Genomic DNA, 60948 nt, shown 5'->3' with positions numbered 1-60948 from the left:
CAGACCTCAATGATTAATTTATTTCATAAAAACAATCGAGGTGGCCTGGCAAGAATCACCTGATACATATGCACTGCTTTATAGATAGATAGATAGATAGATAGATAGATAGATAGATAATCAAGACAATGTATATTGATTGTTTCGATACGGCCAGTCAGCCAACTAATCGTGCGTTTCTGCAAATTTATAAATTCGCTTGGAAGGGAAAGGAGGAGATGTCAAAATGTTGCGTTAACCGTGCAGCTGCAAGGGTTGGATTTGCTGTCTGAGTGATCTATGACTGATTGCTTTCCCCTGCAGTGTGAGATCACGTGATAAAAAACGGCCGAGACTGCAGACAGGAAGCCATACAGGTGAGGAATTAGTCTAAGTAGAAACATTGGTATTAGTGGTTTAAATCTGAATCGTTACAAAATATGTGTTAAACTCTGCTTAAAAAAATTAAATCTAGGTTACGTAAATGGACACCACAAACGAACAGTTAGATAAAAATATTTAATGAACTTTTCCCTGTTGAGCAAAGTCTTAGTAATTGCACTGCAGATAATTAGGTGCAAAAGATTTATTCTTGGCTAGAGGAGGTGATTTAGAAGTTCTGTATGACAGTGTCGGGACTGGCTAGATAGGATTAAAGGAGCAGAGACAAAGTTAATCGTCCAGGACATGTTGATCGATTTGTTGGGGGTCACCGCAGTGCAACGGAATACCTTCTGTAGATGGAAGGAGTACAATTCTGAGGGACTGGGTTACATTGCTTTGCAGTTAAAAAAAAAAAAAATTGCACTTTATTTTTGACATGCAGTGAGGAACACCACTGGATAACTGAATCAGTTATACTACATTATTTTAAATCTGCTGCCGGTTTAGGGAGAGAAAGTGTTGCATCGAAATGTAGTACGCGTACCCGTTTAACTCAAACACAGGTCCGCTGTCAATGCTGTGATTGACTACTGTACAAATCTCTACGAACTAGACAAACTGTAATTCACCCACAACATCGTATATGCTTTCAATTTCAAATAACCAAAGTTGCAGTTAGTCACATACATTTACTGAATTGTGAATATATATATATATATATATATATATATATATATATATATATATATATATATATATATATATATATATATAAACTTTAAGAGCCAAACTCAGTACATCGTATCCAGTTCAGATGGTGGTTTCGTTGTTTTATGAGCTAAACTCATTTGCCTATGTACGGGCAAGCGCCGCAAACGGTGTGACCTTGTTTTAACGCGTACCACAATATAACACCACACCGGTCTATAAACAGTCATATGTGTCGAAGCAGATTTTGATACACTATAGACCCACGCTGTTGTTACACCCCCTTCGGTCACGTTTTTATTTACATTTTGAGCAATGTTGTTTGTGTGGAGTTTGAGAAGTTGCCGTTCCAAAATTTAAACATACTGGTATATGCATTATATAAAATAGATACAGAGATAGGAACTGTAATAATACTATTTAGCTACACTGCAACTATCCGGCCTCCATTTCATGTTTACAGTATGTCTGTCACTGACCACTGACCAGGAGGCACTGGCTGGTCGTCTATTGAAGGATCGACAATAATTTACCACCCAGGTGGTAAAACAAAACCCCGCTGCACAGCATTTGTATTCTATTTATGTTAATAGGTGTGCCAATAGTGTCGGCGGGAACACTTCAGCAGGATTAATTTAAAGAGCGGTGGAATTTAGATCCGTCACTACACAGAGCATAAAAATAACCCACAACATGCACACAGTTTGTATAAACTTATGTGTTTCTCTCCTGTACAAAGAGTCCAAGACCTTTTCTGTCACTGTGGTAAAAGATTATTTGCATGTCAGACACTACTAACTTTAACGAGGTTGCTTTGATGGTGGGTAAAGAGAGAGTTGATACTACACTTCCCAACAATAAACCACTCTGACAGATAAAAGCAAACATGTACAAGATAACACAGAACATTTTAAAGAAACACACTAATTGTGGAGACAGAGCTAGTTTGAACTTTCAGTGGCTGCTCTGTTTTATATGCACCTTACAGGCTGCTAAAGTGGAGTCATTCTCTCTCTCTCTCTCTCTCTCTCTCTCTCTCTCTCTCTCTCTCTCTCTCTCTCTCTCTACTATATATATATATATATATATATATATATATATATATATATATATATATATAATGTATATGAGACACGAACACACAGGGCTCTGACTGGGAATGGAACACATGCCCATTACTTTTTGCAGCTGTATTTATTTTATATGCAGAGATCCCAATAACTTACCCTAGAGGCTATAACAGAACAAAGAGAAATTAACTTTGATTTAATGGCTTTTAAAGCCCCCACTTGAAGTAGTTCAGCTTGAATGCTAACAGTACTATAAACAGATTTCTAGTGCTGAATTTCTGTTTAAAATATGGCTTGTGCACATTTAGTGTTGAAACAAAAAAAACTAGTTACGTGCTTGATAGTGTTTTTTCAGTTCAGTAAAAAAAATATGGGTGTATTTTGTACAATATATGCTGTATCTGTTATGTGCAATGATACCCATACAGGGTATTTTGCCTCTGGTTCTTTTGTATTAGGTTGGTGTAAAATCAGAGTTATTTTACTTGTATACCCCTCTGCATTGTCCAAAACAATAAGTTATTGTTAATTTATTGTTTTCCAAAAGAAACTTCATGATAAGTGTCAATAATTCAAATACTTTCTCTGTTCTGTAATAATATATGCAATTAGAAGCATCCTTTTATGATTTTAACCACATATTTCATATCTTTATTATATTTTTCAGTAGATTTAGAAATAAAAAGATTATAAAATGACTGCATATGTCTTTTGTTTGTCATATAAGTGAACACAACAATTCTTTTTATTTGTTAAGGAAGGACATAGCATGATAGAAAAGTCTGCTTTTAAGCAGATGTGTTTTGACCATGGCCTGCTCTGCCCTCTAGTGTTTGCAGCGGCGCAATTACAAAAAGAGCTCAATATCTCACCAAATTAAACCCTCCCCAGACCAGGTTTGGTATGTGCTACCAGATAAGTCCATTTAAACCTCATGTTTATAAACATCATAGTTTATTTATTGTCTGATGGTAGATTCTAATACAGTGTTCAAATGTTTACTTTCATCATGATGATTTAAAGATTGAGGGGCATGCTGTCTGAAATTATTTTTTTTTTTTTATAAACCACAACTTTGACCAGCACTAGAACTTAAATGTTACCTTTCCAGTAATGCTCCGGAGCTTTGTAACTTGACATTTACCGCGTATTGATTACCTTTAGCATCTCACAGAATAACTAACGCTCTGAGCAGCATGTTCAATAGTAATTTATGAACCTTCAGCACCAAATCTCCAGTCGGGCAAATAAGCAATTTTTGTGCTCAGAAATAAGATATCTTTCAAGATATCTAGGATTTCATTCAACACCATGTTGCTGTGTATATTTAAGGTAGAAACAGCACTAAGATTGTGTTTGCTTCTGGAAGATTGTGCAGGTATGAAAAGCTCTCAAAAAGCAAGCTGCGTTCCTTACTTTACATTCATTTTGTTAGATGCCCTTTAAAATGCTCTGTTTGACTCCCAATGCAAAGCAGAGCCATTACAGGTGCTCTTATAGGGGCTTAATTAGACATACGATTTGGTGACGTCTATGGTGTGTCTAATTATGATCCGGTGTGACTAATTAATTACACAGTAAACCTCAGAATAGCTCAAGTTGCTTTGCTGCAGATTCTTTCTGTTTTCGTACTGAGTTATTGTTGCTGATATTTTTGCCACACATCATCGGAGGTAAAATAGGATAGCTTCTTTTTATTACAATCAGTTGTGAAGTGTATTTCCCCCCTGGAAACAGTGTGGCTTGTAATCAGCCTGTATGCTTGAAGGAATACAGTATCGAGTGTTAAAACAATGGAGTTGACGTTCTGGCAGGGTCACACTGCAGAGCGCTTGGCCTCTCCAGACCTTGTGGTCCCCAGTGGCTGCCCCTCAGGAATGTGATTGGAACCAGCAGTCAAGGAGGCTCGTTCACACAGGTTTCAGATTGATGATGTAAACCAACAGACCTTAGCACTTCCCTGTTCAATCAGCGTGGCGCCCAGCAACACCTCGGCTTGCCACTTCAGTGTCAGGTATGGGTGGGAAGGGAAAAAAAAAAAAAGTAAAATTAAGATATTATTTAAGTACTATATATTATGTTTGAAGTAGAGGGTGGGAACATGGTTGGTGCCAGTCAACGTTTATTGTCTTTAATCTAGGACTAGCCGTTGCCTGATCCTTATCAGAAGATCGTTTCTTAGTAAGAAAAATCTGTAAGGATTTTATAATTATTTTTTTTAAAAATCTGAGTCTCATGTCCGACACTCATTGTTCCTCTGGGTTATCCTTCATGGAGTATTTTGATGACAAACGTACGGTAGGTAGTGTTGGAGGTTGGAAGCTACCAGTTACTCTCGTTGTGGATTGAATTTAATTGTGAAATTGACTAAATGCGTAAACGTTGAATTAAACTTTTGGATATTAACAAAAACTACAGTGCATTAAAAAAAGGTCAATTTTATACAGTGTATATATATATATATATATTTGGGCCTAATATAGTTAGGATGATTAAACAATATGCCCACAAATAATATCATATATATCCATATATATATCATATATGAAACACACACCGTCGGCACATACACAATAAGAAACACTAATAAGAGTTACTTAAAAGACACAAGTTCTTGTTTCCAAATCGCTGACAGATCGCTTTTCCAAAAACACAACTTTTGCAGTGTCACAGCAGCTTGAGATATTCAGTACTGATTAAAATTCAAGCAAATTCCTTTTGGTGGACCTTTGGGAATAATTCAAGTTGCAGTTAGGATGCTTAAACAATCTGCTTGATGCACACAACTAATTAAGTCATTTCTGTCCTTGTTTGGTATCCATTTGCACAGACCAGTTTCATTTGTTGATGTACAACCGGAAAAGCTTTAAAAACAGTGTCCTGTTACATTGGGCATCAGCTACACATGACTAAACAGTGTGTGACTGTAAAAACATCAAGAGGCATTCAGCAGTGTTTTAGTAGGTGAAAGGGTAATGATTTGGGTGTTTTCCTCATTTATTAATTGCAAAAGTGAACATTAAGATAAAGGATTATCCCAATCAAGGAGGCAGATCAAACTTGTTGACAAGTTGCTGATAAGAAACAGCTATTAGAATGAAGTATTGTTCTACTGTTGTGTCAAAACCATGTATTTATTAGCTGCCTGCTGTGTTAAAATGGCAGTGGATGCCACTGAACCATAAACATATGCATCTATTATTATTTACAGTCAAGACAGATCAGGATGCTAAAATGTTAAAGGAACTTACCGTTGAGAAAACTGCTGTAAACCAGAACATAGGCAGTGTATTGTACACATATGACAAACTTAAACAGATTGCATTTACAATTGATGGCAGAATGTGGCTATGAATTAAATATTTATCCACACCTTTTAAGCATTCATGAGATCTTCACCAAGAAAAAAAAGGTTCAGCAAGGTGCCTTTAAAATGGTTAAAGGCAGTGTCATGCTAGAGGTGGACTGAAGCCTCTAAACCCGTTTGTGACATAATTAGATTTGTAACCTCTTTTTCCATGCCTCCGGGAAGCACAGGGGCTCAGCAGCAGTTTGCAGGCTAGGCTTCAATGGAATGATACTGCTGCCGGCACCCACATCTTGTCCAGAAGGAGCTATGGGGCAACGTGGGTAACCATATTCCCTGTGGCCCCTCCTTTTCCAACCAAGTGCGGTTTTTTTACCCTCTTGACAGGAGGCTGCCCTCAGGAATTTGCTGAAGACTTCTGTCTTGGCTTCGACAAACCTGGACAGGGATTTCAATCCTCCGTATTATGGGAGCCCCTACTGTATGCTTAGTAACTCTGTGCCATTTGGTTAAGTCCTGGGGGGGGTGTAGGCTTATCCACACTGCCCTTTGCCCGTGCTGTTAACTTTATCTGATCAGTGAAATTCCCCTGTAGTGTAATTCCAGTACAGCTCCACATGGGGGAGCTGTTTCACTTTCTTTCATTAATTCAGTTTTTCCTGAGCTTGATGATGATGACATGCAGCAAGGCATAAACAGTGGAGAATGGGGACGGGGGATGACACATTTATTAAATGTCGACGCAGTCTGTTGCGGATTGCATCTGCGGAATAAGTCGAAGCAGGAAAGTGGAATTTTAAAAATACATGAAGTGGGTAGAGTTATGGGTCAGTTTGTGTTCAGTTCAAAAAATACATGAATAATTCAGCTATACCCATGTAAATAAATGATGACAATCTTTGTCCTAAGTGATTGTGGCTCAGATAACCTAAATATAGAATACGTCTTAACTTAAAAAGCACTAAGTTCAATTACAGTATCAGTTCATAAGAAACACTGCCAAAGTGTGGGTTTGTGCTGGAGTTTACCTGTCTGAATGCAATTTAATTTAATTTATAACTTTATGGATGCAGAGTTTTAGAAAAAAAAAAGTACATTTTGGTTATACTGTAGCAGAAATCATTCATATAGGCCCATTCCCAGCTTTAAAAACTGCCAAAGACAGGAGAGCACCCTCCGAACACAACACTGCAATTGCAAAAGTTAAAAAGGGTCTCTGTTAGAAATTTAAGTTCCAACCTTACAACTTGCCCATTAATGTAGATCACTGTACATAGCAGAGACCAAGAACAGTATGTCTGGGATCTCATTAAACATGTCAGCCAATTCCATCAAGCTGAAAAAGACTAGATTCACAGCAGCTATTCGCACACAATGAAGGTGTAGCATTAGTGAGTGCTTGACACATGCACATAGAAAACGTTAGCGATTCTATTCTGCAGTGATTGATGTAAAAACTTTCAGAAATTTTGTTGTCATTCACTTTCACACACTCCAGCACGTTGGGAAAAGGTTTGCCCACAGCTTGCCATCGCCGTGCTAGCTTCACTAGTTTCATGTGAAAGAGTAGCACATGCACATGAGTTAGTACATGAAAACAATTGACAGCTTGACAGATGCTCAGGCATATGTTTGTGCTCCACTCTTTAAAAAGCTGTAGTATAATATTAACCTTCTTGTATTTTTATTTAGTAGTTCATGTCATTGGCTGACAAGTGAAATTGGATGAAGCTGCACTGTAGTCTGTGGGAGTGTATGTTCTCTGATGAGGAGAAATGTAGAATGTGCTGTTTAGTGGATTAGATGCATAGAAATGAATGACCCCATATTCCATCATGCAACACAATAAAAGAATACCACCTCCCCCACCAGCACCCATATTCACTGTCACGTAGCAATTAAAACAATTATAAGGCAAAATTAAATTCACATTGCAAGCTTTGGTGTAACCTGCAGCTTACAAAGTAATGCAATGCAATGACATTTCTTCAGACAGCACCTTGCCAGGAAAGGAAGAGCAGATATGGGAGAACCAAAACAGAATAAAAAAAACATGCGTGATTTTGTATGGGGAGATGTGGGTAATACCCAACTCTCTGAATTACTTCTTTGACACCTGGATCTGCTAACACTTTTAAAAAATAATTTCACTGAGCTTAAAGTTTCAAATTTACAGCAGATTTTTTTTTAGGGTAACCCCTTGCACTATATTTCTAGCATTTGCTTTAGAGGTTAGAACAAAGCTACAATAGTCTCTGCTTACATCATTGTAGTAGCATTTGGAATACATAGAAACAGTAGATTTCCTTGCTGTGTCGTAAAGTGTGTAAGCTGAGGTAGATGTTTGACGTGGAGGCGAGAGGGGTTTACAATGTGAGATATATGGTATATGGTGGGACATCGACTTGTAACAAAATGACAGTAGGGTCTTTGTATTGGTCTATAATTAAGGCATAGAGCCCGTCGATGCGGGCTGTACTGTGTGGTAGATGACCGCGACTGGAGTTATGTGTCCTGAGCCGTAGACGAGAGCGCTAATGAAAGTCAAGGTCATCCACCACACAGTAGAGCCTCTATCGCTATTAAAAAATGATTTATTTCTTCATTTTCTCCTTAAAAAAACTTTAAAACCTGTATTTACCTTGAACTTCTGATATTTCGCCAGGTAACCTTCCACTGAGGAAAATAGTCCCTAACATACTTAGAATGGAAAAACAACATACACGTAGAGAAAACGTTATTATTATTATTATTATTATTATTATTATTTGACTAACATTTATTTATTGGGCTTATACTCTTAGTATAATTTAACTGGACAATTGCGGGGCATCATTCAAGCAGGCAGGCAGTGGATTGGCTGGTGCGGAAAGAACTGAGACAGGGTTGGCAGTTTGACTGGCTGGTTTTGAGGGAGGGTGTTGTTTGGATCCAGCTGATGTCAGAATTGTGGACCAATCGTGTCTTTCCTGTTGATTTGGTCTCCAAATTCAATTCAAAACTGAGATTTCTGAGGAGTAATACAAGCCTTAAACTAGTAGTTCTTACACATTTTATAATGGGTTCCCATGGTCTGCTCCATTTTACTGAAGTGGCCATGGGTAGCAAATTATTCACATTGCACACAAGCCAGTGGGTACCAAATTAACTGGACTAACAGAATTAAGGATGACTGTCTGGCAAGTCTCTAGAATAGACGGAATGTGCATTTTGAAAGACATCTTTCTTTAAAAACCGATACAGAATTTAATATTTTCAAAAAAGCAGTTTGATGAGATGAGCAGTGTGCAAGTCATGTAAGTACGGGAGAACCATACTGTTAGATTAATGAATAAACACTGTCCAACTGACCTATCAGAAACGCCTCTCTGCATGTTACACTATTTGTGAAACTCAATGCACAAAGTGCAGGAGGATATTGATTACTGTGTGTTTTGTTTCATCATATCTATTTCTTTATAATTGTTACCCTTGAACCTGATTTTGAAACCCGGGAAGTTTTGAGATTATGTTGGTTACCTATCAATCACACAGGAATGTTATTTCTGTTCAAGGCAATAATGTTATTGGCACCATAAAAGCAATTCACACAGTTTTATGTTAGACCCCTTTGGAATTTTGAAATACACTTTGGATGTGTTTTTATTTAATGGATTACATATGATTATCAATACTGCTGTATGTAGTACAGAGGTTAGAAAAACAACTAGAGATGCATGCTCTAGCTTTGTTTATTTATACGATGGAGTGATTCAAGCTGAGCTAGCAGTGTCTCAACGGGAATTAAGCAGGAAGCTACATTTCTTGTCTGATCCCTCCACTTCCTATTTGGATAATGATTTGTTTTTAAAATTGTTTTTCAAAGATGTTCTTCGTTGAAAATATTCAATCTGACAGCAGAACCAGTGTGCAAGGGAAAGTTTGAATTTACAAAGCATTGTGATACTTGGAAACTGCACACTTATTGAAGTAGGAGGTAGCATTTCCTGTTCTTCTGCATACCCAGAATTTTCCAGTTTGTATCTGTTCTTTTCCAAATAAAATGAATTGTTACTACTGTATAACTCAGACTGAGAAAATATGTTGTTTTCCTTCTTCAGCCAGCACACTAATAGGACTTTCTTATTTGGAAATTTATTTGGAATATATGTGTGTGTGTGTGTGTGTGTGTGTGTGTGTTTTAGTATCGTGTATGACTTCCCGGAGCATTAACACAATCCTGGCAGCGTTGATGCGTAGACCTGATCAGCCTCTGGACAAGCTGCTCTGGGATGTTCTGCCACTTTTCCTGTGCAGCTGCAGCCAGCTGGCGAAGGTTGGCTGGTCACGGTTGTCTCCTGTGGATGGCACTGGTGATTTGGTCCCACAGATGGTCTATCGGACTCAGATCAGGAGAAAAAGCTGGCCAGGGCAAGACCTCGACATTGTTTTCTTGAAGTCATGCAATTGTAATCCTAACACTGTATGGTTTTGCATTGTCCTGCTGGAAAATTGACACTTCCAGATTGCAGGAACAGAAAAACGGTTAGACCGTTGCGTTTTCATTGTGCATCAGTGTGTGTGTGTGTGTGTGTGTGTGTGTGTATGGTATGTATCTATATATATATATATATATATATATATATATATATATATATATATATATATATATATATATATATATATATATAGACACAACAGTTCACATTAATTTAAGGGAAGGGAGTTTCATTTTCAAACTGTATTCAAAGATCATCTTTAATTCCTTCCTCCCTCAAATATGAGAAGATCTTGTTCTTCTCCTGCATAGGATTTTTATGGGTGGAACCCCGTTTTTATACTAATGTTTAATCACTAAAACAACCAAACCCCCCACACCCCCCACCCCCCCACCCCCCCCCCCCCCCCCCCCCGGAGAAACTGTTGCTTTTAATGTTCATTCCTGAAGAAGCAGATTTGTGCTTCAAGCTCCATGCTGTTTATGTGGTTTAATGTCCAGTTAATCTTAAAAAAAATAACGGGATCATTTATGCCGAAGTACAGTGCTGTCACAAAAGCTTTTTAAACGCCCGAATAATTTTAAGAGCTTTAGCTAGAATAAGGGATAGTATTATTGCCAGAAGCAGTGTTGTCAAAGCTGATTTTTAGCCCGTACAGGCCGTTTTATAGCCTTATAGAGCATTGTTATAATTGATCAATGGTTTCCTCTGGTGAGGTGAACAGAGATCTGAATTCCAGTAATTAAATGTTTTTCAATAGGTCAAAGGAATCGACCTTTCTATCGCCGATTTTATGATAATTTGACTTGTGTGTCATAACTCCCAGAAGCAGTAAGCTTTGGCCTCACTGGAGTTGCTTCCTCACTGGAGATCCAGGCACAATGAATATCTCAGCTGGTTTAGTGTGTCTAATTTTGTATTAATGTACATTAGGGGTGGGTTAGAGTACTCGAAATACTTATAATTACTCGAGCACTAGTTTATTACTCAAGTACTTGAAAAAATTGAAATAATGTCTCCATGAATGTAAGTGCAGTATATTGCAGCGACCTGGTCAGTTCAGGTTGGCAGACTTTTGTTTCATTTGGTCCTGTGCATTCATGTTATCTGTGTTGTTCCGGGGTGGGACCATACCACTAGTTTCAGTATTGTGTGTGTGTGTGTGTGTCTCTATATATATATATATATATATATATATATATATATATATATATATATATATATATATATATACTCGCATCATACACACAGTCCTGTTGTTATCTCTACTGGACCTGGCAGCCATCAATTCCTTTGTTTTGTACAAGGAGTGCACCTGGGAAAATATCAGTAGGAGAGATTTCGTCTTGAAGCTAGCCACAGCGCTTTGGCAGAAACATTTCGATCAGAGAACTACAAAGCTGCAGGCAGCAGCAGCTCAACCTGGATTCTGTGCTGCACCGAGTGGCACAATGAAGTTCTAAATTAGAAACTACTTTTCGTGTTTTTACAGTTTTGTGTGTACATATACCTGTTTATACAGGAGTTTCTTTTAAAATGTTTATTACATTTTATGTAGTGTAGTGCTTTATATGTGGTAAGTTAGAAAATAAACCTTTTTATGTTTAATTGTTCATTTAAATACGGCGTTTCGGCTGTATTTTGGATGTTTGATATGATGTGCTTGAGTAAAACTGTTGCGTTGTATTAGATTAGTTCTCTTTCATTTTAATATTGATGTTATTTAAACTAACTGTCATAATGACTGCCGGTGGTGGTTTTAGATATGAGTAAAACCGCAGCGGCTCTAGTGTTAACGTGGTCATTTTTGTGGCGCATATGTAGAATAATATTGTCTAACATTAAGTTAGAGTACTCGAGCACTAAATTACACGAAATTCCCACCTGTACATTTGCGTGTCTGAAATGTGAAATATGTATTTTGAATTTGAGTCACACATTGTCTGCTCATTTTCTCCTTAATCTGAATACGAATCTCACCGCTTTTTTGCAATGCATGTACCGACTCAGGACTGAATATCAGTGGGTGATCTGTGTTCTCGATATCTAGTCACCTGTTTTCAGCCAACATCAATAACCTGGTGAGGCCAGGACTCAAACCAGCAAGCTCCCGATTGCATGACTCCCCTTCCGCTCTGTGCTCTGAGAGCCCTTTGAGACTTTATTTTTCCTTCAGCACTGCTAGAAAATAAAATATTTTCCTTCTAAAATGGAATAATGAAAGACTTACTGTATTCTTACCTATCCGGAAGCATGCAGTCTGTTTTCTATGCTGGATACAGTGGTGTCACAAACCCAGTCACTCGGCTTGCATTCAAGACATAGAGGCCTGGATGTCTGCCAATTTTCTTTAGCTGAACACTAGTAAATCTGAAATCCTAGATGGACGAAAACTCAACTTAAGACTCTCATTCTAGTTGCCCTGTACCTTGGAAACTGTCTGCTGTTGCCTTCCCCCATAATACGAAGCCTTGGTGTACTTCTTGACAGCAACCTCTCCTTTGATGCCCAGATCTCCTCTGTGGTCAAATCTTCCTTCTACCATCTTAGAAACATCTCCAAAGTTCATCCCTACCTTTCCCTCACAGATGCGGAGATACTTTGTCATGCATTTGTCTCCTCTCGACTCGACTATTGCAACTCTCTTTATGGTCTCCTAGCATGCACCATAAACCGGCTGCAGCTAGTTCAAGATGAACACGTTTGATAGGGTTACAGCAGATACATTTTGAATTCATCTGACCAAAAATTTAAAATCTTTTTATTGTTGAATGCCTGGCATAGTTAAGTAAGTGTAGCTCCATTACAGCATGACAATATTCTATTAAAGTCAAAGGTAATTGTATATAAATATTTAACTTTATGTAATTACCTGTGGAGTTGTTTAACGTTTTTTTGGTGAAAATAAAATGTGACTCAGTCATAACCTTTCTATTTCCAATCACATCTCCAATTAGTTTGTTTCATTTTATTTAATGTGAAAAGATGTCACATTTCACAAAGGCATTTGTCTTGATGTCTTTATGATTGTTACACAGTCAGGTTTTAAAAGCTATAAAATTGGGACAATAATTACTTTTGAATTGGATAAATTTCAGCTCACAGCCTGCAGACAAATTAAACTGAAAAGGTTCACAGCCCAAATTGGCTTAGAAATTTATCCTGTTAATTTGTGAGAAACACTGAGCTATTGTTATCTGCCTGGGGTAATTCTTGTTATTTATTTATTTTAATCAAATCAAGTTGTAAAGATGACTCTGTGGCACTGTTATCTAGTTCTATATGTTAAATCAGTCGAGATGTAGCAAGTGATTGAAGGGGGAGGGGGGTGTAGAAACCTAGTCTCTATTCTGGGAGTGATCCAACGTAGTTTTGGATATTAATTAAATTTATTAAACAAATAAGGCAGTGGTGCAGGGAGACAAGGGTCCATCTGCTAGCGTTATGAAGTGATCTCTGCGGAGAGGCAGACTGAATGGTAGTTAAAGTTCAGTGGTGGAGCTAAGCAGATGGGCTCCGGTCTCTAGTGGGGAAGATTTGGTGGCGGTCCAACAGCTTCTCTTCCCCCTCCAGCCTTTTTTCTCTCTCCAAAGCTGCAAGGAGGCAGCGTGTTCGCCCCTTCTTTCGCTGATTTGTTTATCCAAGTGGTGTTTAAGTCTGATTGATTTCTCCCAAGCAGTGAGTCACGGCTGATCCCATTCCATGTCTGTGTTGTAAACCTCAATCAGAAGATAATTAGTAAAATGTAATCCCGTTGACTTTACACCCCACTTGTGCACACAGCTACATTTCAGCCTGCAGCTCAGCAGCAAAAGGGCTGAACGAAGGAAACCCTATACAGTACACTGTTTCCTTTTTCTTTACAATATATATAAAAAAAAAATCTGAAAGGGTATGCTTTAACTCAAAGGTTTTGGATTACATTGTGAGCATTCACATGTGATTGGGGATACTTAATCAATAAAATGCTTCTTTATTTAATAACACCGGTTACTTATATTGACTGACTGTTCTTAATTTCATAACCTTTTATAAATGAGTGAAATGAATTCCATAGCACAGAATAGCAACTGGAAAAAAAAAACCTAAGAGGATAGGGTTTAATGTTCAATATTTGGCATCCTGTTAGTTGCCACTATTTCTGGGTTCTATCTGGGTTAATGGTGCCCCAGTCCCAGGCAGACAAAACAAGAGCAAGTGGGCCTCCATCACTGAGGTGGTTGTACAGGGGCCCTAGTGACAGTGGGATAACTGCTAGAAACATGAAGAGTTTGAAAATGGTCCAGATCAAGCCAAGCCTGGGTAATAAGGCTCATATGACATTCTCTGAAGCTCAGTGATTAATGAAAAAAAGCAAGTAGTTTCTCACTCAGTTGGAGGCTCAACACTCACGTCCACTTGAGTAGTTGGACAAAGCACAAGATCAAGAGCAGGGGTTAATGGGATATCCATATTTTACACTAGGCAGGAGGAGTAGCTACTGCTTGAACACAACTTGAAGTCATTTGACCACTGGGAGGCATGATGGATTGAGTAGCTAAAGTAAGGACCTTGGATAGATAAAGAAGAGCGTGGTTTACCTTTATTTTTGGTGACTGGTATCACAAGTGAGCTAAGCTGGCTCTCATTTTGTGAAGGTCAAAGACGGCATAAAGCAACTATTGTATTTAAACTAGTTTAAAAGCATTTTTGAATAGACATGCCCCTAGTACTTTGGAAAGTTTAACATTGGAAACGGGTCACCACTTTGTGCCTGACAATGCCACAACACCAAAAAGTTGCCTGACAGTCACACCAGACCAGGCTGCTGCTTAAAAACCCTGTTACTACCTTACAATTCCAGGACTTTCAGACAATCTGTTCAAGCAAATTCAAGAGCAAATAAAAGTAAGCTGTCAAGTAAGTGACCATTAAACGCTCAGAGAACACTGATGTGTGTCTGTATGTCAAAGTACATTTTTTTTTGTAACTTTAAGACCACTGCTACCTATAGAAAATAGTAACGGAACTACGCTACTGGTTATTTCTGTAGATGGATTAATCAATTGATTAATTGATTTTTGATCGTCATGGATTTTATTTTGCATTAATTACTGTTAGAAAATTGGTTGCTGGTTGTACCTGTAATATTTTCCATATCAAATGAAATCTTTACCAAATGGGAAATTAAATAATAACATTAAATTAAATATTATCCCAGTCATTAATGTTACAGTCATTAATGTAACTATTATTATTATTAAATAATAATAATAATAATAATAATAATAATAATAATAATAATAATAATAATAATAATAATAATAATAATATATCATCATCATCATCATCATGGTTTATTTGGGGGAAATTGTTGAAACTGACATTGGATAGCTCCATCTAAAGTGAATAGAGTGCTTTACCACCTGACTAAAATTATTGTGTGTTACCAGATTAAAAATTGACACATGACAAACTAATTGAAGATTAAGTTTGACCCTCTTAGTCTGGGTCAGTTAATATTCATTTGATGTAGGGGTTTGCCTCAATTATTAATTTTTTTCAGAAAACTGTGCCTGTGATGCACTGCTGTTAAACATTCAGTGACCTTTTTAACAGTTTTAAACATTCATAATTATTACCTTTTTGTTTTGGTCTCTGCAGGATTCTTTTGGACTTAAAATGAAGTCATTTGTCAATCTAAGAACATCAAGACTTCCTTATATCAGTGTACGCCATGCGGTCAGCTCTACACAACCTACAAGAAATGCGGACTTCTACAGACAGCGCACAATTTACTCCTACTTCCTCCCAATCCAGAGTCGCTGGCAGGACAATGATCAGTATGGACATGTAAACAATGCAGTGTATCATGGATACTTTGACACCTTAATCAACCATTATCTGATCAGGTAAAAAATATGTTTCACTCATCCACAATTTCTTTAATAACTGCTTTGAGAAGTTTCAATTCAATTGTACAATTTATAATACTTTTTATTTGGCCTTAGCACATGCTGTCGGGCATATAATGTCAATATTGTTTTCATTTTCCTTCCACCCCCACATGTAGATATTCCTGTAGTGAAATACAGGTCAAACTTGTATCCCCCTATTGGTAGCTTTTTCTAAACTAACTAGTAATGATATAAGTTCTCAGAATCATTTTATGTTACACTAACATAAAAAAAAAAAAAAAAAAAATAAATAAACAACCACCTATGCAAAATGCCGGAATGACCGTTCAGAATGACGAAGCTTCTGGTTAGGAACAGAACATGGGATGAGAGCCTCAGCTCACATCACAGAGATTTAATTCATTGTATATAATTACAGTTGCATAGCCGTTTTACGAAAATGCACAAATGACTTTTTAATAATGTCTAAAACCGGTGGGCATTGAGTTAATTCACCCCAGGTGACACTACTGCGCGTGACGCGAAGCAGACCGTATCCTAGCAACCTGAGCAGCTACAGTCTGTAAAAGATAGATATGGGGAACTCTCGAATGAGAATAATAATAATAATAATATGTACATAATATGTACTCAGTTTTATGGTGGCACATCGGCAGCTACCTGACCGGAAGGTATTAGGATGCTAATTTCCAAAAATTGTCAACATACCACCAGGCTTCAGGATAGATCATTGTCACCCCGAAGAAGTTAGATTGCCAAAAAATGTACTTAAAGTTATGTAAAGTGATCCAGGAGAATAGGAAACAGCACAGCAAGGTGCAATACACCTTAGAGGTATTATTATTACTTATATAGTTGTGATACATGCTTTCACCTTTTTTTTGTAATCTACAATGAATCAACTACTGATAAGGTCATTTGTTTAGTTAATGTGAATATTTATTTATTTATTTATTTGTTTGTTTTTTTTTAAATCTAGTTTGAACCAGTATGTTATCTCTGTAGATTTTATCCTAACAACTACAAATAGAAAATATATATATAAAAAAAAAAAAACAACAAAAAAAAAAAAAAACCTGACTGGATTCAAGTATTCTTTCAAGCGATAGTTCCTATATTGCCTGCTTTATAGTCTTGTTTCCTTCCATGTCACTGGAATTGAAAGAACACAGTTGCTTTGGTCCACAGAGAGATGTCATTAGTAATGTTTTTTAAGTATATGAAGCAAAACACATTTAGATTTGTGATCACTTGATATTGTCACGTTGTATCTACAGATGTATCAGTTAGCTTAATATTGTCACCTACATACAAAGCTTGTTTGATTATTACAGTGTGATGTACAATACTCTGATGACAGCCTGTTAGTGCAGACAATAATAATGAAATAAAAATAACAATAATACAAATTTTGCACTTTCACAAATACTGATAAATAAAATAATCCACACTGTAGATACAGCCCTCTTGTCATTAGCATTTCCTACTTAATGAACCTTAAATAAAAGTCAAGTACATATGGCTTCATTTCTTTGAACAGTTTATCTCCTAAAATGTGCAATTAAATGTGTTTATTATAAATTATTTGCTGTAATTAATGAAGACATTTCTCTAGTTGTGCCGCTATTAGAACCAGATGCCAGTGGATATGCTGTATCTCAACGTAGCTACACTTGCGTGCCAGATGTCTGACTGTAATTACTTTAATCTCATCTTGTTATCTAATTATCACCTTTGTAAAGGGAAAAGTACTCTCTAATGCTTGCTGATTGTTTCAGATGATGAAGAGCACAGAACAGCTGTCAAATACAGGAGATCTGCTTGTCTAGTGTAGAAGAGGTTGTGCTAACGCCCAGTCCAGTCCTAATACACATCCCACATGAAAGCAGGAAAGATGGGCTTTTTGTGTGCTGCACCTAGTCTGGGAAGAAAAGGCCAAACATGGTTAAGCTTTATTTGATAAATGGGTCACGTGTGCATTTGTAGCCTAATGATCTAATAGGCCCATACTGCAGAATATCACGTGGTATTAATCATCATGAAAGTAACAAGTAGATTTAATAGTTTTGCTTAATTGAACCAAAATTTATATATCTATATATATATATTTATCATATTTTATATATATTAATATATATATTATATGTATATATATATCCATACATATATTGTATAGTAAAATATTATTACATATTCGGTACATAAAATATATATCATAAGGTAATTTTATTAAGTAGCATGCATTTTATACAATATAATCTATTCCATTTTAAATGGTTAAAATCAATTCAGGAAATGAGTGGCCCTGTACCCTGTATGCATTTAATACGCAGTGAATTGCACCATTTTATATTCCGGAATAGTTTTTCATGAGTACTGCAATATCAGACCGAAAAGTTTATTTATTATATTTCTATTAATATGATCATTCAGTCAATGTGCAAGTGTATAAAACGTCAAAAGAAATCATTAAAACATTTTGAGCAATCTGTTAAAAAAAAAAAAAAAAAAAAAAAACTTTGATTAAACTAAATGAAATGAACAAAAGTAACTTGATTTACTGTGACACTTAACCAATGTGTTTTATATATATATATATATATATATATATGATATATATATATATATATATATATATATATATATCCCAAACCTGTTACCTGTTCCTATCATGCATTCCTTGTGCTTTTATGCCATATTTACAATTGAGAGATCTCAGATGCACAATTAATTCAATGTCACCAATCTGCATTAAAATGAGTTTAAAGCCTTTGTTCAAGTTCCCCTATGGGACTTGTCCCTGAGGCATTTGCATTTGTATCAGGTAATTTCAAGGAACACATTTTAATGGCTCTGTGGGAGTCCTTGTATGCACTGAATAAATAACAACAATTAACTGGCGTGGGTGAAAAGCTATTGTGGGGGGGTGATATTTTTTCATAGTAGTTGGTTTATGAAAAAATATATATCTTGTATATTTTAGGAGTGGGATGCGTGCTGTCATTTGAAATAAATTGAGCCATAAGAAGATTCTAGTTGTCAATATTTTATGGATCCGCAATCAAACTACGTTTTCCACAATGTGTCTTTAATACATTTTTACATTAATTTTTAAGCAAGCAGGTGCATAGGATAGAATACAATTGTCATACCCTTTAAAAGCTTGGTATTTAATTTAATTCACAGAAAACACAATTGGCTATACCTCAGCTCATTAATGGCTATAGTGTTGTGTTTTCTGTTGAATAATTAAATCTGTACAAGGCGCCATTCAGTGCATTTTTCTCCAAAGTATGAATGGAATACCTTTAAGGGGGAAAGGTCTTTTCTTTGATGTGTCATGTATATCATTAGACAACCATTTTTAAGTGAAATAATAGCATAGCTTTAGGCAATAGGCCTGATTGTAATAATAATAATAATAATAACAGGCGAAGGTTTCCATGTGAACCAAATTGAGTTGTGTTAGGCCTAATTTACTGGGACAAAAATGCTTGACAACGGGGTTGTCATTTTATATAGAGTGTGAAAAGCAAGGTCAGGGGTCGTGGGTGTGTTGTTGCAGAGCGCTTCCCTCTGAGAGTGCAATTTTAATTGAGGCTATCAGTTGGGTAAGGGTATAGCCTTATTACACCACTGAAATTGAATTACTTGATGTAAAGGAAATATAATGAACAAGCATTCTGAGGACATGTAGTCCATTAAGCCATTATTCATGAGATGAAGCTGTGCTGTGAAAGGGCGATGTTGGAGTCAAACCTTTTGTGTCATCAGCATGATTCCAAAGCTATACAAATGGAAGGTATCCAAATTCAATTCAGTAGAAGTGAAATGGATTTTAAAAGGCACATCAAGACTGTTTTTTGCATGTTCTTGACAACTCTGGTTCTACCCTTCATGGTTTTGTTTTTTGGAAGCGAGTGTGAATTAAAACCAGTATCATTTTGAAACATGAATAGAAGTCAACATTTTTAATCCAAGGCTCTTCATTCATTTCAAATGATCTCTGAAACGCTTGTGGAAACCTTTCTGTTTATGGAGTAACAGGTACAGTAGGCTGTGTGCAGGTCACAGCAAACAAATGACAAAGGACCTGTTGTATACCATGTGGTCCTGTGCTTTAAATCACTAAACAAGCCTCCCCTTCACCTGCTGGTTAATATTCAAGTATACTCAGGCATAGCAATAGCGTTTAAGGAAATGAAACACAAAGCGTACAATCTGCAACAGTCTCATGCTGGCTTTATATACATTTCCCCAAGGTGTCCCTGAAGCATTGCATGCTTCATAATCTTTGTCTACAAACCACTTTCCGTGCTTAAAGGAAGCATGTCAAGTTAGGAGCTAAGTTACAGGGTGCTGAAGCATGTTAGCTCAGCATACACTGCTAGCCAGGTGCCTTGGCCAATACGCTTGAAGTGTTTGCCAAAGGGGAATGTTGCACAAAGTAACTTGTTTGAAAAAATAAATAAATAAATAAAAAACCTCTGAGATGAAGTAAACCCATAAGGAATATCCCAACTGTCATGTGATTTCGGTTATAATTTTGTTAGATTGGATTCTAACATAGTACACAATGCCAACCTGTGTCTAAATACTGTAATAACATAAAATATTCAAATTCTTTTCACAACCTTCACACAGTATGTTTGTATATAAGGGCTAGGTACGTACTGCAGAAATGGTTGCCTAGCTGCAGAAAAGCCATCTTCTCCATTGATTTCATTACTGTTGAGGCACTCTGGAGGGATGCATGACTTAGATACCTACCGAGCCCAGGAGAGTTTTTAGGGTTTGTTCTACTAGATTTTAATAGTCAGCTTTTGAGTCAACAGGATTGACAGTCCTGGTCAGTTGCCAGGAGCTCTCCAAGTCTGTGTGTGTGTGTGTGTGTGTGAGCCCATAGCGAATCTCTGAATATCTTGTCCAGCCTTCTGTTCCTTCCTCAAGACAGCAGAGGCGGTGCGGCCCTCCCCAGCCCACCTGGCACCAGATGTGCTGTCAGCCGCCACTGTGCACCCTGTCCTTCGAGTGGCAGCATGTGAAATCTCAGGTGACATTCACCTGGAAGCGCTTAGCCCACAACAGCTGGAGCCCCTTGATTACCTCGTCTTCCTTTGCAGTGCCGCGCCGCTACTGTATCAATCGCTTGTCAATTCCGCTTAGCGATGATTTTGACTGACTCGGCCGGGGAAGCAGAAAGGGAAGGGAAGGGAGGGGAGGGGAGGGGAGGGGAAGGGGGGCACACACGAATGGTTAAAATTAATTGCTACATAAGGAAAAAATGAGAGATAATTATTCCTGCTTTCCTGTCATCGCTGGAGGGTGGATGACCTCATTAACTTGCAGCTTGTACACAATTCAATTACTAAGATATGGAAAATACATTTTTAATTACTTTGGTGACCTGGGCTCTGTGTGTGTGTGTGTGTGTGTGTGTGTGTGTGTGTGTGTGTGTGTGTGTGTGTGTGTGTGTGTGTGTGTGTGTGTGTGTGTGTGTGTGTGTGTGTGTGTGTGTGTGTGTGTGTGTGTGTGTGTGTGTGTGTGTGTGTGTGTGTGTGTGTGTGTGTGTGTGTGTGTGTGTGTGTGTGTTCAGTCCTCTTTAGGAGAAAGTGCAACCCTCTCGTAATAGTTTATGTAAAAAAGCCTTTCTTCTTGCTGTGTTGCCCCTAAGGGCTGTGACAAACTGTTCGGGGATATAATTCAATCTAAGACTTCACCTACATTAATTTTCTCCCTTCCTTTGACCTCAGTTAAAAACAACTTATTTTCTCTATCATACTGTTTATTATTCTGAATCCCAGCCCAAGCTGCATGGTGGCTCAAATCAATATGTAAACACATCTAAACATCTGCTTACTTTTCACTGTGGAAAGCTGCAATTATTTTGTAATTGAAGGAGCCCCCTTTTCCCATTGTAGTGTTCACACATAGGTAGGGCAACCTGACCTTCCATTTAATACTGCATATACTCGTATATAGGGTTCCATATTTGTTATTGAGATGATTAATTCCAACGTTTCTATTTACTTGCAGATGTCTTCTGTATGCACTTAACATTAATAATACTTTTTATGAATATGGGCCATATTTATAACATTTAATAAAAATAGAAGTTACTGACATAGAATAATAAAAGAAGCATGAAATGATAATTTGACTGCAACATTCCTAATGCATTTTACTTCTAGTCAAGCTAGCATTTTTCATAATACATAAAAAAAAAAGTAACAATCACATATTTTGTGTATTTAGCAGTGAAAACAAACAAAGGGCCATTAAAAGAACACATGTTTTTCACCAGGTGCAGATGGCAAGTAATTCATTGACAGAACAACACCATTTGCCAGTTGATCACTTGGTTACCTTTCTGTTGTTTCCACAGTAAACTGTACATAAATGCCAGCTTATTTATCCTTAGTATATATACTAGAGTTGTACTAGCCACTGGTTCTCTTTTTTGTGCGGTGGTTGCTTTACTATTATTATTATTATTATTATTATTATTATTATTATTATTATTATTATTATCACTTGTATTTAACTGCTGACAATTTGACGTGACAGTGATTGGTAAATAGCAAAAGAAGGAGCTTCCTGATGGGGCACTAGTACCGATAATCGATAGTCGTTATGTCACATCTATGTCATGTCAGTGTAGATCACTCCGTTTGGCAATCACTGCAGAACACTTCACTGTGTAGATCTTATATTGCACAACAATCTGCCCACCTGTTACATTTCATGTGGACTGAGGAACACTGAAGCGAACAACTCCCCTCCTAATGCATCAACATGCGTAAGCCACAGTGTGTGTGTGTGTGTGTGTGTGTGTGTGTGTGTGTGTGTAGCTAATTACTGTCTAGTCCAGAGGCAAGAGCGTTCAGCTATCAGCACTTCATACACGGTCAAGCAGGCTTGTTATCCGCAGATATCTCTTGGCCTTTTGGCCAGCCCCTGTCTTTTTATTCAAGTATGGATGTTCTAGCAATGTGTCTGAAATACAGGTGGGGCAGGATTGTCCTTATTGTACCCTTTGGTATGGTCAGTTGCATCGAGCGTGCAACCTGAATTAGGTGATTGTATAGCATCTGTTACGCACATGGTATTTTTATCTGTTCTTATGAGGGTTGTAGGCAATGCTGCATATCTGGATACTTTCTTTCAACCAGGAGTTGCCATGCGTAAGCCAGCCTCTGATAAACAGGGGTTAGGGCTTCTTGAGCGGCTGCTACCTACATTAATGACAAGAATACCGGGGCCTTTAGAGATTTCACACAAACATTCTGTCACATTTTGACCTACATTTGAACCTGTTCTAGCAAAAGTATGGTTGGCAAATGAAAACATTTTTTAATGCTATACTCTAAGGGGTGCAACTCGGAAGGGCTTGCATAATATTAAGCTCTTTATTTTTTTTTTTTAGTGCTTTCCCGATTATTGAACGGTAAGTTCATCATTTAAAGGGAGGCATGCTCACAAACAAATCCACGGGGCGACTTGTACAGGACGGAATATTCACCGTTCCTTTTGAGATAAGGGTTGGAACTTTTTCAGGGTTTCACAAAACGGCTGCAGCAAGTTTCCAATTTATTTGGCTTCAGTTTTGTCTGACCCCAAATCCATTCTAGATGTTCTTATCTGTGTTGATGGAGATGCTCTGAGACTTCTTTAAGCTTCACTATAAAACTGTGACATTTGGCACGGAAAATCATATCGTTTCCATTGTTTTGTTTTTTTGCACTACTTCTGTGTTGGAATAATAAAGGCAAGGTTGCACTCAAAGGTGGAAGAAATTATAACTTTTGACACTTTTTGCCATATTGAAAGGGTGTTATACAGTATGAGATGCGTTATATAAACGATATATGATACGCTAATGGGGCACTATCGTCATAGGGTGTGTCTATACTAAGCTAAGCCCAACCCTAATTGGATTACATCAGTTAACATCACATGAGAGATAAGATCACAGTTAACAACCTGAGGACGAAGATGTAGCGCCATAGAGACAGGGAAACTCCTCAGTGCATTGTGGGTTTGAGTTAAGGTGCAATCACAGAATACCCTCCCTGGTGCAACATAAAAAGGCCTTCTGAAGCTGGTTATTCCAAGCAATGTTTTATACAAGCTATAATACAAAGTTTGTTGCTATTAATGTATCTTTAAACCTGTCCCTTACATGCACTTGCTTCAGTTTTGTGTTATTAAGCAGAGGTATTAATAAACAATATGCATTTACCACCTCATTTGAAATCTGCTTTATCATTAGCGACTGATCAAACAGAGTAGAACTCTCCTTGTGTTTCTTTTCTACACTTACACTGTAAGGTCAAATAAAAGTATTATTGTGCAGAATAGTGCATCTCATATTGTAAAGAAAACTATGATATTTACATAAGTAAATATGAAATACACAAACTAATTTTAAAATTGTAATCCTTTCTGCATTACAAAGCATTTAAGGAAATGAAATCAATTTAATACAGTGCTCAGTACCCTGTTTTGTAGTTATAGAACCCATTAAATGATATTGTTGAAATAAGACAATAGTTGTGCTAATCATGCTCTGTGCATGTGCATATTAATTTCTCCAGGGATCTGGATATGAATTTTACTAACATGTTAATTTTGTGTGTTAATCAGCAGCTGAAGGGATTGACTGTGTAAAACTGTTTAGTATTGAAACACGTCCTTCTGACCCTCTCCAAATTGGCCTAGTTCCCCTAAAGACGGTTAAAGTTAATTAAGCACTCAATAGGTTTATGGTGTTTAAATTAAAATATATTACCCCTCATTGTGTAGTCATCAAGTGAGAAAGGCATTCTCCTCCTGGCTGCATGGCTGGCTAATGGGCATATCAAAATTCATGATGTAAAAAGAGATTTGCAGCGGTCGACAAGCACCGTGGTGAACTCTCTCCGTCACTCAATCCAAGTGTTATCCCGCAGCCTGCCACAAGAGGGTGTAGAGATCCATATCAATGCCTTTATTTTGCTGGCTTCATTAAAGATGTGTTATAGTCCCCCCACTCTAACCCTCTGATAAATACACGCACCTTCCAGTCGTTTGTAAGTTATCCCTACGTGGCAGACGTAAGTGATCTGAGTGAAGTAGCCCCTGTAGAATTTTATAGTATCTTGCACTAATGCTACTAATCAATTCTATATTAATAACCTTTTTCGATGGCAGTATAAAGTTCAGCAAAGAGTTACATTGTTTTGGTCTAAAAATATATATTTATGCTGCAGTCATCTTTTGACATGGTGTCTGGGATACCCTGGTTTGAGCTTTGTGTTATTCTTCCTCAACTGGTTATTAACTGGCAGTTTTTGTTGACAATTTACAGGGTTTCTTAAAATAGTGCGAACAGGAAAAGCCTATTTTAAAGCACATAGGAAAATAAAGAATACAGTAATTGCACAGCCTGAAACATTTTGTGTTTCTGTAAGGAGAGGTTAAATCATTATTCTGAGTAGTTTGATATCATTCAGAATATTGTATTGTTTTTAATGTGCCTTTACTTTTACACTTTCAGATGAAGTTGATTTTATCCGTAGAGTATTTGGATGGGTTTGGATGTTTCCAAACATTAAGCATTAAGTAAGCCGAAACAGAGCACTGCACACGTTTTTTGTTTTGTTAGACAGGCTTTCTGAAGTCCTTTGAAGCTCTTGAATCTGACAAAATGTTTTTTTTTTTTTTAAATATTATATTCTTTGTTCTATGAAGTGCACAGAAAGCACCTCAGAAGTATACACTGTATTCCCACATGGTAAACGTGTGTCGTGGAAACCAAACATTAAGAAGCTGTGTTAATGTTTCTGTTTTTATGATAGCATTCACACTGGGTTATATATATAATGCATTAATGTAATTACACTGCATGCTTGTTAATATTTTACTGAGCACGGCTCAATATATTATTGCACTCATTGTAAACTGGTCATTTCTTAAAGGCTTGAGAAGATGCAGCCTGACATGATAGGTTATTGTATTATCGAAGTCATCACCATAAAAGATGCATGCCTTAATAACCGACCAGTTCTGTTAACATTATTAATGTGTTAATATGTCAGCTGTAATAGTCAGGTAGCTTGTTTTTAATTAACAATTTTTGTTTTGATTTAGTACCTACTTTAAGTTTTTTTTTTTTTAAACCTGAGTGAATTATGGTTTAATTTGTTTTTATTTTATTTTTATTTTTTTTATTATAAAGAATAGTTACAACGTCGGATGCACTAGATGGAACTTCTTATTGGATAGGCAAACCTGAAGCACCAACTAGATGGAACAACATTCATGGGGTTTCCATGCTCATTTTTTTTTTTTTTTTTTTTTTAACTCGAGACATTTACACGAGAAAAATGCCTGCTTTTCACCCAACGACAATTTGGGGAAGAGGAGTAAAACACATTATTAACCAACCAGGCACAAGGTATTTTGCTTTATTACAGCAGCTTGGATTCACTCGTGTACCAGTTCTCTGCACATGGAAATGACATTTTGCACTAGTAATCTTCAAAAACCGCAAAAGCACTACGCATAGCTAATTTACATATCAACCCCCACCTTTCCCATTAATTTGCATGACGTCGGGTGAAAAGCCTGGTTTACTCGAGTAAAATAAACTGAGCGAACAGAAACCCCAAAAAGCATTTTTCACTAGACATTTTTCTTGTGTAAAAAACTTGCATGGAAATACCATGAATGATTTAGATTTTGATTGGTTAAAGCAATGTCAATATGGAACTTTCATGAGTAACTCTTTAATTCATGTAACATCGCACAAGGAAATGAAACTGTTACAGGAGATTATTTATTGTGTAGAAGAACCCAGACTGTGCTGGAGATTGTTTTTCAAGCACGCTGCACAAATGTAGTGTTTTCCATTGGTACTGGCGTACTATTAATTCAATATTATTTTTCTGAGAAGTATGAAACTAAAATGATTGGCATATTTTTATTAAAAGTTTTAATACTAGAGTTCAAAAACAACTGTATATAACACCTCATTGAAATAATTGATGTTTACGTACAGTCTGTACACGTATAGATAGAGGAATATATAGATTGCTGCATACATACCAATCCAAGCACAGCAATAATTAAGTCTCTTGAATCATCAGTAAAGTGTATGTCCCATGTTTCCAAATACCAAGCTGATATTTAATTGTCAAGACCTGGTTATCACTGTCTGTAAACAGAGTTTCATTTTAGACATGTTAAAAGTGCCTTGTTAGTTTTTTTTCTAATTTAGTCAATTGAACTTGACTAGCAGAACAGGCCTCCGGGCCGTATCTCCCCCCCCCCCCACCTCTCCCCTCTCCCCTCTCCCAGGTTTAAAATCTCATCAGCAAAATGATCCTGATATCTTGATTAAAACAGAAGCTTCACTCTATAAAGACTGCAGCATTCAAACATTAATATTCGAATTAAAACATAATTTATTACATTATCTTGCTCCTCAGACTGACTCTTTAATTTTTATGTGAGCAATTACATATGATTTACATAGCCCTTCATATAAGACATGTCTATGGCCATTAAATTAGCCTAGTCTGAATAATTTGATACTCATCTTGAATTAAGAGCCACATTTAAAACACAACTGTCTGGAGATGTGTAAGCCCAACATGTTTTGTTCATTTTAATGCTACGTGCATAATTTAAAACTAGCTGCTGCTTGTGACACCTGACATAACATATACTGTTTTGAGAAATTGTGAAAGTTTAAAACACCATTTTAGCACTAGCTTCCTTACTATTTACATTTCCAGGACTGTAATCCCCATCTTGGAGCTGTTCTCGGGAGAATCATCCAATACATGACACAACTGAGGCAAAAGTCAGTTTAGCGTGTTTATTTACTTATTTCATTATTGAAGTGGATTATTTTAAGGGGTGTTCAGTAAGATACTGAATCTGGGTATTTATGTGTTCCATGGTGACTAAACTTCCAGTCACAGGAGGACACATCCAGAACACATCACTGCTTCAACAAAATGCTTAAAATGTTAATGTGAAGTAATACCTTCAAATATACTGTACACCATTTTGAATGGTGACGTTTCATTGAATTTTGCATTAGAACCGGAAATAACGCAGGTCTGAATCCACCCCTTAAAAGTTATTCACATTTTTGTTTCTTACATGGAGTTGCCATATCTGCAGTAGTTTGTTAATGAAATACATTATCTTAGCATTTTGTAAATGCCCTTTTTTATCTGAAGGAATACAGTTACATATACTCTGACTGGCCAAAAAATGTAAGTTACCGAGTTACGAAAAAGGTCGGTCTTGTCGAGTGTTGAAGGTTTCTTTGGCCCACTGCTGGCTGAATCCATCCTGATCAGGAGACTCTCATTGGGCACCTTTTTTATTGTATATTATCTATAACTCATCAGTGTCATACCAAACATTATAACTGATGCTCTGTTCCGCTTCTACAATATCAGCTTTTGTATTGCTGAAATCTACTGAGTTTTTAGTCATACCAGCATGAGTTACAATGCTAGTTGCCTAGAGATGCCAGGAGTTCCAAATTACAACTTGAAATGGTCAAATACATACAGCCGCCTGTGACCGTTCTGTCATCCAATTAGTGAACTCAGTGCACAACAGCAGGAATTCATCCTATTGTCTCATACACTAAATACAGTACTGTATATTCTAATTATATGTTGCCCTGTAGATCTATGTGTATTTGCTGGCGTGGAAGCCTGTAAAATATGGGTGGAAGACTGACCAATTACAGACAATTTAGGACCATTTCAGAGACGTATTGGGAAAAATTAGGGGCTGACATTTAACTTAGTGAACAGCCATGGAGATAGCTTTGCGCCTACTTGAAGATGTCATAGTGTTTAAATGCATATATAGTTGAAAAGCACTGAAGTTCCCGTGGTTCTCTTCTCGACCTTCAATGGGCATTTCTTCAACTCCTTCGTTTTCCAAATTTAGTAAAGCTCTGGCTGTGTTAAATTAGGCAGAAGTCCTTACCCTTTATCTACTTTGATCCGAAAAGGCTGTTTAGAGAGCAAATTTAGCTGCCAGTATAATTCGTGGAAAAACACTTTGAGTCCTGTATGGAAGCAAGCACAAAGACAGAGAGGAACAAAATCATGTTACGGTAAAAGACTGGCAAGAAACTACTCCGAAAACACATTACCTGCATCTGCCAGCAACAAAGTTATCTCTTGCTAGGTTTACAGAACATTGTTTAGAAAAGTTGTATTTGCTTTTTCCTTTGCCTTTTCTTGTAAAGCACCTAAATTCTGGAGTGCTCTGCCACCTTCTGTCAGGGAAGCTGGGAAGGCTTACTGTTTTAAAATTTAGGGTGAAAACGTGTTTTTATAAAATAGCTTTTCTATCTTAGTCTTCCTATTTTACAACTAAAACCACATTTTCTTTTTGTCCTTTTTGTTTTAATTCCAGTTTTACGATTTTTTTATTTTTGATTCTTTTAATTGTTCGTTTTCTAAAAACTAGCCTTTTTATCATAGTTTTTTCAATTTTTACAATTAAAACCACACTTTGTATCCCTCTCTTTTTTAAAATTTCTATTTCTATCAAATTCTGTATGAGACTGATTTCTTATGTCCTGTGCAGTGAACTGCGTAGTCTTTGTTTTTCTGTTCTTGTTTTTTTTAAATAAATCTATTTGACAGACAACAATAAATACAACTGATTTTAATGTCATTTTTGACATATTTTTTACATATCGCACTTAATTGTAAAACAACATATTGCAACAGTTGGATTTTACTTCCATGAATACATTTTGTTTTAATGTAACCGTATTCAGGTGGCTACATTTGGGGGTGTGATAGAGGTGAAGCATGCAGCTACAATACAGTACACTGAACTAGTTATCTTTAATGAGGAGAATCGATTTAGCTCCAGCATCACATTTAAAGAGAGCTATTGAAGATGACAACAGATTATTAGACATGATAAAAACTGTGAAATTGGTGCTATGAACAGGAGCATAAACATCTCTCCAGTTAAAGAGGGCTGTGTTAATTCATTGTCTTTTTTTCCCCATTGCCTAGGTACTGTGGACTGAATACAAACAGAGGGTCTTCCTCAATGGTTGGGTTTATTGTGACCAATCAGTGTTCTTTCCACAAACCTGTGAAGTTTCCTGAAAACCCACTGGCATCCTTAGCAGTGGAGAAAATTGGACGCTCAAGTGTCCTCTACAGAATGGCTTTATTTAATCCATTTCCAACCAAGAAATCCATCTCCATTCATTTCAACATCCTGAACGATGGTTGTTTCTCTGACTGCTCTGCGCTGGAAGGATTCGAGAGCCTGGCCTGCGCTACTGCCATGTCAACACACGTGTTTGTGGATCCCACTTCAGAGAAACCAAAGGAACTGCCTGAAGGGTTTAAGAAAGGTCTCCAGAAAATAATGATATCCCCCTAATCAGAAAAGTTTGTAATCTTAGGGATGTTAGATCATTTACCTGCTTAGAGAACATAAAGTCAACATCTGCTTTTTGTTTTTAGTTGAGGGGTTCTGAAAAATGTAATTTCAGGGTTTGGGGGAATAAATTGTATGCTACACATATCCTTATCTTGCAATTGCTGATTTCTAAAGTCACCTATCACAATAGGAAGTTTGGTGTTAATCTGGACACTTATCAGCCTTGTGGCACTAGAAGTAGTAATTAACTACACTCCAAACTTGCAATTAACTCAAAATTATTAATAACCGTGATGTTTCACCTTATGATCACATTTAGAACAACTACTGCAGTTATCAAACATACAAATGAAACAGTTTAGGTCCAGTCTCCTATTTTTCTTTGCAAACTTCGAATACTTATTCCCAGAGTACTAAAAAAAAAATTGCCCACCCCCAATTTGCTTATGCCCAATCACTGTGTTTTACTGAACTGTAGAATCTCAGTACAGATCGTACCAACTGTAATACTGTATTATGGTTTATTGCAAAGGATGGTATTGCTTTGAGACAAATACCCTGGAAATGTCGTATCAATTATAACATAACACAGACGTGGTCGATTCGCACGGAGTAAAAAGAGTTCCAATGTCCTGTAAAATAAGAGGACCTCTGAGAAAATGATCTGGGATTAAAAAAAAAAAAAAATGGACAGTACGCACATGACTAAATTTCACCGATGTCGGTAACAACTCCAAAACCACCTGTTCATGTGATGATTTTTAGTACCTAACCAATCAGGCTTTAGATTGCATAGTTAGTGGGGGGGGGGGGGGGGGGGTCTTTTTTTTTTTCTTTTCCCATAGTTCTAGATTGATCTTCGACAGCAACGTCTCATTGCACGTCCGTTTGAACAGTAGTGCACACGCATGGTCCAGTCAAAGCAGTCGAAGGCTAAATCTCGTGTAAAGTGACAGGACTCTGCCCAATCACAACTAAATATGCGTTTGATATAGTTTTTGGATGCTTCGATGGGCAGTGAAGCACACAGTTCACGGTGTCACAGCGTACATTGGTTGGGACGGGGGTTCAGTTTTGCAGGTGGTTAACTTTTTTTTTTTCTCTCTCCCATGTTGTTAAAACCACCCCCTAGCTACGCAACTATTCGCTACCGAATGTAAATAGTTCATAGCAGTGAGTGCACTACACATCACCTTTGATCTTGTTCGTTGGTAATTCGTAGCAGATAGTCTTTCAGAAAAGCAAAGATTAAATGGTGAACCTGAAATAAGCACATCGTGACTTCATACATTGGAAAACATTTTAAGTAAAAACTAAGTCTGAACATTTTATAACAGATCATGCAGTTACAAACAAGGACCACAGTACTAACCAATAATGACAAGCAGAAGGTGTTCACAAGAACTGTTGACATTACATTTTTTATATAAATATGCACACACTAAAAAAAAGAAATGGTGAAAATCTAGCATTTTATAAGAAATAAATTGGGATACATTTTTTATACATGTTAACCCTGTTGTGGAATAAATGGGGGGAGGGGGGGGTACAAATAATGTTAAATACTAACTTGAAGCCACTGCCGGATAGTGCAACACGTCTGTTTCCTGATAAAGTTTTTCTACGCATTATAGAAGTACCTATATAGAACAACGTGATGAAATAGCTATACCAGTTACACTTGATGCAACAACAAATGAAAGCCTTTCACTTACATTTCACTGTCAAAAGAAAAAAACACTAAGAAAAAAACTGTTAAAAGAGTTATACATATGCAATTCTTTATTTTACACATGCAACCCTGAAATACTGTACAAAGCATCATTATTAAAAACACATTACTAATAAACGAAGTTGAGCTGAAGTAGGAAAACTGTCAAAATATCCAACAATGATTAAATATGGTACACAAAAATGTTTAATTATAAAATGGAAGCCATCAGTATTTTTTCAATTTGCGCTGAAGTTCTGTGACAATAGCGATTGGAACCACTCAAGATACATATATACAAGACAGGCATAGCCCTGTCATTGATGCAAGCAGGCAACAAGGCAGCACTCCCCTGAAAAAGTGAGGTAAAACATACTCAGTTCGACTCCCAATACTGGTGCAGGTATTTCTGTCACTCTTCAAGCAAAACGTTTAGTTTAAAAGCACCTGTGGCTTCATTCATTTCTTTCGAATTATGAAACAAGTTTTTGGCAAGAAAAGGACTGCATATTCCACAGCAGTTTGGATCACAACTCGTCATGGTTTTTGGTGAGGTCTTCTCCGTAATTAGTTGCCTGGCTTCCAACAAACATGTTCCAGTTTTCCAAGATTTCTTCTTTGGTCAACAGTTGATCCTGGAATTAAGAAAATGACAAATTAATTGTAGATCTAACTTTCCACTACCTCTCCTGCAGCTAGTAAATGAACGACCACAGAGGTCTGCGTTACAACACCCTCACACGGGTGGGAGGGAGTTACTGTAACTGAAATGTGCTGTGTCAATGACATCCAAAAATAGATTTCAGGACGAGAGTCTAATTAACTGCAATTACGCAGCAAATAAACAAGCTAATTGTGGGAATTAGACATTTAAAAATACTCAAGTTATAATTGAGAACCTTTGATAGAACAAACATATAGAAAGGTATAACAGCCCTGCTCTGTATTATCTCCAATACCTGCCTCCAATATGCTGTGGCCAAGACTTTTGCATCACCCTATAGAATTAACTAATTTTACTACATAAAGTCGAATGGAACCCCTGAATAATGTTACGTGAACATATTGAATTACATACTGCTTTGTAGTTTTCCCCACATACAAAAAACTGAAATTTAAAATTTTGAAATCTAACATGAAAAACTGTACTACAGTAATCCGTCACATGCGGTGGGACCAGAGTAAGGGCGGAGATTTCAAAAGTCAGATAAATGAATCCTGTTTTAAAATACTATTATACACAGCTGCAACAGTTACTATATTCACACAATTGTTTTGAGATTCAGCTTGTATTAGGGAGCTCCCCTAAATTCCTCGTTTAGAAAGATACAGGGTATTAATGCTTGTGACAGGGTAGCCGTCTGCAGTGTGGGTGCGTGCATTCGCTGCTGAGTGACAGGCAGGAGATTGAGATGGAGGTTGAAGTTGATACACCCCGCAGGTGAACAGGATTTACTTACATATCAACACACTGAACAGCTCACGTGACACTACCAGCAATGGTAACGCAGGGAGCACATACAACAGAAGAACGTAAGAAAACTTTGGTAGGATCTACAATCTCTGATCTAATCTTCTATGTTCAATGATAAACTAACGTTGCTGAAGAGATTGATCATGGCGGAGAAACGGTTAGGGCGGAAATGTGATAGATTACTGTATTATTTTGGCTTCCAGTAGATTTGCGATATCTTGTAGTTTTTTTGATTACATGATATTCAATAAAAGATCAAAATTAATGTCTAAACTTCTAGGTGAGGCAACATTTTAGGCCACAGCTCTAAGTTTGCACTTTCTTCAGAATGCATGTACATTTTAGTAATACCTAGTTGTGTTTGTGCTGTGTTTATTAATAATAATTATAATAAGTCTGTTACAGCAGAAACAACGATCTCCTCCTTTAATAGAAACTCAGTACCTTGTTCAAGTCTGATTCATAGACTAGATGTCTGGCTTCAGCCTGTGCATGATCATAGTCCTGAGGAAGGATCCAGTGCCTAATTTCCTCTTTGTCCATCTTTCCATCCTTATTGGTGTCCCTGAAGTCTGCAAACTGCTCTCTTTCTGTTTTCACCCAGTCCGGTTCTGGTCCTTCTACTTCATGAGCAAACATGTCAGCTGCATGAAAACAGCAACTTACTAGTCAAGAACATACAGGTGTATTATTGTATAAATCCTGGCAGGTTTACAGTACCGGCACATGGATCAATATAAATAAATAAATAAATAAATAAATAGATAGATAGATAGGTGGCCCCTACTGATGACCACTCAAATGGTTTTAGGACAGTAAATTTCACCCACTTAAGGCAATCTAACATTTTAGTTCTATTTGGCATTTCAAATAGCTGTTTGCGTGGCCATACAAATTAACCACTGTATCTGAACTTTGCAAGTGTAAAGATTTTCCATGAATGTTATGCGAGTGGTAAAAAATAAAAATATATATCCTTTTGTTAAAGGGCTACATAAATAGCTGACAGCTAAATAAAAAAAAACAATAACTCAGGCACTTACCTAAAAGAAAAACAAAGAACACAACTGCCACATTAATTTATACGTGTCAGCATAAGCCAGCTGCATTAGGGAAAGCACATGGAATTTTTTAACTATTTACCAGGGCTGAGTGCAGAGTGCATGCAGACTTTCTGCATGGGCATTTAATTGAATCAAACATTCCACTGTGTTATTTTAACAAGTCGACGTGTTCACTCAGCCCAAGCTCAGGAAGAGCAGGCAGTGCCACTGAAAATAATGGTGCCTGACCCCTCCAGGGTTCATTTTAGAAGAATTGTCAACATCACACAGCACTAACAGAACATTCGCCATGCCCACGTTTCAAGCTAGTAGACAACACTGTTCACAGTATAACAAATGCTGACAACTACTGTACCTAGTAATTACATGAAGGTAATTTCATTGAATGGACTTTAATTGCAGTGGAAATTGTACTTCCCTATTGTATTACCCATACAAGGAAAGCATTCAAATTGGGGGTCTAAATAGAAATTATTTTTTTAAAAAGAGAGAAGACCTGTCATTTTTTTTTTCTTTTAGCTCTGTGCTACTATGGGCCAGTAATAGGTTATTCTTAATCACTGACCTGTATTAAGCAATTAAATCTATTTCTGTGCATAAAGATAATTCTAATTAGCTACTGACAATGGCATAACCAGCAAGATTCTGCAAAATAGAACATATTGTAACTTTACCTATACATACTATTCTCAGCCAGACAGAAACTGTGTCAATAATTTCAGGCCATGGTGTATGGTTTATATTATCCACAGATAAACCACAGAGATTAAAAAGATATAAAAAAAAGAAAGAAAAAATGAATTGACATTATAACTCTGCATTTGAATAGTATAACTAGCACTATTTTGATTGATGTAGTCGTTATCAGACTGCCACCAAAGGCAATTTAACACGCCCCAAGACGTGTTTGAAAACTCAGCAGAACTTGTGGACTAGAAACTGTGTCGTAATTAAAGACCTGTAACTGAATAAACATCTCTGTTGCACAAAAAACTATTGATGACAATTTCTAAAGAATATTTAGCAGGTTTAACATGTGCACATCTTTGGCTACAGAAGGGGAAAACATCTCTGTAGTAAGAATGAAACTAGGACTGACATGGACATACAGAGGGGCTGCTACGGTTCATTATTGATAGAGTCACCACATTAGTACAGAACACATTAGGAAACCCTTTTCGTTTTGCTTCAGCTAACTAAACGTTTCGATTCAGTACAAATTCTCTCGTTCCAGAAACAGAACAAGTTGTGCATTCACCACCTTGTAAATATTTCAAGTAACCTGAATCATGACAGCTTGTGTGATCATTTTGATCTATGTTTACTATGTGAACTTCCTTGGTTCTATATTTGCTTGCTGCACCATGTTCAGTTTCATGGGTTTTGATGTAATGTTTGAAATTTTGCCCCTTGGTTGATAATTTTCATATCTACTGGCAACTTTGGCATCAGTAAAGATTTTGCAAGACGTCAAATGTGCTTACATGTCAGAAATATTATCACATGGTACACTAAAATCTATATGACTACAGTAAGTAATCCTTGGTTAACCAACTGCATCACTTCTTACTATAAAATTCTAGTCTGAATTAGGGGGTGTAAGAATTCACTGTGTGTTGAATTGGGATACTTTCTTTACATTGTGACATTAGGTGTTGCTCCCCAAGTCAGAAGCAAATAGAAATCACACAGGATTTTCTGCACTATAATATGACCCAATGAAACCTTGCTTGCTGTGCCCAAACACCCAACTATGGAACTAATTTGGCTCATCACATGTTTTCTTTTTTTAAATCTTGACAGTACAGTGCAACCTTAATATTTCCCAATCATACGGAAATATGAAACAGCAAATGATTGAAGGGTGCCTACGCAGTAATTTATAGTACATGTACAATTCACAGTCAACGTGGTCTCACCATGAATTACTGAATCATGAAACAAGGAAGCAAAATATATATATTTTAACTCCAAGAGCCAGCTGCCCAACGTTTCGATATGTTTTACATATCATTCTCAAGGGAGCCTGTGTTTGAATCAAGTCGTCTTTCTACTGTGTGTGGCAGGTCACAGGCTCAAAGATGAAGCTGATTGCATTTTATTTTGTCCACTTGAATTCTCTGACTCTTGCTCCCGGTATTTTTTTTATTTATTTATTTATTTATTTATTTTTAAACTTTTTGGAGGTATTTATAGATGTTTAACGGCATGACAACTACTTGTTATTGTTTATATTCAAATCCATGATTTATTCTTAGATGATGTAATGGTTTTCTATATATTGTATCATTTTTACTTATATCTTTAAATTATTAATTCTAATTAACATTATTTTATATAAACTTATATTTACATTATTATGCAATGCTGGCTCTGAGGATCAGCCTTGATTTGGTCTCCCCAGCTCACCAGCATGCACAACATTTGAATTAATTTTGTTTATTTAATTATTTTTAACTCTCTCATTATATATTCCTTTATAACATTTATAGGAAACCAATGTTTTCTGAGTGGTCAATTAGGTTGGAAGGGCACCATTTTAGGTCAAATACTTCCAAAAATAAATAAATAAATAAAAACAAAACAGTGAGCAACTGATAGACTGAGACATGAATATATATTTGTTTGCACAGAAATCAAGTTGGATTTTTATACATTTATGTAATTAAAATACCAGACATACCAATGTACTCATCTTCATCCACATGACCATCACCATTCTTATCTATGTCTTCCAGGGTTTCCTAAAAAACAAGACACAAATGAGCTGTAAAACCACCCAGAGTCAAATCAAGTCTTTTACGATGCGCAACGTACAATACAGCTCCAAGCATTACCTGTGGCACTGAGTACTTCTGTAATAAATGAGCAGTTACAGTAGCAGCTGTGCCAGTGACAGTATCTGCAAGCATTTCTTTAGCATTATGACCTGATCTTCTTAGTGGGCCAATGTTTTGTTTGCACCAGGGCAGAACAATGCAAGTGTTATAAAACTAGTACTTTTATTTTATTTTTAAACATGTTTAAATTTAAATGTTTCTACTTAAACCCAAGTGGTTTCCTGCTAGTTTTATAACCTTGTTTTTGTACCTTGCATTTTTTACATGCAAGTGGCAGTGTTTACCTGTAAATTCAATGGAATTTCACAGTTCACTGGATACACATGGGGACAACACTGGATAGCATACAACAGCTGACTGAAAACAGTATAGCTTAATATAAAAAGCAAAGCAACCACTACAGCGCTGATCTGAATGGCTTAAATATACTTACATTGCAACTAGTCAAATTACATCACACAGTAACCAAGCAGACGGGGAAATGTAACCAAAAGAAGTAATGTCTGCAAACCTGAGTTTCAGTTTCTGTAGTAATTGGACTGTTTTTCACCTGAAGAAAGAGCTTCTCTGAAATAAGGTAAAAGATATATTATGAGGCCCATGAGACATCATTTTCTGAGCTGGGCTTTTGCTGCACCATGTTTGTGCTGACATTAAAAATGAATGTAGTAAAAACAGGCATTACAACTTTTATGACGTTAGATGCCTTGTGCATGGCTTCTTCCATTTGCCACACGACTCACTGTGTGCTGCACATCTAAAATAAAACTAGTAGGTGGGTAGTTTTGTCCACATACACATTATAAAAATTAAACAAGAACTTACAAGAACAACAATGTCTTTCATGTGATCAAACTCCTCTGGGTGCAGGAAGGCAGTGAATTCTTCCCGACTGGCTGCCACGTCCCCGTCGAGGTCAGCAGTCTGAAATCTTCTTTCATCACGGGGGAGCATCTTTTTGAAACTGAACTGGTCTGTGACATCCTGGAACTCTTCTGGATTAGCTGAATCATTGACATACATTATAATATTCAAATAAGAAGCAGGGGAGGCAATACATTGCATCTGGCTTTCATATTCAAAAGCAGTAAAACAGTGAAAGACACAAAAATAACACCACATTCAATTAACAATTCATAAATATGCTGTGGAATCTTTGACAGAGAGGACAGTAAGACTCCTACTGCACAGCAGCTTTACCCATTCCAGGTTTTACTACTAGCTTGATTAGCAACAACCTTAGGTGTATCTTATTCAACTCATAGTAAAACCAGGAATGGATCCAGGGTGTGTCCAGTTGCAACTCCTGATCGGTTTATGTGAGGTAAGTGGAGATTGATGAGGGAAGACACTACTGTAGAGGACAGCAGCATACTGTATTAAAGGCATCTCTCAATATGCACTAACACTAAATGCAAGTAGTTGCAACTTGGTCTTACCAAGGTAGTAGCCATAGGTGGCTTTTTTGTATTCATCCCAAGAAATCTTGTTGTCTTTGTTTAAATCATAGTCCGTCCACACTTTAGCTACATTTTCATAAATATAACGCTTCTGTACTCTATTAATCCAGCTCTTCAGCTCATCTGTAGTAACATATCCATCTTTGTCACCATCAATCCTGTCAACAATTTTCCTGAGGAAAAAAAAAAAAAAAAGTTGATGGTCTGCCCGATCTGATTTTGGAAACCTAATCAAGTGTTGCCATTCAAATGTTATTTTCTAAAGAGGGATCTGTTTAAATGCAGGGGAAAATAGTACCAAACCACATAAATTAAACTTTACTTGCAAGATGCTGTTGCTGACTAATATATAACCGAGTGTTTTTTCAAGTGATGGATCAATGTGATCAACGTAGAGTCACCCGTGCAATTGTGGCACAGGAGGAACTGCATAATGAATGCATTTTACATCCAAATTGTATGCACTGCAATTGTAAAACACAATTGCTTGTGTCTCTTGTAAGAAATAAAAATAAAACAAAATAGATTATTTTCTTAAACAGAAGGCTGACAAACCCACCACCCCTAACCCTTTTTAAACAAATCTTCCCAAGTCATTACCAGATCTTCTGCCACGTTGGTGTGTTTATAAGACACTCCCACTTATCGATTCAGCTAGAACTGCAGTTCAGACACCCTTCACCATACAGTAGAAAGGTAACGTGTGGCGTAGGTGAGACTGGAGGGATTCATCTGAGTTTGCATTTGGGGTTAATTAGGGATACAAAAAAAATAAGTATGATGTTTCGTTTGCGTCTTGAGCTTTGATCATTTTTGAACCTCACATTATAACCGCGCTGTTATCCATACATACAATATTAAATGTTATCAAGAGGTAATTCAGTTAATAGCTGTTCAATTGCTCCCAACAATGCCTTTTTTTCTGTAATAATATCTCGAGTCCAAGCACATTTTATCCTGGGGCACATTTCAAATGAAGCCATTTATACTGTGTAGAAACTGTATGACACCTCAAATGAAACTTTCCTTTGCTAAACTGAGTGTAACAGGACCCAAATATAGCCACATATTTCAGCAAACCCAATCTTTTTTTTTTTTAAAGAAACAAATAAAATAAAAAAAAAAAACACTTGTTCTAAAACATCTGTAAAACGAGCTGCATCATAGCGGTATCTAGTAGCAGTGTGGTGTTGGTGAATTAAAAATGTTTACCAAATATGAATTGAACTCGCCACATAATCATTACTATCCTTAACTCTTATAGGTGTTAGTGAAGTCTGGCTTACCCAAGTCTGTCCTTGCTTTCTTCGGGACTTAACTGATCAAAAGTCTTGGCCTCTTCTTTGCCTAAAAAGGCCTCATGGTCGTAGCGGTAGCTTCGGTTGTCTTCATGAGGGTCTCTGCTCAATACCGGGTCCAGGTGAACGCGTTCGCGTTTGTAAGTGGGTTTGCTAAATGCCTCTACCACGCACAACAGCAAACACGTGAACCAGTACATATCCATTGCTATATTAAAGTATCTGCTTATTAATTCTAAACAGTTTAAAACGCTACCAAAAGAATGCAGTGGCTAACCCGTCTCTGCAAACACCGACTAAAAAAAAAAAAAAAAACTACTCCACAGACAACTCCTTTAAAACAAAAGCAATGTTTATAATTCCTACTGCCATATACTGATTTGCTATCACCTGGATGTATATTTACACATAACGGCACACTTTGCACTTTCTGCAAAACATGACAAACTCTGTATCTCTTGCTAGTTCAACCCCCAGCCACTGACCTACAGTTTAACATAACATTCGTTACCCGTGCTTTGATGTTACAGCGTTTTCTATTGGTCGCTGGGGTGCCTGTGACGTAGTAGGAGTGGAAGCGCCACGTTGCAAGATCACACGCAAGTGATTGAATGAACCAGCTGGGTTTGTGAGAGCCCTCTTCTTATACTCTGAGCGGTGTTATTCGAACTTGGATGCACATATTTGAATATTTTTATATATTATAAAGCCTGTAAAATATGTGCCTACTCTGTTGGCACTATATATATATATATATAGAGAATTACTTATTTAATAATTCTGGACAGTTTCTGCAGGCTAGGTTTTGTAATTCTACACAATATTCAGTAAAGCTGCAAATGTTTTCATTGATGATTGTTCCTCTGCGTGGCTCAGTGGGATGAATCTGCAAAGCCACTACAATATTTGACTCATTTTTCATTACTGTTTGCTCTCATAGGGAAATACCAAAGGAGCTTTTGTCTAAAACAAAAAGTCTGAAAGTGTAAACAGCAAACCTGGGGGTTTGCAAGGTAGGGAAAAAAAAGACAAAAAACATGTAATTTGTACATTCATGTAGAACCTGCCTTGTCCCATTTAGAGATGTCAATACGCCAAGGTCCATTTTAGTTTTTGAACTACTGTGCATTTTGACCCTGCTGCTTGGCGACCATGTCGGGAAAACCACAGCATGTTTTTATTTTCAAGGACAGTGACACACTAAGCATGGCTTTAGCCTGGTAAGTGCACAACATGCCTTGTGCTGATTGTTGTTATAAAATGTTTTTTATCAGTTTTACTCATAGAACCTTGTTGGTGTCTTTTAACAATTGTCTCATTAGAGAGGGGCTTTCTGATTAGTCAGATTAAAAAGAAATACTCAGACAAGACCTCTTCAGAAAAGGCATCTATAGAGAGCAAATACCCCTGGCCACAATTCCATGAAACAGGTTGTGCTCACCACCTAACATCTAATCATGCATATGAAATGAAAATGCACATTTTGCTTGTTAAGTAAAAAATAAATGGTGCCCTCCAGCCTTCATATACTACTTTGTACTGTATAAACATTTTTGTTATATTACTGGTAGTAAAAGCTATATTAAAAATATATATATATATATATATATATATATATATATATATATATATATATATATATATATATATATATATATATTTGTTGTTTGATTCGTTGTTGTCGTTATCTGAGGAAGTGCAGCTGGACTGTCACGCAGACCTGCTTTGCCAACTCTGGCCATGTTTACTCACACATCAAGACAAACCTTTCTCCTGCGGGTGTGTTCACAGCGCTGTATTGGTGCATAACCGTGGAACTGTATAAGAACAATATAGGCTATGCAATAACAGTCTGGGGGGGGGGGGGGGGCGGGGGGGGGGGGGGGGGGGGGGGGGGGGGGGGGGGGGGGGGAAAACAAAAAAGACTCATTTTGGTTTGAAACTGGAAAATGAATTGTTACCATGCACAGACATGATGGTAATTACTGTAAAGTGACTGCATCTGTATTTGTCACCTGTTTTTTTTTTTTTTTTTTTTTTTTTTGGTTTTTTTTGTACTTTTGTGCAAACTCCATGGCCGAATGTGTGTTTAAAAAAAGTAAAACCGTTCACAGTTCTTCTCAGTGCTATGAAAGAGCGGGTCGGAATTGTCTGCTCCACGTTCTGCTCCATCAACTACCCCGCTCTGCTCTCCTACTCCATATAAATTGGCTCTCGCCACTCCTCGCTCCGCTCTGTTCACACTCTGATACAGACACCATGTCTGGCTTACTGCATACATAATTGGGCATAAGTCAAATACAATCATCACCACAACCCTATAACAGATGTCAACAGGAAAAATGCACTTTGTTAGGGAAAAAATTCAGTGAAATTAAAATGACCCTGGAACCCAGATTAGGTTATTTTTCAAACAGGTACTCAGTTTTAGAGTTTCAACCAGCATTAGTCCCCAACTTATATTATTTGTCATATTAGAATTTTCTTGGCAGTGGCTCTGTTGTTTACTACCCTATAGAGGATAATGTAGACACTAATTGCTGTCATCTGCTCTCCTTTAAAAATCAGACTGTATAAACTATCACCAGAAAATTCTTAGGTGGGTGATAATCTGCTCTGATCCAACCAACAGAGGAAGAAAGCATTGCATAATGCAACTTCATAAGTGAAGCTCAGCTGCTTGCAGGCAATCCACACCTGTATGAGGAATACCCACCACCAAAATGACTCGCAAATATACGAAGTGAAAAAAAAAAAAAAAATTCCTAACAAGCTGATCTTTCAGGTCTAGAGATGTTATTAACAGGAATCATAATAAAGTAAAAATAATAACTTTAAAAATTACAATGTTCAGCAATGTTTACTTTAAATATTTCTAAAGGATATAAGAAGATTATATATTTTGGGAACAGCCTATATGCATTTGTACACATTTTTTTGAAAATGTGATTGCTGTTAAATATATGATTTATATCAGGCTTGAATTATACAAAGAAAATGGATTTTGCCTTCATATAATATCACCAGTACATTATATGCAGCCTACTTAGCACATGTTGTAAAATATAAAGACATAACCCTTTTAAAACATTGTTTTGTCTTATAACATTAACATGAGAGGCACCCAAAACTCTTTTTTGCATATTGTGTGTTGCATTTTATGATTATAAAAATATGCCCGGAGCAACTTGCCTTTTATTATATTGTTTTAATGAATTGGTAATGTATTTAAATAAGGTTTAAGCAGTCATTTTACATTAGGGTTCAATAGAATTTGTGGAGAGAATAAATTCATATTATATTTTAATACATTCTTTTTTTTTTTACTGTATACTAATTAATACATCATAGCCTATAAAAGATTTTAATTTAATTCAAAGCTATTTCAGTTTTTTTTATTATTATTATAATTTAGCTCATTCACACCTGCTGTCAAACAGACAAGTGATATGACATGAACTATTGCTAATCATTTCAGCGAAAGACAGCGCTTCAAAAGTAGAGTGAGGAATGTGAGGACATGAATACAATTTTATTATCAGAGCATATTATAAAGAGTATGACAAGGGACAATACCGACAGTGACATTATTTAGCATTCTAGATATAACTGGGGAGGAATGACTTGTCGTCGGTATACCCCAGAAGTATATATATCGGTATATGGTGTCTTATATATATATATATTATATATATATATTATATATATATATATATTAATTATGAAAAAATTATGGTGAGAGGAATACAACTCTCTCCGAAGGAAAATTGTTAATATTTCAAATCAAATTTGCTGCTGCCCGAAGCTAGCCAGCTGAGGGTGAGGATATATGTTTGGAAGGCATACAACGCAGCAAAATGTTTACAGCATATACACATGCACTGTCCTGTCCAAGGATTAGAAAATTCACTCGTCAGATGAGGTGGTGATCATATGACCAGAGGTGGTGCATGGCTATAGTTGATTGCTATGGAAGGTGCAGTCTACCAAAAAGACGTCAGCAAAGCAACACCCACCACCCTCAATAGCAAAGTCCAATGCAAAACGTTTCACATACCTTATCAGACAGCAGACCATCTGGAAGGTTATAGATTCAATGCCCAGTGGTTTAAGTATCTGTTGATTGGGACTGGGATTATTGGGTGTAATAAAAAGGGCGAGAACAGTAAAGGGTCATCGTCTTTACTGAATGTTGTAATCCATCACACATGTGAAGCACGGATAGAATCTAATGAATTCTCTGAAAAAATCCTTGATTAAAAAGCAAGGCATGCCTGCCACAATATTCAAATAATTGGATTGGGTGTGTATCACCTTATAATATTAAGAATTATATAATGTGCCCCAGTAAAGGTTAATAGCTCCACAAATATGTGTGTTATATAGACTTGAAATTAAGGTAACCCATATCTCCCCAAATCAACCACTTTTGAAAAAGCCTGATAGGAATTTGAATTTAAGAGTTTTGCATGACACACCAGTTTCACTATGCTTGCAATTGCAGCAAGTATATTAAGTGGAAGTCAAATCCCCCATTTCTGCATGCCACTGTTGCCAGATAGCAGCAAACAGCTGTTCTTACTAGCAAGGAGGAAACACATGTCTTTGGAATGGGGTGTTGCAGTCAGACATCATGGAAATACTAGAAACATGTTATTGTGGTTACAGAAATGCTGATGGAGTTGAGTTTGTAGACACGTGTTGGCAACAGAAGTATGACCTCGAGAAATGAAAACCTTATTCACCCATCCTTAAAGCTTTGCTGTATTTTTCTGTTAATTATTTTTTATTTTGTTCACTTTTAATTGGTTGTTGTACGTACACTTGATTGAGCTTAGGATTCAAATGTTTGAAGAAGGCCCTCCAAGTGAGATGTGACTATCCCTTCATGAGAGACTTGTATCCAGCTGTGGCCATGACGCAGTTACAAGTATGGATTCCTGCTTCTTATCAGTCTTTACATAGCAATGCATGCCATGGTAAATCCATTGGTCGCTATAATTAGGATACATGTGACAGTGCAAAATGGCTGTTTATTTATAGCTTCCTCCTGCAAGTAGATATTTATGTAGGCCTTCAAGTCTTCCTCTTGATAATCAATTCACAGACCTAATGGGCAATGCTTGGCCTAGTAACCGGTGATAAACCAGGCTGCTGTCAGGGCTTGTGGCATTCTGTAGCCATTAATAACCCTTAAACGTTAAAGCACACCAGCAACGCTATCGCAAGCACAAATTATGAGACTTAAGGGCTATGCCTTTAAAACAGGCCAGCAATTGAAATATTCTTCAAAACACTCAACGTAGCACTGTGCCAACTGTTTTGGTAACCCCATGCGCTTGCTTATTTATATATGCACTCACACAGTATTTAATAAAGATATAATTCTTCGGCAGCAAAAATGTGAGAAATGTTAATAAACTTTGCATCACCTCTGTGGGAGAAAAAAAAAATCATCCGTTTTTTAATTACTACTGCAAAGTAGCAGCAATCACGGGGTCCTTCCGATGACATTTTCAAGTTTCTGTCCGCTTCACTTGCGAGAAACAAATGGCTGTGCTCGGCTCAATCGAGATTGAGTTTTTCCACATAAAGTCATTACTTCTGTCACCGGGACCATTTCCAAATTGAAAAATCTGAAACAATAAATGATGGCGAAGCAGTTAATAACTGTTAAGAAAATCACATTTGGAAAATTGCATTTTAGCAATAACCTTTTCTCCCTGTAATTAAATGACAGAAAGGTCCTGGTTTTAATTAAGTCAGCAATTTATAGCTATCAAGCCGTACTTCACTATGCAGATTAGAAGATGATAGGTCACAGAACACCCTCAGTGCATTTTTAGTGGAGCTGATCTGGTAATTACTCCACTGTTCAGCAGTGACCACGTTGAACCATATCTCTAGATTAAACAATTTTCATTTCCCTGCTCCGTGATGTATAACCAGGATAAGTAAATGAACCACTGGGTCTGTGTCAAGCATCTTTAAATTAAAATGGATTTTAAACGAGCGGGCATCAGCAGAGGAAATAATGTTTGAAGAACTGTGCTGGAAAATGAATGGGCCACTAGGAGAGAATATATCATTGTTTCAAGGAGGCTTTATTTCTAGCACTTAACTGTTGTTGAGTGTAGATTTATGAGGAAGTAAAATGCTAATGCTAGTGTATTTATAAACATATGATGGCGTTTCATCTCTAATTTATTCCCAAGCACTGAATTATGTAGCCTATGAAAAAGAAATTAAATGCAGTTCTCGACAACAGAAGGGCTCATTAATACAGCTTTCACATTGTATTTAACTAACCTCTGCTATCCATACTACACATTGATTATTGCATTGTGGGGCTACTTTGAAAACTGTTTTTTTTAAATGTTCCTGGGGCATTTTTTGCATTGCTGCATGTAGTATAATTTAAAAGCTGCATAATTGTCTCATTTGAACAGTGTTGATTCTACGTTTTAGTGGCCTGTGGGAATGTGACATTCATTAGATTACATAAATATGTTTCCAATGGAAATTTGTGTAATAAAACTTGGCATTTTTAAACACTTCAGTAGAAGAATTATAATAGCATTTGTAATGTGTGTTACTAATTGAAAACCAGGCTCTACTAAGGCTAATAAAATATAGGTTCCACTTCAACAAACTTTTAGCTAGAAAATAAGGGTTTTTAGAAGAAAAAAAAAATAAGCATGATGTTACTCCATAGTATATGATATGTAATAGGTTACTTCTATTTTTGTTTTTATATTACCATTACTATTAATATTGCTTGAGTCAGGTAAAATATGCTGCATTCATTTTGTATAAGTATAACACTAGTCTTTGTAATTTTAATCTTTGTGTCTGTCTCAATCCGATTTCCATGTCAAAATAGGAATCAACTTTAATAAGCTTTAATATTAATAACAAACCATAGTTAGAGTCTGCTTACAGAAAAGTATTTATTTTTAGGTATGGAGAATATAATAAGATAGGCAGGTAGGTACACTAGATAAAATACAGATGGCATATAGGTATTGCAGGGTTAGTCTTTTATTAGCTTACGCTCATTTTTAATATTATTTATGTAAAAAACAAATCTGTAATTTGTTAGAATTTAATTTAAAACATGACATTACATTATTTCATGTTTGAACTCTAGTGTTAAGCATATTACATGGTTCTTGCATGGTTATATTTAGTAAAATGTATGATTTTGTCATGTGTTGTACTGTAATTATGGGCAATTGCATGGTTGAGTTACATGAAACATAACATTGCACAAGACATTAATATTACTTTGATGCAATCAAACACATTTCAAACACATTGATCAATATGATTTATAAGTCTTGGATTAAATGATAATGATTACCTACATTTACTAGGTAAAACATGTCTATAATCATTATAAGATCTGTTAATAGCTCTCAACCATATTATATAAAGGAACAGGATGCTCTTTAAATGAAAATGTTATATTCAATAAGCTTAGTGACAATCAGCAAGCCTATATACAGTACAGAACGTTAGTGCTGCCCATGTCTAAATGCTTCCTATACCAATAGATGCGCTTAAGGGGGACTAGCCCTGCTCATTCAAACTGCATTATCCCCTAAGTAAAACAAAAACCTTAGCAACACAAATCCTTCTTTTACTGTGCCAGCAGAAATTATAGTATTGTCACACCATCAGCTTATACTATGCAAATAAGGGCGACTCGAGGACCAGCCTGCCCCGCTTGCCTGCACTGCCCTCTGCTCCCCAACAGATGTCGCTATTAACCCCAATGGGTCTTTGTCATGCCTGCGAACTCCAGTAGAAGGCTGTGCTCATAGGGTCACTGGGCTGTGGGCTACCCCAGAACCACCCCTATTTCTGACTAACCAGATGACTCTCACACTCTCCACGGAATTGTGTTGCCCTCCTTCTCTAAGATAATCTCCATTAGGTATATATATATATATATATATATATATATATATATATATATATATATATATATATATATATATATATATATATATATAAAACAACAGCCTGGCAGACAGTAATTGCAGCCATACTTCCAAAGGCACTTTCACAGGCCTTTTGTTCAAATAACACTTTGTAAGCATGAAATTTTGATATGCTGTTGCAGAAATATTATTGAACAGTTCACTACAGGTTAAACCTTAGCATCTAAAAGAGGGAAGTGTAATTGAACTTGGCCTCCCAAATGCCAGGAAGGAAGGATTAAAAAAAATGAATCAAAAAGCCACTTCTAATTTCCTTAAGCCTTATAGGGCAGTTAAAATTTTGTTTTTCATTTGTTTTTTTTTTGTTTTTTTTATTTTTTCCTTCTAATAGATGGTATCATAGTGAAATCTCCACTTTGTGGCGCAATATTGTAATTGTCACTCTATATACAAACGAAGGGTGTGAATATTCATAAGCAAATTGCCTGTGAAATCTATTTCATGATCAGAATAACATTAGATCTATGAACTATGAGGTTACTGTAAATATTTTGGCAGAAGTGGCATTGTTATAGTTTAATTACTTTTGTTGTTTTCATGTAAATTGTCTGGGAGGATCAAAAAGACAGCGTCCAAAACCCTTTCAGCCATGTGCAAATGCAGGTTTACTGTCTGGCTGACACACTGTAAAGCTAGATGAACTGGATTTAAAATGATAAATCTAATGATGCATGGGGAGTAAATTGAGCCTTTGCCATTCATAATCCCCACCAAACTGTGTGATTTCTTCAACACAAAATGCTATATAGTATCTTTGATACTAGTTCTCTGACGGTTTGTAGACAGACGGACAGTCCGACATACAGGCAGACTGCTGGAGTTGTATTGCACAGCTTTGTGAGCTTCATATATACCCTTGAACCCTGAAGAGATCAAGTCGTTTTTTTCTTGTAATGGTCCTTAATGAGAGACCCAGCAGTTTCTTGTTATGGTCCTTAAAGAGCTGGGGTAATTGCTCAAGATGTACATGAGCAGGGAATCCTCACTGATGGGAGGAGGATTTGTAGTTTCTTACGGACACAACATATTACATACATGTTTTGTAAGCCTCTGTACTACCAATTAGGACTGGGTAGATTGCTTCATTATATGCATTACACTTGTCAACGAACCTTTAAGGCGTATTGGACTGAGCGAACCCTGATTACACTTAAGACTACTCTATCAGAATGCAGGTGATGGCAGAGTGGGTCCACTTCAGATAAAGCTACTTTTTGTAACAAAATAATTTTCATTAAATATATTTTTTAGAGAAGACAGGTAAAGAAATACATAATGAGGCGGTTTGTTGTTGTGTGTGTGTGTGTGTGTGTGTGTGTGTGTGTGTGTGTGAATGGGGGACTATATAAAATGTAATCACTTGGCTTCTTCATTTGGTTTCATTGAGAAATACTTTAACCATTGAGAAGCAATACCTGGCACCAGACAATGGACAACAATACTTTAGGACAAGCATGAAGAGTCAAAGAAGGTGCAGTAGCGGACACCTGGACCATTTGTAGAGTTCATTCCTTTGTTGGATTCAAAATTTCAGCAGGTTCAAGTACAACCATACATGCTGAGATGTAGGTCCAGTGGATGCCCAATTAAATCCAGCTTAGAGTGTTCCAGCTTAAATATTGGGATGATGATCACTGGGCCTGTGCCAAGGGGTGGGGGGGGGGGGGGGGGGGTGTCTTAGGGTGCCTCAGTGCTCATCCAGTTCTGATCCTAGATTGAGATTTAAAAAAAAAAAGTACAACAAATCATTAATAAGAGTAAAGTTAAACAAAAAAAAAAATCTAACAGTAATATATGTTATTTCTGGAAAGTTTCCAAGGTTGTATATTTTTACAAATAAATACCACAAATGCCCCCATTAGTAACACCCTTTGTGGGGTCCCTTTTTCTGTCAGTCTGTGACGTCTCCTAATATTCACATTTCGAGGGCAGAGTCTCATATTGTTGCGCAAATTATTTGACTTGGTGACATTTTTAATGTGCCCCCCCCCCCGTAGCGCACATCCTGCCACCAGGACAGGTCGATTAGTGGGCACAGTTTTCTTTGATTTGTGAGGCCTCCAGATTAGTTTTATCTGTGCCATCAAGAGGAATCTAGAAACCTTTCCAGTGTCTCTGTGAATCAGCAGTGAGTTTGTGTAATACGGCAAATCACCTGCTTTGACTTTCATTTATCCTGCAGAGTGAATTAATACATGAAAGAAATAGATGATCTCTTAATCAAATCATAAACATTATTTACTCAATACCTTAATCCTCCCCCCCCCAAAAAAAAAAAAGAAATTACCTATATAAAAAGTCAATTGAATTGGACTTAATATGTGTTGCAATTATTTTTGTTTGTTTATAAACACAAATTTCTTGTCTGTGTAAAACAACCAGGATTGACATGAAAACCTGCAAATTGAACTGTACACATTGTGGGAAAGACCGCCAGCTGGCACTGTCTGCAGAAGCACCATATGTGCAATATTGAACTCATCATGACTGCCTTACAACACTCCAAAGTAATGAAGACCAACAAGTGAGGTGCATTTGAAAAGTTGACTTTAGTATCATCTGCCTGTTGTTTCATGTAAAAACTAACGCTGCTCAAACAGCCAGACAACCAATGAGCTCTCTGGATCAGCAAAGAGTTTAGCTAAACATAAGACAAAAGTTAAAGTGCAATAAGAATTAATAATCAGGCCCTTTTTGATGTATTAGTATTTGATTATACAAAACCATACATTTCAAGAAGCATTATTATTGGCCCCCACCTTAATGTTTTGTGTTTGTGCACAATATAGGTTATCATAAGGCAGTGCATATCATAGAAGCACATCTGGGTTTGGAGTGCTCAGCTAAAATATTCTGATCCAATATGGCGGGAGCAGATGTGATGTTGGTATTTTAGATAAACATGAATGATGGAATCAGATGTCCCATATTGACTAGCACAGTAACAACACACACCAGAAGGACATTAACTGCCTCAGTCTTTTAAACACGGTTGCACCGCAAAACAAATCTACAAGGCCTTTTGTTCTTTACTATCCATTTTCTCAATTTGGCATTGTCATTTTACGTTATCGTTTTAAACAGTACAAGCATGGAGGCATCTTATTGGAGGAATCCATAATGCTTACTTCTACAATTGCATTTATTAATGATCTTCTTTCAAGCACACAGATCTTACACGTAAATGGTCACACAACATACTGAAAGACTCTGTTGTCTTTTGCATTATTTTAGATACTGGATTAGCTGTTAACCCTCTAAATCAAAGCTGATAAAGACAGTCAAAGGCAAGACATGTCTATAAGCCTAAGAGATCAGAATTGTGCTACATTCGTACAAGTCAATACAAATCAACAGAAACGCTTGCTTTCTCTTCCTTAAACAAGTGCTTTTTTGCATGAAAGTGTTGAAAACACATTTTCTTTTATCTTTAAACATGAACAGCTTGACTTAATTAAGAAAATTGGATTGATATATTTTTTTTATTTCCCAGTATAAGAAAAGCTAAAAAAAAAAAAAAAAAAAATAATAAAATTTTAAAAAAATCATGATTAGAATAAAAACATTTTCAGGCTCTTTAGTCTGATACCAAATTGGGTCTTGTTAAAAGTGTGTTTGGGAAACTATTGGTAGCAAAGAACATCAGTTCCTCTGCCAGATGGGAGAGCTTAGTAATGAAGGCATTATTTCAGATTTGTAGTGGTACCACACATTGCTGAGGAGTCATGTTCCACAATTCACTTTGCTCACAGTCAGTGGTGCTTGACTTGATTATCAGTCCCTCATAGCTACAGTAGCTTCTGGGTGACATTTTAACTTGAAATGCATTTTCATTCAGCATATGTTTTGCTGAGGAATATCATTATCATTACATGTTGTTAAATTACATATTGCTTTTCCCTTGGAATTTCCTTTGGTTCACATAGCTATCTAATAAGCATTGTCATTTAACAGCATTCACAATTATATTGTACTGGCACTTTGATTCTTTATTATTACCTATGAAACAGAAACCAATTTCCAATGCGCCATTTTTGAAAAACAGTCATTTGGAAAATAATAGTGTAAAAACCGTCCTGCCAAAAATATCTTTATACTTTATTATAAATCCTGCCATCGCTACCTTGAGTAATGATATAATACTTTGTTTTGTAAGCTAGTTTATTTTCCAGAAAAGTGAAATTGAGAAATCAACTTCAAGTAGGTTTGGTTTCAGTAAAAAAAAAAAAAAAAAAAAAAAACTTTTATGTTTAACAATTTTTTATTCTTTTTTTATACAGTCAAATTAAAAGAACAACAGACATAATAAATAATAATTTAGTTTTTTCTTTTGCAAGTTTCTCAGCTTCACTTAATTGTTGTGTTGACAAATGTTTGTCTTGTTCTTAGTAGTATGCAAAGGGACCATATAAAGACAAGACCCATTCCTTGTTCATCACTATCAATCTTGGAGGGTCTATAGACTGGCAGTATGTGTACAGTATGTGCTGATGGCTGTCATTCAAATGAGTGTTGTTTCTTTCTCATACCTCTGGAAATATCAGGGGCAGATGCACCATAGGCAGATGCTTCTGCATTCCCATTTCCTATTACATAAAATAAAAAAAACCTTTCGGTTTTCTTGATGGATTTGGAATGTGCACAAATGATATGGTAGCACTTCAAGTGCAACTTTGCAGCCAGATTTTAATTAAAGTGTGTCGCTTACAATAAGTTGAGATGTTTGTACTGTCTGGTGCATTTGACAAACTCACAAGCAGATGGCAATGTCCGGGGAGGAGTACAGAACAGACTGGGATAGAGCTGGCTGGCACACTGACAAGTGCAGGTACAGCTGTGGTGTGCATTATATTCTGCACCCTCTGCATTGCCCACCTACTGCATCAGCAGTCTGCCACAATCTACTCACAATATTTAAAAATGGAGAACAGTTCTTAGTTACCTTTGCCGTGTATTTTCCTTAATTACCATTATTTTAATCTGGATACCTTAAGGTGTTAACTATTTCTGTAATGTAATCCATCTAGCAAAATGATACTACAGCTTAATCTTTAAGAGTGCCTTTAAACAATAAACATTCCACAAGACATAAGTCTTATCCCTCACTTTCCTATTTATGATCTTTGTCATCATTCAGAATGGTTCCATCGCTCTAATATTGTTAATTTTTGTCCTGACTAACTGGATACCACATTGCTTGCATGCCTGTGTTTTTAAAAATGTTCTACAGTATATATCTGGTTAATTTGTGACCATTAAAGTCATCTGCTTTTTTGTATAGTATGCAAGCTGATAAAGCAAACAGGGTTCAAAGGTCACAGTGTTAAATGCTTTATAAACAACAAACAACCAAAAAACACAGATTCTTACACAGATCGTACCATGTTATGAAAGAATCATTAACGCAAACATCCAGCTCTAGATGACCATTGGTCATTGGTGGGCGAGTTTACAATACAGGATTACTGAGGTTTCTTTAAGGCTGGAAACACATAAGGCATGTTTTAATGTTCTTTAAAAAAAAAAAAAAACTAAACTAAATACAATGATTTCATTACATCTGTGATAAAAAAAAAAAAAATTAAACAGCTGCAAACAAGGTGGAAAACATTTAAGAAAAAGAACTGCCAGCAGTTAACTGAACTGAGGAAAAAAGTGAAAGGCAGAAGGGGGTTCATTTATAACAGTATTTATATCAGTATTTTGGACTGTGTATGCGTGGTGTTTTTAGAAGAAGGCAGTAGGTTAGTTACACATCTGTCTCAGATTTTTCCGAAAGCCCATCGGGTTTAGTTGCAGCAAGGCATATGCTGCCTGGCAGGTGAAACGACATTTGTTCCAAGTTGCACTTTCATTTTGTGCATATGGCACTGGCTAGGGCTGCAAAAACTCATGATGACCTGAGCTGAGAAACCTGAAATCCCCTCACATCTTTACCAAGCCCTCTTTCTTGTTTAAAGATGTTTTATGGAAAAGACAACAAAATAAATTGTTGAAAGACAAGAGTATTGAAATCATTTATAACTAAAACCAAAAATGCATAGAGAAAATATGTGTATCATAGAACACAAATGTACAATATATTTTGTTTTATAATAAATAAAAGAGAATTAGGTACCAATAACAATTACTGTCACATTGATATTCTGCAATTGCTGCAGCTGTCAAGCCACTACTTCATTTTATGTAAGACTCTGATTTTTCAAGATCTTTAAAAACCAAACTGATTGGATTAGCAGTGTACAGTTGAAAAATCAGTTTAATTAAGTTTGACTCTGAGATTAGAGTCGGACACTTACTGTCAAAATCTATACTACACAAAGGGTTATTGCTTAATGGGGATAATATCCTGGAATATTGAAATGTCCGAGTAAATTGCTTCTCTTTTAGAAGATCTGATTATACAATATATTTAGCTTATTCTCTGTCAACATTTTGGAAAAAAATATCTGTATTTCTGTTTTTCTACTTTTACTAGTGTGGGCATTTTATATCTTATGATTAACCAGACCATTGTTTATCTTACTTCTGCTAGGACAGATACACTATGATTTCTGTGTGGTGGAGTCTGCATCTGTGTATCGGTCCATCTGGTTTTGAAATCAGTAGCTAAGCAAACCTTTTAGGATAGTGGAAAATTTGTAATTTAAATATGTACCTCCCATTTGGTGCACTGCCCATTCCAAAACATTGATACAGTAGATTATATTCCTTCTATTACATCGGATGATTGAAATCTTTGCTTGCATTTCTGTTGTTGTTTTCTACTTGCCCCGCTGTGTGTCCATGTAAAATGCACCATACTAACAGAAAGTTAACTTAATAGGTCAACACTGTTGTTCTTTCATACCGCAGATCATATTGAACAATAAAATACACATTTAATATATATTGCATTATAATTAATGACTGTAAGGTTTCAGTGCGACCCACTGTTTTCTTTTGTATTTCAACACTTAAAATTTCAGCCAGAAAACATCAATGTGATCTCCTACTGCGTGAAAAGGGCTTTTCATTCAATACAAACTAATACCTCAGCTCTCATCGAGAGATTTCTCTCTTTACGCAGAGGGAGAAAAGGGTTTTGACGGCTAGCTTTTTAAACAGCAGTTCTGCTTCCACACTTGCAAAGCTTGCAGGTTCAAACGTTAAAGGAAACATATTGTAGCTCTGAAGACTGCGGTTTTCTATTAAAATCTCTTGTGTTAACTGGTCAGCTCTAATGGCGTTTAGTTACTGTATGAACACTAACATGTGTTTATCAACCTAAATTTGTGACATAAGAAAGACAGTGAAAGAGATTCAGGGGGACATAGTCCTCAGGGTGTGGAAAGCATTAGTCATCAATGAGTGAGCATGCCTAAGCAGATGGTCAGCAATGTTTTCCTAAAGTCTATCCACCACGTATCTCATCTTGACATTGAAACATCTTTATCCTACTTGTTAAGTTACTTAAGCAGTAATGTCTAGCACGGTGGGCAAAACTGCTAGATAATTGGCTGGGGCAGAGTTAAGTTAAAGGTGAGGTCATGATGTGATGTGGGTGTTAATGCTATTATAAACCACGTTTTTGTGTGAATTAAATAAATATACTAATATGTATATCTATGGCCATTTATTTTTTGTTTATTTTAGTATGAGTCACTGACTATTAAACTATTTATCCTAGGAGGCCTTCCTGAGGTTCCTTAAGTTAGTGCTGAAAGAATTATGACAGATGTGTTTTTTTTTTTTTTTTTTATTGAGCACTGCAAAGCACACAACATGCCCACTGGCATCGAGGTTAGAATGTCTAGTAGTTCTTAGAAGCCAGCATTGCAAGTCTGAGCCCTTACTGCAAAGAGTGTCCTATACATATTAATTTTACTGGTCCTCTATGTTGCTCAGGGACCATTGGGAGGTGAAGAGTCACAAATACAAACATAGAATTCATTTCTGACATATGTTCTCTTTATAGGAAGTGACTAGAGTTGCTAGTATAGTGTGTGTGTGATTTGAAATGATTCTACATGATATGTGAAGTTTAAATGATGCACAGCTGATTAGGAATGTTGTTGATGCTTTAACCAGCATACTTCATCTCATTTCAACGGCAAAACTAACTGGCATAACACAGCCCATAGCCCAGTCCCAGAGATTTCTTGCAATTCCACTTATGCAATGAAAGGCTTAAATCAAACTATAGCACATTACAGAATCCACAGACATGAACCTATTTAAATACCAGAAGAGTAGACTACAGTAATTTAACAATTACAAACCACAGTAAACTATACATACAGACGTCCTTGTCGTGATTAGTTACAGTAGTTTATTAGTTAGTTATAAATTGATCCTGTAAACAATGTTTGACGTTCATGTCTTCTTTTTAATTTCAGCTAGCAAAATACATTTTTAAATGATCTTAGTAGGAAATGAACAGAACTTTGTTTTATTATATAGTACGCTGTTTTCTTCAGATTTAAAAGACTCAGAAACAGAGCCTTGAGTTTTGGAATGCATATGCTGTACTCAAAAAAATATTATTAAGAAAATATGAACTGCAAACATAACACAGAACCAAATTAATACATACATTATTAAATATGTCCTGCACATTTGTTTCCGGTCTTTTAATTGCGTTTTTTCAAAATGAGCTCATTAATGGGGAAATTAATGATTAACCTTTAAAATCACATTGACATTTTTATTTTTTTTGCTCCAAATGTAGAATTAATACACATTTTTTAATCATTAGTATAATTTACAATATGATACTTTTGTTCTTTTGGCTGTTGAACTGTCACGGCTGTTACTAACCCTTCAAATTGTTTGCTTCATTCAAGCATTCTTCTTTGAATAATTCATTAGGCATTATTATCCAAGCGTGGAACACCTCATTTAGCACTGGTGATCTTTTCCTTATGTGTGGCTGACAGGCAATCAAAGTTTTTATCAGTGCAGAACATTTGCAATTCAGAAATGTAGTTGCAGCAATTAGTAGCTATCAGGTAGCAAAGGAATGGCAAATTCAGGTTTGAATGAGCACAAGTAAGCAAAGGCTTCATCTCACTTCTGTACTGTATACCCAAATGGCATCACATAGAGAATTGGTAACACTTCAAGTCTTTGTAATCTGCTATATGACATTGTAGTTTTTTAAAAACTCTAAAAGAACAGCAGATCAGAAGAAGTTTTTTTTCAGCAATCAACAGCATAGGGGAGTTGAAAAGTTTTTGTATCATGCAAGACAACTCAACCTCATTTATAATCAAAAGGTGTTATCTGATTTGCCGTGAATATTACGTAAAATAAAAAAAAGTCCATACATGTTACAGTTATGACCCCTATCCACATTATTCAACTCCCTAATCATACAGCATTTAACAACCTATATCTAACTATAATATATTGCCATTATATTGTCAACATTGTTACAGTGCTTTTTTTATGTACATATAATGAATACTTCTTTAAAATAAACAAAAAAAACTAGTTATGATAGTCTGATAGTGATGACCTGAAGTTTGCACCTTGGTAAACTATGGTAAACTATGGTAAACTATGGTAAATCCAATGTATAACCACTGGGAAAGCATGGGTAAACTGCAAATGCTAATTTCTAAGGTAAACTAATATCAGGGTAAGACTACATAGGTAACCATTAACTTGAGACTTCCAATTCTTTTGAGCAGAACTATGCGATGTGATGGATTTTGCCATTCTGTCACAGGTAAGTCATCTTGTTTTGAAAAAAGGCTAGCCCGGGTGGGTTTGCAGGAGACAGTAGTAAATGTGTTAATCAAATGCAAGATGTAAACTTATGAGAGGAAGGAGAAAAATCACCTGCATTATCTTACCGTACCTGTTTGTGATGTTTACAGTGGTCATGAGCACTATCTTTACCATCATGTTCCATTGACATGGATCCATTGCTAGATTTATCATTTGGCTTTTAAATAAATGGCAACATTGCCATGCTGTCTACAATGCTTCTCCAATACAGTAACTGCTGCAACTGCTTCTATAGCTCATAAGAGTGGGCAAAAAGATCCTTACCTAATATTAATCCAGGGCAATGTAGAAGAAGGGATCAATCAGAGCTGAAGCAGAGTTACAGTGTGCAACATCCAAACATCATGCTGATCTCTGAATAAATTAAGCACCTGTCTTAGAGAGCATACAAGTGCAGTGAAAATGGCTTTGGGGTTGACAGTTTGCAAGCACTTGGAGCATAAAAGATAGTAAATCACCATGGCATCTAGAAAACAGTGTTAAGTGACAGAAATAAGTAACACAATCAATGGCATATTTATTTGTGATATATGGGTTTTCCACCATGGTATACCATTGCAAAACTATAACACAGCAGCACTAAGAACCATGTAACAGGCAGTGAACTGGCAACAACACATACAAACAAACAAACAAGCATCTTAACCACTGCACAAAAGAGGCAGGCATCTCACTGGAAGCTCAGAACCTATAAGCAAGGTGAAAAACATTATAAAACACAATTCATGCACATTTACAAGGGGGTCCTGGAAAACCATGTATAAAAAGACAAATGCAATATACAAACAGCATAATTAAAGCTTAAGTCCAAACTTAATCAGCAGCATACAGAGATCAAAGAACAGAGTAAGTGTGTGTTAATGTGGGCTGGAGGAGAAGCATTGGCAGGAGGTTCTGAGCAATTCCCAAACATGATCTTTAAAACCAGAGAAATAAAGATTATCAAATTCCATCTTCACACTGTGATGGAACCGTATCAGCTAAATGATTCCCATGCTTAATGGGAGAAGCACGGTAAAGTACAAATTTGGGGAAATGAGGTCTTGATCTTTGAGACTTAACTAGTCAGGCCAATAGTTTATTGACCTTGATTGAGATTAATGTATGAAACCAGATTCAAAACCTCTGCTCTGCATCGAAAAGGGACGTGAGCATGTCACTGGAATCTTTAACAGCTACAGACCAGACTAAGAAGGTTTAAAAGGTTCCAAACGCAAGATTAAAAAGCCTATTATGGAACCATTATGTAATGGTTATTTACAGAAGCTTAGCAAATGGAGGGTTCCAGAGAACTCTACTGATATGCAAAAAAAAAGTCGTGATTTAGCTAGCTTCATACATAAGGGAACAGAACTTTGCAGGAGAGTTAACCAGCTTTATGGAAAAGGAGGGAAGGTTTGCCTAGGTCTGGCAATGATGGTGAGAACATGTACAGAACCCCTGAGAGGCTACTTATAACATTGGCTGAGACACAGGACAGTACTATACAGCGTGAAAACATGCCTTTTAAAGCAAGTTTCTACCCTTTTCTGACCCTCATTAAATACGAAGGCAGTCTGCTAAAATACAAGCCAGATTTGTGTTTAATGATCTTGAAAGAAATGTAATTGACTGGGCATTACCATCCAAATGTTCTTACAGCACATAGTGTTTACTGTCTCCATTGTACATGTATAGACTGTATGTAAAGACTGCCAGTCACTCCACAGAAAAACAACTGACGGTGAGAGGCCTAATAAAAGACTTCGGAAACACCCAAGCAGGGAGAAATATAAAGGTTGGGATGGTAAGTAGATGTAATAGTTTATTTATTTATTTATTTATTTATTTATTTATTTATTTTAACATTATGTTTGTAATCCAATCTCCAAAGAACATTTAATGGCTTTAATGCTTTCACATAGCTTGTAAGTCTACTGTACAGTTTGCACCATTTTTGGAGAACAAAAAAAAACAGTCCGTGTTTGAAAACTATTGAGAAACAGCTCTGACTCTGAATTCCGGAATGTTCCACATGGTTTCTTACTTTTCCCCAAACCATTGCACAAACTGAACACTGAAGTATATATGATTTATGCCCCACTTAAGACAAATAAAAATTGACCTGAACAAATAGGCCAACCTGGGACGGTCGTCAGTCTTGTTAGGGCTTCATATTTATTTATTTATTTTTTTAAAACAACCATTTACATTAAAAGTCTATTTACTGGTAAGCATAAATCATATATATATATATATATATATATATATATATATATATATATATATATATATATATATATATATATATATATATATATATATTCTACACTAGCAACATAATTGATGTTACTATGCAATTGAATATAATCCCACCTCTGCCAATGACTACTCACTGTGTGACCCTCAGCACGTCACTTCACCTCCTTGTGCTCCATCCTGCGGATGAGATGTTAAATCAGTGTCCTATTGTAAGTGACTCTGCATATAATGCACAGTTCACAGCCTACCTCTGTAAAGCGCTTTGTGATGGTGGTCCACTATGAAAGGCGCTATGTAAAAATAAAGATATTATTATTATTATTATTATTATTATTATTATAAACTTGCTTTACAGTTGGAAACAGTTTTAACTGGCAAGTTTAACAACAGATCAATAATAGATGGTAATTTAGCTGGTACAGCACCTAAAGAAAGAGATCTACATTTTTCTAGAGATACTGTCATCTCTCCTCTGATTCCTTAAAAAAATATTACAATAATATTGATTTAATAGGATGAATCACATGCACAAACCCCGCTATGGTTACATCCTCAAAGGATAGTAGCGTCAAATGACATGAAAACACACATGCAGTTAATTCATATCTTCATTGTTACCACATCTAAGTTTCAGTCCAGTGAGAGAAAACGGTTACTGGTAGATTGGAGCTGTCCTTTGCAGCAGTGACTGCCGGACGTCCAAAAAAAATATTAATATATATGGTATATATATATTATAATATATATATATATATATATATATATATATATATATACCTCTGAATACGAAGCTTTTCTTTTAATTGGCAATAAACGTCATAACT

At 36.4% G+C, this 60948-nt stretch overlaps 2 protein-coding genes across 2 annotated transcripts; one reads left to right on the top strand and one right to left on the bottom strand.

Moving 5' to 3' along the window:
- The first annotated feature begins 315 nt into the window (after positions 1 to 315).
- Positions 316 to 30829, top strand: LOC121294869. The gene is made up of 3 exons (XM_041219017.1): positions 316 to 356; positions 15570 to 15817; positions 29878 to 30829. Exons 2-3 carry the CDS (start codon positions 15588 to 15590, stop codon positions 30254 to 30256), a joined length of 609 nt encoding a protein of 202 aa, XP_041074951.1. The 5' UTR covers positions 316 to 356; positions 15570 to 15587; the 3' UTR covers positions 30257 to 30829.
- Positions 30830 to 31480: 651 nt separating this feature from the next.
- Positions 31481 to 40575, bottom strand: LOC121295119 (reticulocalbin-1-like). Its single transcript, XM_041219528.1, has 6 exons — positions 40092 to 40575; positions 38785 to 38978; positions 38171 to 38349; positions 37189 to 37249; positions 33886 to 34085; positions 31481 to 32602 (listed from the first exon to the last, which is right to left on the bottom strand). Exons 1-6 carry the CDS (start codon positions 40307 to 40309, stop codon positions 32495 to 32497), a joined length of 960 nt encoding a protein of 319 aa, XP_041075462.1. The 5' UTR covers positions 40310 to 40575; the 3' UTR covers positions 31481 to 32494.
- Between the last annotated feature and the right edge of the window lie 20373 nt (positions 40576 to 60948).

The sequence above is a fragment of the Polyodon spathula genome, chromosome 19, assembly GCF_017654505.1.
Source record: "Polyodon spathula isolate WHYD16114869_AA chromosome 19, ASM1765450v1, whole genome shotgun sequence".
Classification (NCBI taxonomy): Eukaryota; Metazoa; Chordata; class Actinopteri; order Acipenseriformes; family Polyodontidae; genus Polyodon; species Polyodon spathula.
The sequence above is the reverse complement of the archived record's forward strand: the minus strand, read 5'-3'. Positions and strand labels throughout refer to the sequence as shown.

Excerpts from the sequence above, each read along its gene's own strand:
- LOC121294869 (XM_041219017.1), top strand. The coding sequence starts at position 15,588 with ATGAAGTCATTTGTCAATCTAAGAACATCAAGACTTCCTTATATCAGT. Across the intron at positions 15,818-29,877 it reads ATCAACCATTATCTGATCAG|GTACTGTGGACTGAATACAA; the intron begins GTAAAAAATATG and ends CCCATTGCCTAG.
- LOC121295119 (XM_041219528.1), bottom strand. The coding sequence starts at position 40,309 with ATGGATATGTACTGGTTCACGTGTTTGCTGTTGTGCGTGGTAGAGGCA. Across the intron at positions 38,979-40,091 it reads GAAAGCAAGGACAGACTTGG|GAAAATTGTTGACAGGATTG; the intron begins GTAAGCCAGACT and ends TTTTTTCCTCAG. Across the intron at positions 32,603-33,885 it reads ATGAATCAGACTTGAACAAG|GATCAACTGTTGACCAAAGA; the intron begins GTACTGAGTTTC and ends TCTTAATTCCAG.